The 72,089-nt window shown below is 35.8% G+C and overlaps 1 protein-coding gene across 2 annotated transcripts; it reads left to right on the plus strand.

Annotated features, from left to right (window-relative positions):
* The first annotated feature begins 8,332 nt into the window (after positions 1-8,332).
* Positions 8,333-59,429, plus strand: LOC131038935 (F-box protein SKIP8). Of its 2 annotated transcripts, XM_057971545.2 has the most exons (4): positions 8,333-8,852; positions 58,188-58,384; positions 58,581-58,644; positions 59,049-59,429. In XM_057971545.2, the coding sequence occupies exons 1-4, from the start codon at positions 8,487-8,489 to the stop codon at positions 59,130-59,132; spliced, it is 711 nt and encodes a 236-aa protein (XP_057827528.2). In that variant the 5' UTR covers positions 8,333-8,486; the 3' UTR covers positions 59,133-59,429. The 2 variants fall into 2 exon arrangements, with proteins under 2 accessions (XP_057827528.2, XP_057827527.1); XM_057971544.2 differs by having other exon boundaries at positions 8,336-8,852; positions 58,581-59,429.
* The last annotated feature ends 12,660 nt before the right edge of the window (positions 59,430-72,089 follow it).

Here is a 72,089-nt window from a genome sequence, read left to right on the forward strand (position 1 = left end):
AATTCCCTTAAAAGTGTAGGACTTACTTGTAAAGCTTGATCTTGTCATTTTACCCATCTGGCATCCTTAGCACATAGCATTCTTAGGTTTTTCCAAACTCGGTAGACCTCTTACTCGGTGCTTCTTGCTTATCTTGATCAGACTATCAAAATTTACATGACAAAACCTTTTATGCCATAACCAGGTATCATCTATCTTTGCATACAGACACTTGTTCCAAGTTGAGTCAAGGTGAAATGTGTTACCTTTTGTTTGTGTCCCAGTAGCAGCTAACTTTTCATGCTTGTCATGAACTTTGACAATTCCTTTATGAAATTCTATTCGGTAACCTATATTGTTTAGCTGTGCTACACTCAACAAATTGTATTTCAAACCTTCAACCCAATAAACATCATTGCATCTTGCATTATCAAGAAGTGTTATAGATCCTTTACCTTTTACCAGACATGGTGCATCATTACCAAATCTTACATAGCCTCCATCATAATCTTCTAATGTAACAAATTTGTGTTTATCACCTGTCATGTGATGTGAGCATCCACTATCTATGATCCAAGAATCATTAGTATTTATGTGAGATATTAGGGCTTTTTCTTCATACCTTTCTTCATCTGATCCATCTTTGATAGCCACATAAACTACTTCCTTTGTATCAGTTTCATCTGATTTATCATCATTGGATTCCTCATCAGCTATTAGACATGACTTTCTATCTCTTCTTCTGAAGTCTTAGTGTCCTCTGTAATGATTATCTTTCTGTCTGTCATCTCGGTAATCTCTCTTTTCAGTAGAATCTTTGTCAGGACAGTTAGAAGGCATATGTCCTATCTTATCACAATTGAAACATTTCAAAGGTAGTTTTCCTTTATACTTACCTCTGCCTCTCAGTAACCTTCTAGCTAATAGTGCTTCAAACTCTTCTTGTTTTCTGATTTCCTCATACAGTTTGTGTACTTCTTCCATGTTCTTGCAAAATCTTTCACTTGCTCCATTGTGATCCCCTTTAGTGTACTTACTCATTCTATCATTGTAATCATCAGATTCACCGATATGAAAAGAACTAAATGCAGACTCAACTTTATTTACCGATGACCCACTGTTATCAAAATTACTTAACTCAAATGCATGTAGCTTACCAATAGTAGCATCTAAAGAAACTGGCATACTGGGTACAAACCTAAATTCATTGATTGCAAAGACTTGGATTGCATAAGCTAGTAGAAGGGTTCTTAACAACTTACTTGTTATATCCTTTTCTTCAATAGTTCCACCTGCTCCTTTGATTTGATTGACAATCTCCTTTAGTCTTGTACTATACTAGGTTATGTTATCACCTTCATTCATCCTCATAGATTCAAGTTGTCCTCTTAGACTATCCACTTTTGCTCTTTGAAAATGTTCATCTCCACCATACACAGATATGAGCTTGTCCCACATTGCCTTTGCATAATTGCAGCCTTCTAGATCATTAAACTCTGAGTCGGCCAATGCAGATGTTATTTCAATCATTGCTTGAATATGTTCTTGCTTTGCCTTTATATCTTCCATTGTCAATGAATAGGTGCTTAGTGTAATGAAATCATTCTCCAGATAATATACAACATATTCTCCAACTCCTGATAGATGCGGCTTCATTCTTTTCTGTCATGTAGAGAAACTTGACTTGTTCAGCTTCGGTGCATCTCTCTTATACATCTTTGGATCTTTGCCTCAAGTACCTTTAAACTTTTCTTCCGGAGTCCAGAGACTCTAATACCAATTGATAGTTCTGATACTTAATGTTAAGTACAGATGCCAAGCTAATAAGATGAGAGGGGGGGGTGAATCATACAAACTTAATCTTCCATAAAAACAACAGATTCAACCTCAGTAACATATACTTCAGCAATATAACCAAAACTGCTAAACATACAAACTCATAAGCATATAAACATCATAACACTCATAACACCAGATTTAATGTGGAAACCCAAATAGGGAAAAACCACAGTGGGATCTCGGACCCACTGAGAAATATACTCTTCTAGAGTATGCTCGGTTAAAAGCAAATCTTGTTAAAGATTACAAACACATTGCTAGATGTGACCCGGTTAAGGGATTTCCCTCGGATCTGTTAGGATCTTCACCTTGTTAGAAGTGACCTTGTTAAAGGATTTCAAACACTCAATCAGAATGTCACCTTGCTAGAGGGTTTTACAAATAAGACTGTTAAGTCCACTTGGTTAAGAGATTTTCTGTCACTTTACAAAATAACAGTAATAAAAATCTATCTGCAAATTCACATCTAAAAATGCTAAAATAGATTTTTATTTGCTTAATACAATCTAGACATAGAACTAGTCTTGTCCATCTACTGGGCTCTATACTCCGTTATTCAAACAAGTCTTCAAACTTCTGTGCTCAGTAATCACTATGTAGCATCCCTGTGCATACACTTGCCCGCATACATTGTTTATCAACAGTTCCTTATTTATAAACAATTTGCCAACCACTTAATCTCCTTGATCACATATCCCATGATCAATCATAGCCATCAGATCTTTAAACTTGACCAGGTTCAATGTATCCTTCGATCTGAAAACATTTTACCCCACCTTGGAACCTGTGCTAGGGTATTGAGGTTCAATCTGAGCTGTAGATCTTCCTGTCGATTTTCCTTTGCCATAGATTCTTTAACAAACTTCATGCACGACATACCAATCATTTAATCATAACCAGCTCATCAGCTCCCTTCATTAAACAATGCTTTTATTCATTCAATGCATTATGTTATTACTCGGTTGCAACTCGGTAAATACTGAACTTCACTCGGTAGACATACCGCCTTCATTAACCGATAGCGATAACCTTACCGACTAGGTTCTTTGCTCAGTAACATAGTATAGTATTAACCTTACAATCAATAACATATGTAGGATATCAAAACAATCTAAACATCATGATCTCATCATTGTCCAACTCGGTAATAGTTGCCCATTTGAATAACTTATTCCTCCCCTTATTCATCACATTCTTTCTGTGTCTTTTACCGACATCTTTATACTCACCAATTCATACTTCTCAAGATATGGCAACATCATACTGAATTAGAAAATCAATTTCTTGACATCAATGACAAAATAATAATATTAAGACAGTAAACATCCTTAATCAGTTATATCCATAACAACCTTCACAATATCCTTATTGAAATGCCAACAATCTCCCTTGTCTGTTATAATGCCAACACTATTGTGTCATAATAGGTCCTATTATGACATAATACGACCTATTAAGTCATAATGGGTCCTATTATGTCATAAGACCCCTCAAAAGGACCTAGTATGATATTATACCTCTTAATAGGAATTGTTATGACTTAAGACCCCTTAGTATAATAGGTCTTATAATGTTAAAAGACCCCTTAAGAGGACATGTCATATCATAATAGTTCCTATTATGTCGTAATACCCCTTAAGAGGACCAATTATGACTTTATACCCCTTAGTAGGATTTGTTAAGGGGTATTATGTCATAACATGACCTATTGTGACATGATAGGACCTATAATGTCATAATACGACGCATTATGTCATAATAGGTCTCGTTGTGACATAATAGGTCCTTTTGTATCATAATACCCCTTAAGAGGACCTATTATGACATTATACCTCTTACTAGGACCTATTATGACACGAGACCCCTCAGTAGGACCTATTATGACATTATAGGATCGATTATCATATAATAAGACCTATTATGTCATATAGGTCCTGTAATGTCATAAGACTCCTTAAGAGAACCTGTCATGTCATAATTGGTTCTATTATGTTATAAGACCCCTTAAGAAGACCTATTGTAACATTATGCCCCTTAGTAGGACTTGTTAAAGGGTATTATGTCATAAAAGGATCAATTATGACATAATAGGATCTATGATGATGTAATAGGTCCTATTATGTCATCGTAGGTCCTATTATGACATCGTAGGTCATATTATGTCATAGAACCCCTTAAGAGGACCTATTATGACTTTATACCCCTTATTAGGACATGTTAAGGGGTATTATGTCATAATAGGACCTATTGCGACATAATAGGACCTATAATGTCATAATACGATCTATTATGTCATAATAGGTCCCATTGTGACATAATAGGTCCTATTATGACATAATACGATTTATTATGTCATAATACGACCTATTATGTCATAAGATCCTTTAAGAGGACCTATTATGACATAAGACCCCTTAGTAGGACCTATTATGACATATGTAGAGAAAAATAAGTTGGTTGGAAGTGAGAGATGGTATGTTTAGAGAGATTTGAGGGGTGTCATATCATAACAAGACCTATTGTGACATAATAGGACCTATAATGTCATAATAGATCATATTATATCATAATAGGTTCTATTGTGACATAATAGGTCCTGTTATGTCATAATAGGTCCTATTGTGATATAATACGACCTATTATGTCATAATAGGTCCTATTATGTCATAATAGGTCCTATTATGTCATAATAGGTCCTATTATGTCATAATAGGTCCTATTATGTCATAAGACCCCTTAAGAGGACCTATTATGGCATTATACCTCTTACTAGGACCTATTATGACATAAGACCCCTTAGTAGGACCTATTGTGACATAATATGACCTATTATGTCATAATAAGTCCTATTATGTCATAAGACCCCTTAAGATGACCTATTATGACATTATACCTCTTATTAGGACTTATTATGACATAAGACGACCTTGGTAGGACCTATTATGACATAATAGGGTTGATTATCACATAATAGGTCCTATAATGTCATAAGACCCCTTAAGAGGACCTGTCATGTCATAATAGGTCCTATTATGTCATAAGACCCCTTAAGAGGACCTATTATGATATTATACCCCTTACCAGGACATGTTAAAGGGTATTATGTCATAATAGAACTAATAATGACATAATAGGATCTATGATGATGTAATAGGTCCTATTATGTCATCATAGGTCCTATTATGACATCATAGGTCCTATTATGTCATAAAACCCCTTAAGAGGACCTATTATGACTTTATACCCCTTACTAGGACTTGTTAAGGGGTATTATGTCATAATATGACCTGTTGTGACATAAGATGACCTGTAATGTCATAATATGACCTGTTATGTCCTAATAAGTCCCATTGTGACATAATAGGTCCTATTATGACATAATACGACCTATTATGACATAAGACCCCTTAAGAGGACCTATTATGACATATGTGGAGAAAGATAAGTTAGTTGAGAGAGAGAGAGATGGTACTTTTAGAGAGAGTTAAGGGGTATTATGTCATAACAGGACCTATTGTGACATAATAGGACCTATAATGTCATAATTTGACCTTTAATGTCATAATACGACTTCTTATGTCATAATAGGTCACATTGTGACATAATAGGACCTATAATGTCATAATACGACCTATTATGTCATAATAGGTCACATTGTGACATAATAGGACCTATAATGTCATAATACGACCTATTATGTCATAATAGGTCACATTGTGACATAATAGGACCTATAATGTCATAATACGACCTATTATGTCATAATAGGTCACATTGTGACATAATAGGACCTATTGTGACATAATAGGTCCTATTGTGACATAATACGAACTATTATGTCATAATAGTGTCATGTTATGTCATAAGAACCCTTAAGAGGACCTATTATGACACAAAACCCCTTAGTAGGATCTATTATGACATAATAAGATCAATTATCACATAATAGGACCTATTATATTATAATAGGTCCTATAATTTCATAAGACCCCTTAAGAGGACCTATTATGATATTATACCCCTTAGTAGGACCTGTTAAAGGGTATTATGTCATAATAGGACTAATAATGACATAATAAGATCTATGATGATGTAATAGGTCCTATTATGTTATCATAGGTCCTATTATGACATCATAGGTCATATTATGTCACAAAACCCCTTAAGAAAACCTATTATGACTTTATACCCCTTACTAGGACTTGTTAAGGGGTATTATGTCATAATAGGATCTATTGTGACATAATAGGACCTATAATGTCATAATGCGATCTATTATGTCATAATAGTTCCCATTGTGACATAATAGGTCATATTATGACGTAATACGACCTATTATGACCTAATACGACCTATTATGTCATGAGACCCCTTAAGAGGACCTATCAAGACATTATATTGCTTTCTAGGACCTATTATGACATAAGATCCCTTAGTAGGACCTATTATGACATATGTAGAGAAAGATAACTTGGTTGGGAGAGAGAGATGGTACGTTAAGAGAGAGGCAGAGATGTATATATAGAGAAATATAGGTAGGTAGGGGGTAAGGGGAGGTGTATAGAGATAGCGAAGATAAAGAGTAAAAAGTTAAGGACGCGAGAGAGAGGTAGAGACATAGTTTTAGATTTTGGGAGAGAGGGCACAAAGTGAGATAGAAAGGAAAAAAAAGACAAAGAGAAATGCAACTTATATATAAATTTTATATTTCATGTATATATAGCTTGTATTTTTTATTAAAAAATAAAAATAAAAATAAAAAAAAAAAAAAAAAAAAAAAAAAAAAAAAAAAAAAAAAAGGAAACGGGATCCCGTTTTGTTTTTGAAACGGGATCCCGTTTCGTTTTTGAAATGGGATCTCGTTTCTTAGATTTAGGCTCGGGATCCCGTTTCAAAATTTGGCTCGGGATCCTGTTTCGTTTCTCATGCGCTCCATGAGATTTGCCATTTTTTTCTAAGTGTAAAACTTCCACACTAAGTGGACACAACTTTGTGCACTTACCCTGATATAGTTTCTGCCGTTTTCAAATCTGTGTGTTTGAATTTGGAAAGCGAATCTCTGTTGGGATTTATGTTTATGTGTAGAATTTGTCACCTTCTTGATTATCCATTTATCTGTATGAATGAATAAGTCTGTGAATGAATCTAATGAATAGAATCCACTGTTAGCTCTTTGCTTAAATATCCTGATCTCCCTTGTCCTTTGAGGCATGAGAGAGACTCGATCAGAGTCCATGATATTTTGATTTTATTAATAAGGGTAGTTCTGTGAAGTGGAATTGATTTGATTGTAAGTTTGTGGGCTTTGCATATGCAATATTTATCTTTGCAACATTCATATGGTGTTGACTAATGAATGTGAAATGCCTTTCTCGCTTTCTAGTTAAAAGTGAAGTTAATGTTATTTTATGATTAAAATAAAGATTCATTGAATATCATTCAGGAAGCTGCACTCTTATGCAGAGGGTAAACCAATAATCGGTTCACCCAACAGTTGGTTTCATTTGCCTTTCAAAAAGGGCATAGATGAGTCATTCACTGTAAAATTAAGAAAGGGTAAATCTGTTAACCAACAACTGTGGAATTGGACAACCAAGAAAATTCTTTTAGGTTTGTTGGTCACATCGTTTGTTCTCTATGGTTGTGAAGTTCGGGAAGGCAACATGTCAAACCGTGGATGGAGACAATCATAAAGAGTTCAAAAACACCTAATCACAAGCAATCTCAAAGTTAAAACATCAATGCCATATGAAATCCTTTTAGCAGAAGCAGGTACTTTTTTGTTGGAGGCATCAACACTAACTCGATTAATAAGTTATCTAAAGAAGGTTGAAAACACGAATAACCAACAACGACCCAAGATTGCGATGGAAGAGGGTCTTAATCATGAGAAGAAAACTTAGATGAAACAAAACAAAAAGTGGTTGAGCAAGTGGAACATCAAGCTACATGAATGTCATAATAACAACGAGGAAATAAAGAAGTTTGTCATAGAAAAGTTTCAAACTGCCATGTGGACTAAACGCGTTGGTCGTAAAAAGGCGTATTACATCATAGAGTTTAACCCAACTTGGGAACATGGAGAGAAAGAATATTTAGGGGTAGTTATTAAAGGGAAGACAAGGCTGTTAGTGGCACAATTGAGAATTGGTTCGCATCATCTTAGTTGTGAAACGAGTAGGTGGCAAAGGCCCAAAGAGGTATGGGAAGAGAGAACTTGCTTGTTCTGCAGGACGAGTGCTATAGAGACTGAATTACACTTTCTCATTGAGTGCATAACGTATGATGATATTTGTGCTCAATATGAGATCATCTTGAAAGCCGAAACACATGCATCGTTTATTTGACGAAGACAAGATCAATCAAACTACTAGCTTTCTAATCAAGACACATAACAAGTGATTTGACATGGAAAAAGATATGTTGAAGGTTTAGTCTTGTGATTTTATTGGTCCCATAGACTCATGAATGACATAAAATCATTAAGCCTATTGACAAATAAGAAAATAATAACGAATGGCACGATGAAGAAGAGAGACGATTTCCCTCCAATGGGAGAGGAGGGCGTTGTCGTTGCGTAATAGATTTGACTGTCCCCTTCAATTTGATTCACTACACAAAATGGGGAGCGTGAATTGAACTCCAGACCGGGAAAAGGCACACTCGCTATGGAAAACAGGCAATTCTGTAGTTGGTGGTCAGGGGTTCCAATCCAAGACAGCGAACAGAAAGCCACAGCTGCAGCAGCCCAGTGTTCTGCTGCTCCTTTCTGGAGCAAATTTTCATGCGGCATTTACTGCGCTGTCGCAATCGCCGCATTATGTTGCTTCTACACCCTTCGCTTGTACAAGAACAAAAAGAAGGTGCAGCGGAATCAGCCGGGAGCCTCGATGATGGAGCAGCTTGTACCTGAAATAACGACGCATGCTCTAAGTTATTTGGATTACCAAAGCTTGTGCCGTCTCTCCATGACAAACTCTTCCATGCGCAGGGCGGCCAATGATGACAATGCCTGGAGAGCCCTGTATCACCAGGTGTTTTCTCTGTACTTTCTGATACGTTTTTTTTTAAATAATAACTTAATGATTTTATCTATTTATAGAAGTGATTGTGATTTTCGTTTCTAGCATTAAATTATCGGCTGTTATGCGTAATTTACATGAGCATTTTTTTCAATCTCTTACTTCTTATTTAGGGTTTAGCGAATTTTTCCATGTGTATCCGCTCTATATTGTCATATCTTGTCTCTTAATTAGGGTCTAATGTCGTCTCTATTCGAATTTATTCTCTTTAAGCAATGACACGCGCTATGTTTTTGAGTGATTGTTCACAATGTATTATGGCGAGAGAAACTTGCTGTATAAACTGGGTAGTTTGTGCAAATGTAAATTTCAAATTTGGCCAATATTACAAGGTTTATGCGATTTGATCTTTGTGTCTTTCAAGCTTTGAATTATATTTTGCAGTCAGCACTTGTCTACAGTTACCAGGAGATGGGGACAGGTGCAAGTATGCCATTTTTCAAATATGTCATGCTAGAAAACTTCAGCTGAAGTCTCCTGATATCCAGAGATGTCCTAATATGTGTTTCGGAGAGTTGGACATGTTTGTGATACGGGAGATGAATACCAGGGTTCAGAGTACTAGTCTATGGTTGACAATGTTCTTGTCTGTTTGTTTAATACTTTTATCCACAGTTAACTCTATTTCTCATTTCTCCCTCTAAGTTAGGGGTTATTGAATTCATCTTAGCTTCATAATTATTATTATTTTTTAAATTTATCGTAACATGTGTGATACTAATGTTTGTATTGGGGTATTCTCCCAGAGCTCCTGCTACCAAAATGTCTTCTTCTTTTTATGATTGCCATATCTATTACCAACGAGAGCATCAAAAAATATTGTCTGGTTACATATTTAGCGACCAAGCTGGTCACTTAAATTCAGCCCATACCAGTATATCATCAAGAAGCACAAAATTACAACATAGCAACAAAATATAAACATAAATAGCAGTGTCACAATAGCATAGTATGAACATGAGGATTAGTATCAATTTAATATATAACTGAAGACATTACAGTAGCATATTAAGTCGCATATCAAAGCCAAAATTGAAGATTCATCAACATTTCCAGATCTGATTGTTTCAGTCTTCATCATTTCCTGTCTGCTGCTCATCTTTGTTTCTACCTTCTTGGTCATCAGCATCCTCTTCATTTACCTTTGCTTTACCCTTTCCTTTGTCCACCACCTCTGTTTTTGTCCTGCTGATCTGGAAGGAATCAAATGCCCGCCTGAGTGGGGGAGAGATTCTCTCCCAGCTGGAGGTCTCATAATTCTGATGGGTGATTTTAAGGTCTCTAACAGTTTCATCTCTCATCTTTTCATATTGATGCAGCCTGCAGTATTTGTTTTGAAAGTCTATATACTCCTCCTGGAACTTTTTGTCAATCTTCCTTAGATCTCGTGGCCAAAAATCAGCATCTTGTATATCCTCTTTATATATTGGGGTACCTCCTTCAAACACCTTCATAAATCTTTCAGCTGGTAACTTTAGTGTGAATGTAACCTGTTCAACAATCATAAACACAGTGTGTCTAAAGCTAGACTCAGTAAGAATCCTCTCCTTCCCTTGGTACACATGCTCATTCCTTCTCTTCCTTAGCAGGCAAAGGATATTAGTAGATAACACAATCCAAAATAAATTAGAATTCTTACTCAGACCCGGAACAAAATCCAAAGGAACCTCTGACCAACAAGACACATTCATAATATCCTAATCCCTAATATTACCCATAAACAGAGACCTGACACTTTTAGCATACTGACATTGGAAGAAAATGTGAATGCAGCTTTCTATATTACCACAGAAAAGACATTGGACAAGAGTAGGGCTAAAAACTAATTTTTGGATAAGAAGTTGCCATTTAAAGCAATTCTTCTTAGGTTCAAGAATATTAGACTAGCATGTTTCAATCGATTTCTTCCACATTTTATTGTTCAGATTTATGCTCCATTTCCTATTGTGATGCTCAATAATGCTTTGTGTCTGAGTGAGGATCTTATACAGACCCCTAGCCTTGATGGCGAGAAGAGGGATCCCATCAGCCCATCTTATTCTTGGAATGAGATCATCTTCTTTAAGTTCTTTAATGGGTTGTTTAAGAGGAGTAAGGGCCTTAACCATAGTAGAATATGTTCTCTTATTGCTGTCCGATAGTCTAAATTCTGTCTGTATCTGATCCCAGTATCTGATCCCAGCCCTTAAGCTAGTTATTGCTTGTAATGTCCCCACTTTGAAATAGAATTTTCAATTTAATAATAAATAATAATAATAAAATTAAAATTCACAAGAATAAAAAAATAAAAAAAAACTAAAAATATAAAAGAATATAATTAAATATAATTAAAATTTAATTAAGTTAATGAATGGTCAAAAGACATGGAATGAAAAGTTGCGACTCCCTCAAACATGAGATATAAAGGGAGAAGATTACCTCATTAGAGAGGGGAGAATGGTGGAATAAAAAGTGCAGATCGGATTTAATAAGAAGTGCAGATCTGATTGTGAAAGGTTCTGTCCCTTTCAAAGAGCAAAAATAATGAAGAGTTGCACGCTTTCAAAGGGTGCTAATGGTGAAAGGGTGTGTCTCTTGCCAAAGGGCATACATGATGAAGAGGTGTGACCCCTCCCTCACATTGAGACATATAAAGGAAAGGAATTGAAAGCCTCTTGTGGACATCACCATCAATCAGATCAGATCAGAACTGTTGCTAAGTTACAGGCAGTAACATCCTTGTTCTTGGTGTCATACTTAAAGAAAGAAAACAGAAGAAGAATATAGAACACAGGCCAGACTTATATCACATCAGACTCGACATCTCTCTGCTGTTGTCCTAATGATATTCGTATGGTAATCAGTAAATTCTGTAACTGATAAGGAATGGTAATAACCTGAAATATTAGCAATTAACTGAGTAATGATATAGTATGTGATAATAATTGAATATTGACAAATAAACTGGATGCTGGCAAACTAACTGGTAAATAATCAGAATATTAAGACATAACATGATTTTATTTATAAACAACCTGAACAACTATAGTAATTCATGAGAGGTAGGGGAACTGTTACAAGACACCCTACATGATCATAATAAGTAGGGGAACCATTACTTAAGACACCCCGTGATCATAATGAATAGGGGAACCGTTACTTAAGACACCCTACGTGATCATAATGAATAGGGGAACTGTTACATAAGACACCCTATATGATCATAATAGGGGAACTGTTACGTAAGACACCCTATATGAACATAATGAGTAGGGAAACTGTTACATAAGACACCCTAAGTGATCATAATGAATAGGGGAACTGTTATATAAGACACCCTATATGATCACAATAAATAGGGGAACTGTTGTATAAGACACCCTATATGATCATGCTTGAATAGTTAATCAAGACACCCTATCAACCCTGCATAATAGTACACGGTGATGAAGTTGTCTTAATCATAGGATTATGTCGTATTCCTGATTCTGTTACATGCATCTCTTTCTGCTTTACTCAGCCATTTCTATACATAGTCGTTTATATGGTTACTTCTTAATGTAATTTGCAGTATCTTTCTGACCTTGTTTTTGCAGATTGAATTCAGCAGAGGCTAAGGTACTTTCCTAAACCCTTATCCTAAGATTTGAAAACAGAAATTAAAGTATTTTAACCCACTTTATAAATAGGGGACAGTACATTGCTAAACAAGTTTCCAATATTAGTTAATCTTGCTAGGTTCCATTTCCTAGCTAAACAACCTTGCAAGAGAGCAAGTCTTTTACCTTTATGATAAATGTTCCACCAAATGGATCTGTATCCAAAGACTTCATCTTCTTCATAATTGATGGCTTTAGCATGTTTAATGTACCTCTTACATGTTCCATATGTAATGTCCCCTTCTATAAAATGCCCTAGTTTTCCTAGATTCCAATTCCCAGCCTATAAGAGAGGGTTAGAGGGAAGTACCTTTATCTCCTTGAAGGGGGAAAACCTGCAAACGAGTTAGGAAATAATCCGCAAATTATATTATATAAGTGAAAGATAATTACAACATCTAACTACTATGATAAAGTAAGGAATGACTGATTATGGTGCATAAAGTAAAGAATGATTAATTATGATGAAACATAAAGCAATTAATTACAAACAACTGTATATGTAGTGATATAGATCATAACTACTAATGAACCCCAATCATAGCAAGCTAGGATGGGTAACTTGATAGGGTGTCCTTACAACCGTTCCTCCTCAATCAAGCCATAGATAGATAACTTGATAGGGTGTCTTTTCAACCGTTCCCTCTCAATCAAGCCACGGATAGGTAACTTGATAGGGTGTCTTTTCAACTGTTCCCTCTCAATCAAGCCACGGATAGGTAACTTGATAGGGTGTCCTTACAACTGTTCCTCCTTAATCAAGCCATAGATAGATAACTTGATAGGGTGTCTTTACAATCGTTCCCCCTCAATCAAGCCACGGATAGGTAACTTGATAGGGTGTCTTTACAACCGTTCCCCCTCAATCAAGCTACCTTCTCCCTCTCATATGATTCCATCCATCACCATGGTAGAGAGGATAAGGATTTACCCCAATAGGGTGCCCTAAGTCTAACCCTCCTAAGCCCAAAGGCAGAGCACCTTCGCCCCCATTTGGCCTCATGTGGACCCTGCCATACATATGAGGTGGCGTGCTTAGGGGTGACCCCAAGACTGTTCCCCCTATTGATAACCTCCTCACCTTCCATTATGGCTGAGAAGCATTCAGATTATAAGTAGATATACACAAGTCTCAGTTAACTACAGAATATCCATAATCAGATCTATATGTATAAACAATAATATCAGCAACATATAACTTGTCATGAATATGCAGAAGCATGTTCAGAACATGTATAAACAATATTAACAGCAGCATATAACTTATCATAAATATGCAGAAGTAGATGTATAGTGACATTATGCTATACTGAATAATTGTAAGCAATAGTATATTAATCTGAAGACTGCAGATATAAACATTATTACTATGTATGTAGATCATACCACCAAACAGAATATATAATTGCACAACTAGGTGTCAATATCGCTGTTGTTATCCAGTCTATCCTCCGATGGTTGAATAATTGATGAATAATTAATTGATTGAATGAATTCCTTTGATTGTATGATTTGAGGAATTGGTGAGTGATAATGTAATGAAGGCTGGTTTGATATATTGGTGAATGATGATTGTATGTATGTTGATTGATTGTTGCTTGATTTGAATGATGATTGATAAGCGATCATTGAATAATTGCAATGATCTCTTTTATACTTCATTGGTAAAAGGGTCACCACCTTTCATAAGACTTGGATCACCATCCTTCATTAGAATTGGGTCACCACCCTTCATTGCTACCTTTTAAAATTATATATTCTTTCCCAGTTGTTCTCTCTTCCTCCCCTCCTCAAATGAGACCTTCTTCTCTTTATATCTTCCATTGTGAGGAAGAAGTCACGCCCCTTCAACATGCCTGCCCTTCGAAATAGTCACAACCTTTCATAATCACCACCTTTTGTAATAGTCACAACCTTTCACAATCACCACCCTTCGTAATAGTCTCAACCTTTCACAATCATCACCCTTTAAAAGAGTCACAACCTTTCATAATTTCTGCCCTCCTTTGGAAGAGTCACAATCTTATTTACTTCCAATTCCTTCCTTCTTCCATTGACTCTTCCTTGATTCACATGCTTCTTTCTTTCTTTTCTCCTCCCTGTCCCCTCTCAAATGAGGTTCTCTTCTTCCTTTTATATCTCATGTTTGAGGGAGTCACAACGTTTCATTTTATGCCTTTTGACCATCCATTAACTTAGTTAATTTTTAATTATATTTAATTTAATATTTTAATATAAATGTTATTTTTATTCTTCTGTATTTTAATTTTATTATTATTATTATATATCATCAAATCCTATTTCAAAGTGGGGACATTACACATATACTGCGAAACACATTGGATCCTGCTGGGCACTTAGATTACTGAACAAGATGTCATGCATATGTAATCCTTTCCATTTTCTTGCACCTTTGAGACTAGCATCGTGAATGTTCCTCCTAAGTAGGATTTTCCAAGGCTCCTTACCCTCGAGAGACTTAATGATCCACTTAGCTGCCAAAGTCACTCCCTGTCTTCTAAGATCCTTCAATCTTAATCCTCCTAACTCCTTACATGCACAACACCACTCCCAACACACAACATGCCTCTTTTGCTTCCCTCTACCATCCGACCACAAGAAGTGCCTAATAACTTTGTAAATTTGGTTTACTAGGCTGAGGCATAATATATTGAGTATGATGATAAGATCTTCTGGCATACCTGAAGTCTACCTGCTTACGATACATAGTTCCTATTCCAATTATTCAATTTCCTCTCTATTTTAGAATACATCCAATCCCACATTCTTGGCAATGAGGGAGACACCGAGAATGAATTTCCCAGGTATTTAACAATCTTCGGGCCCACCCCATTGCCATCCAAAAGAACTTATCCAATGTGGTTTCTCATCAGTCCACCCAAGGAGGATAGATTTGGTTTGAGAGACTTTAGAACCAGATGCATTGCTAAATAGTTCAAGTCTATTTACGATATTTCCTAATTGTCTTTATTAAGCACATGGAACAATGTAGTGTCATCTGCAAACTGTATGTTGAGAAGAGAAGAAGAATTAGGTAATCTGATGCCTTGTACCTCATTGCCAACTAACTCAGATCTGTAAACATAATATAAACCTTTAGAGGCAATCACAAAAAGAGCAGGAGCCAGTGGACGATCTTGTCTAATGGACTTGTGTAGTTGAAATGTCTTGGAAAGCTCTCCATTAATGTCAATCTATGCATTAGCATCTTTAAATGGTACTTGAACCATTTTACAATAAGCATTTGGAAAGCCCATGGTCCCCTTGCTAGTTGTAATGAAAGACCACTCAACCCTATCATAAGCTTTTTCAAAATCTAGGAGCAGCATGCCCACTTTCCACCCACTCCTCTTAGCCTAGTCCAAACTTTCTTAGCTAGTAAGTAAATTCTCAAGGATATATCTTCTTTTGATGAACCCTGTCTGAGTTTGATTTATAATCTCTGGCAAGATGTCAGTGATTCTTCCAGCAAGTACCTTTGCAAGAATTTTTTATGACATATTAAGTAATGTTATATGCCCCAGTTCTTGATACTGCTTCTATCCCCGACCTTAGGTAGCATCTTAATAATGCCTCTGTTAATCTCCTCTCCTCGAGATCCAACCTTAATGGCTTCTTGGTACACCTCAAAGAGGTCATCTACCATCCAATCAATATTGGCTTTATAAAACTCTACTGGCAGTCCATCAGCACCTGGGGATTTGCCATTATGAAATGAGAGAACAGTCTTGTGTATTTCATCTTTAGATATCATTTTGCCTAACTCCTTAGCCATTGCTTGGTTGATCTTATTTGGGACAATTTTCCTAAACACCTCTTGAGCTTGTTTGCATTTACTATCCGTATCTTCAGCTGTGAATAAATTTTTGTAGAAATTCAGAAATACTTCCTTAATTTCTGCATTGCTGAAACACCATTTATCCTCTTCTTGGATCGGTCTAATGGCCTCTATACTCTGCTTCTCTTTGAGAGTATTAAAGAAATATCTTGTCCCTCTATCTCCTTTTCTCATCCAGTTCATCCTTGCTCTAACTCTAACCCCTTGGGCCCTAATACTTTGAAATTGCCTAAGATGTGCTGAACCACTTTGATCTGATTATTAAGATTAATGTTCCCAAGTCCATCTTGAATGCTTTTTACCACTACAATTAGTTCTTGTTGTAACTTAAGCTCTCTCCTCCTCTTCTCCGTGGCTTCTCTTTTCCCATTCATTGCTTTTGTGACACATCTTAGTGTGTGTACCCCATCAATGTTTTGTTTGAACAAACCCCCTTTAGTGATTTCTCTATTACGATTGCTCTTACTAAACATGACAATGGTTTTAATGGGATGGTGGTTTGAGAGTGCCCTAGGTTCCACCTGCACGTTGTTGTTATCTTCCCTACTATCAAAGCAAAAGCTGTCTCTCTGACCATAGAACTTGTTTAATCTGCAATACACTCTCCTCCCATCACCTTGGTTGTTATACCATGTATACCAAATCCCTTTGCTCTCCTTCCTTTTCCCTTCCAGTGTATCAAAGAGTTTGAGCATCTTCTTCATCCTCATTCAAAAAAAATCTTCATAAGCTTTCCATCCCCACAGATTGCCACCCTTTTTATCCTCCCTTCTTTTTGTCACGTTGAAGTCCCCTCCTATCACCCAAGGTATCTATTGGGGTGTTTTTTATGCACGCGCAACTCAAAATGAAATATCCAGAGATATCCTATTCTCTCTTGATCAAAATCTTCTATGTGCTAAACAGATGGACTATGTGATCACAAAGATGACTCCAAGGTTCCAAATTCATGCGGATAGTTTCAGTTGGTTCGTTGTGATATGTTGGTAATTTCAAGGGGGACTTACACAATTGTTCGAGGAGTGTATCAATCAAAGGATTCTGTTGATTGCCAACACTTGTAACTTTATCTTTTTTTTGAAATAATTTTGCAATAAGTTCTGTCAATCCTACTTCTACTAAGACTTGGAAAACCAAAGGGCAAAAGGGAGGGTTTGAAAAGATAATTCTAACCCTAAGCTAATCCTATGAACTTTGGAGACAAAAATTGCTAAAGTGGAATTCAAAACCAATTCTTGTTTCGCCAAATTCAACAACTACACAAGAATGGTGCTATCTTCTAAGGAATTCAAAAGATTTTCATATCATTGATATTCACCAACATTTTGAACAATGAATATAGCAATTGAAGTTAAGTTTTCATTTATTGGCTCATGCTAACTTTGCACAATAATTGAAAATCATTCAATTATCATAAGTATGAACACATCCATTCCACTTTAAGCAATTCTTTCAAATCTTCCATTCAATCTATCAACTTGAAAATGAAATCTATTCTATTGAGAGCCAAGAAACCATGCTAACTTGCAAAAGTAGACAAAATTCACCAACAATTGAACGATGAATAATGTCTTAGCACTTAAGAAGTATCACTACAACAATTTCTCATAAATCTCTCCCTTTACAAATGAGAGGAGGAAGGTTTATATAGACACCCCATTACAAAGCAATGACCAGATTGATCCAAGATTAATGGCCTAGATTGATCCAAGATCAACAACCAAGTAAAAAACATTAAAGCCCTAATTAGGGTTTGTTACGATAGTCATCCAAAACGGACCAATGAGAAATAAACAACTATTAAATCCAGCTTTCTTCTAGAAGTGTGTATCCCCTATCCTTTTCTTTGTCAGCAAATTCAATGAACCTAGTCGCTATGGGGTCGACTTGTCAATCTTGTATTCCAACTGGTCCATCTCATCTTGACATGTGGCAAAAGTGGCTATCCAATCAATTTCTAGTTTTCAAAAACTATCCTCAATGGACAGGGATGAGGATGCCTTGCCAAAGTGTTGCTTTTGGGTTGGATTTGTGGAAGTGAAGAAGTTGCCTTGAACTTTGGCCTTCATGTTCTCTACATCCAAGTCCCTGCCTCAAACTACTTGAATTGTTTCTTCTTTTCTTCCCTTTCCTTGATGTCCTGGACCTCCTGTTTAGGAGCGATGTCCTCTTTGCTTTGTCAAATTTTGGAACGACCACTTGTATTGAATGAGATCTTGTGCCATCTTTATGAGTTAAGGAATATTTCCTTGCCATCTTCTTTTCTTGAAGTCTTCGAGGTCCACATGGCCAAGGGTGGTATCCCCAACCTTCTTCCATTCCATCATGATCTTGGACTCCAGCTTTGGTCCCTTTCATTCTTAAAGTCCTTCCTTGAGTTAATATCTACCACATGAAAATCTTGAAAATTTTTTGAGTTAAAAAAAACAATAAGGTAGCCTAGAGTGCAAAGTTTGAAGAAATTTTCAAAGTTTAATTCTTAGTTTTAGTAAAATTTTGGAAATTGAAGCATTTGCCCCAAAAAAGCATAAAAGCAAGATGCCTTGAAGCAAAAGTTGTCTTGCAAGTCCGGAATAAATTCCTTAAGGAATCACTCCAACTTTGACCTTAAGCGTGGAAATTGGTTTTCAAATTCTCTTGGAAGATGTCTTGGAAATTTGCAATTCTGAACTTTTCAACACCTAACCAAATTTTCATCTTGATTTCAAACTTTTTCTGCTTTATTACTCAACACTAAGCCAAACTTTTCAAATTCTTCCTCTTTCAAGACTTAGGCAAACTTTATCCTGGTTTTCCACATTCTATACTTAGGCAAATTTCTGAATTTTTCTATCGACACTTAGCCATAATTTTGAGTTTTTCTTTCAAGGTCCAGTTTTTCTCACCTGTCTTTTCCTTGTGCGGACTTCATGTCTTGCTAAGGAAATTTTCACCAAGGGGGGCGGACTTTGCATGAGCACAAGGAATTTTCTCTATCCTTGGGTGGACTTGATGTGAGGTCAAGGAATTTTGATCATGTTGGAGTGGACTTCATCATTGACAAGGAATTTTCTTACCTTCTCCTAGGTGGACTTCATGCTGGTTCAGGAATTTTGTGCCTTGGGAGGGCAGACTTTCCTCTTGATTGGAATCTTTTTTTATTATGCTGCTACACTTAGCCAAATTTCTTACTTTCTCCTTGGGCAGACTTGGTGTGTGGATAGGGAAAATCCTAATTGGAAGAGGCGGACTTGGTCATGATACAAGGAACTTCTTCCAAGTTGCTAAGGTGGACTTGCTAGTGGGTTGGGAATTTTGCCACAAGACATGGGCGGACTTCATGATGAAAAAGGATTATGCACACCTACTTAGGTGAACTTGGTCATGAGATAAGGAATTTTCATGTTTTGCCTAGAGCGGACTTCACTTGGCTAAGAATTCTTCCATGATCCCAAGGCGGACTTGGATGTGTCTTGAGGAATTCCTTCCAAGCATGGGCGAACTTCATGAACTCAAAGAATTTCTTCCTCTCCACGCCATGTGATCAAGAAATTTTACCCTAGGGAGGGCAGACTTCCTCATGAGACAGGAAAATCTTCCATGGATAGGCAATCTTCATGATTTGGATAAAAAATTCCTTGTTGCAAGTTCCAAACTTAGTCAATTTTTCAGTGATCTTCAATTAGCTTTTGGAAATTATCCTTTGGATTCGAAAGTTATTCATACTTGGTTTGTTTTGGATAAATTCTCCTGTCTTGACACCTCTCTTGACCCAATGACCACTTGCGATCCTAGAAAAAGAAAAAAACAACTTTCTATTTTTAGAAAAAATGCAGATCGAAAAAGTAGGTTCTCAGATTGGCCCCAAAATGCCAAACACAAAACTTTTTAAATTTAGAAAAAACCAAAAAAGCAAAATTTCCTAAAAATAGGAAGTTGTCAGAATTGGCCTCGGGTTATCGTGATTCTACTGCTTAGACCTGTCTAAGCACATCTGTAGCATCAGAACACTCTTTTGACCACTCTTTCTCCTTATTGATTTGATGACTCCTCTAAATTTTGAAAATCTTGTCTCATTTGCGAAGGTGAGAGACCAGAGACAAAACCAAAGACCCCAAAACACTACCCTTAAAGCAAAAACAAGGGGGGCCCCATTTGCAATGGGGCGATGTGTGAAAACGTCACACAATAGTATCTTAGATAGGTTTCAACCATCCACCTCCACAAGGCAACTCTATCATTATGGCCATTTGGAGCATATATAGAGCATATATCAAGCTTAAAGCTACCTTAGCAACTTCGACCCATAGACATTTGTTACACAGAGAAAACCATGTTTTATAATGCATTTGGCCCAAACTTGGCTTGCTATGATAGCTATTTCCCCTCTACCTTTCTCATGAGTAGTGTGATAGAACATAGCCTCTTTCCATATGAATCTCAAGTTGTTGATTAGTTGAAACCCTACAACTTTCACTTCTTGGAGAAGAAGAAAGTCCATTTGTTTATTTTGATTACAAAGAGATTTGACTACATATTTTCTGTCAAGGGACTAGAAGCCCCTAATGTCCCATTTAATACATCTAATCATGGTTGACAGTTTGTTGTGGGGTCCTCTCTATTACTCATACAGATTATTGAAACATTCTGGAAGGTCCTGTCCTTTCCCTTTCTTTGCTTCTCTAACTGGACTATTAGTTCTGCTTACAACTTTCCTTTTTCTCCTTACCTTACCAGAGATACTTCTTCTTCCTTTCCCCACTTCACCCTTGTCGAGAAATATGGTGAGTGGGTTGGGACATTCTAAATCTATCATCATATCTTTCTCCTATCATCTGTTAATCCATCTTTAGTCTCCGAAGGATATGCAGACTCTGTTATATCGGAGGGCATGGAATTGACATCGGTAGGTTCATTGTTATTAATGACCAGATCAGAGGACTTCACTCCTTCATTTAGGGTTGAGTTCCCTTGGGGCTCTTTCCGAGGATTCACATTATTGATTACTTCATTCACATCTTGCAACTTGTTAGCCTTCTCTACTTTTGGCCTAAGTGCTATCACAGTATTTGAAAAGTATGGGAAAGATTCTTTAATTCTCTTTCTAAGGATTCGCATTATTGATTACTTCGTTCACATCTTGCAACTTGTTAGCTGTTAGTCCTCCCTACTTTCATTAAAATTTCAATTCGAAGGTCACCCTTTGATGTTTATTTTCCCTTTGGGTCATGTTTTTCTTCCCTTTGAACCCGAGTCGTTGAACCTTTCCTTAGTTCAAAGTTCAAGTTCAAAGTTCAAGTTCAAAGCGCACTTTAAAGATGGTTGTCTTCGCAACTTTGTTTTATGGTAAAGGCGAGCGCTTTGTTGAAATTTGTATTGAACTTGAACCTTTGAACCTTTTCGGTTCAAGGTTCAAGGTTCAAGGTTCAAAGTTGATCATGCGTCGGTTATGTCTTTACTCGTTCATTGTCCTTTGTTTTGCCGTGGAGATTGTTTTTTGTTCTTTTCTATGTTATTTCTCAATGTTGAACTTGAACCTTTGAACCTTTCGGTTCTTGGTTCAAGGTTCAAAGTTCGAAATTCATAGTCCGAGGCTTCAGTTAGAAATGGTGTGTGCAACATGGAGGGAAAGTGGTAGCGGGAAAGGAGAATATTCCGAGAAGTTCGAAATGTTAGTTTCTAATTATGGCAAGCAATCATGGTAATTTGTGTGTTATGTGATGGAATGACCCGAAATTAAATGCATGTCGGTTATACATCAAATCAGGTGTCAACTCACACGAGCTTACTTAATTAGTACAGCTAGCTAGGATTTGAGTTTGATTTTGTCCATTTTTGTTGCAAAAGCTAGCAATCTTTCTAGTACCTTCTCAGTAGCCGTGAAAGCAAGGAAAGTCGGAGGTATTGTATCTGCATTTAGAAGGTTTCCGAGAATTTGCTGTCGAGATCAGGTTAGTTTCAATTGTTCCTTCTTCTGCTGTATTTACTTGTTCTGGAAGCTAGTTGTTGTTTGTTCCCTTTGCTGTGTAGAAGAATTCATTTCATTCCTGAAATTATTTGATAAATATGAGAGGGGCCATCTTGAGGCCAACTCTGCCGAAATTGGGGTGCACTTCTTGCTTAGTTAGCTCGCTTCCAGAGATGGGTGACACTTAATTAGCACAAGCATACCTCTCTGATTTTCTTGAGAGAGTTAAGAACCCAACCCAAAAATCTATGATGGAGAAAATTGTAAGGAGTGGTTTGGTTGAGGCTGCTGCATTTCCCGTCGCTGCACCATGCTCGGAGCTAGTTTTAGAATGTATGAACCGATATGATGCAAAACACAGGTGTATTAGGGACATCAATGGTGAGGTGTTGTTGAAGATAGACAGGGAAACAATAATGGCAGCTATGGGCATTCCTCATAAGGAGCCGTATGAAGATTGGACCATTGGCACTTCATACTCCTTTTCTGAGAAGAAGAGCACTTACAGAAGTGTAATTGCTAGGAACTAGTTATTGAAAATTCAAAAGGGAGGTTCTAGATTACCAAGGCCACTCACCAGAGAGCACTTCATAACAGAGGTACGGGATATTGTTGTTCTGTTGAATAGATTGAAAGGAAATGCCCATGCCTTTTATTGGGAAGACTGGATGTATTTCTACATCCAAGTCATGTTGAATGGAAGTGCCTACCTGGATTGGGGACAAGTTGTTGCAGAGAGATTGCATAAGAGTTTAAACAAATTTGCGGGAATGGGTGGTTTCTATATGTCTTCATACCTATTTTACATGCTTGCTTGCACCCGAGATTGGAATGGCTTGCACCATGAACCCTGGATTGATGGAATAAGGGTATATGAATACTATCCTCACCTGTAGGAGCAGAGATATGCATAAAACTTCATGGGATGGAATGACATTTTTGTAGGAAGATTAGTTCATGAGCTACAGGGTAATACAAACAGGAGATTGTCGACAGAAGCAATGGAATTTATTGGTATTTATGGTAGTTTCTTTATCTAGTTTGCTCAGTTCACATATATTAGAGTTGGCGGCTTTCAGGGTGAACCTTTCAGGTTACCCAGGTATGCTTTGGATAGTTATATTTTAATTGAAGTCAGTCGACAGCTAGCTTATATTGATAAAAGAAGTGGAGGAAAGTCTGGGGCTGTCTTTCTAGTAGAGTTGGGATACTATAGCTGTAGATCAGTTTCAGATGCCTTGAACCTTGAACTTGAATTCAAGAAGTTCAATTTGTTGTTGTATGTTGCTAGACATAAATTTGACAGCTGAAGGTTTGCTATAGAGAACTTAAATGTTGATGATGGTTTTTGTCATGAACCTCAGCTAGAAGATTACTGGGAGAACTATGGTGATGAATTTGAAGTCAAAAGAAGATTGTGGTCAAGGTTCATGGTTCAACAAATTGTGACAATGGGTTTGTCCATGAATGTCTTTGATGTGCAAGAAGACGAAGGCGAGGAAGTTGTTGATCCTGAGTTCAACGAGAGGATACAGGGGCAGCCTATTCCAGAGGTTGATTGGGATAGGAAAGGGGATGACAACATTCAGGCTAGAACCTTCAATGTGATCAGACAGACAGAAAGATGGCTGAAAGATCGCCGTTTCGGACAACAACCCATATTTGCACCTAAGAGTAGAAAAGTTGGTCGAACTTGTGCCACTTCTTAAGCATCTCTTTCTCCTTCTGACATTGCTATTGATATTGTAGGTAATGAGAAACAGAGGACGGTGAAAACCAAAATTGCAAATTTAGGAGAATCTTCTCTAGGCTCCGTTCCTGCTCGTGTCACCAGATCTTGTAGTAAGAAAAGCAGTCAGAAACTCCTTACAAGTTCACTTGTAGTAGATTTGGATTCTGAAGAAGAAACTCAAGGAGCAATGGATGCTCAAATGCAGGACAAGCTCATTACAGGTACTGCTGATAAAGGAAAAGAAATCCAAGAACCTGAGGATTCTATGAATACCATGGCTGTTGTCACTACTAATCAGCAATCACCACCACCCAGGGAAGCATCTACTGTTCCCAAATGGTTAAGTGCTTCGCTTACTAAGAAAAGGAATGTAATTCCCATCTCAATCCCAATAGAGGACATGGTCAATAAATGTCTGGAAAGAACATCAAAGTCCAAGAGACTTAAGACTGAAGTGATGATTGATGTGGATGACCAAACAGGACATTGGATTGCAGAGGTGGCCAGACCCCCAACAGACAAAGATGCACAGAATATGACTGAGAAGGACTTCGTCATTGAAAAGATTGACTTAGGGGTGACCTCTCAAGCTGCGGATGCTAAGCATTTGGAGATCTCCACTAAAAGAACTCTCACAAGAACTTGGAAAGATGAAAAGGATAAAAATGAAATGAAGCAGATCATAATGCAAATGGCCCAATACATCAATGCTATATAGGATCCTAATCCTCAACCGCTTTCTCAAGTTCTTTTATGGTTTGATCCAAGATCCCCAATGAACCAGAGACTACTTGATCAGGTTCAAAGAAGCCGAATGGTTGCAGATGTCTTCAATGAATGGCTGGAATCAATCACCCAGCAAGGAACTAGCTACATTTCCGATCTGCTCAAGGTGTTTGAAAATGCAGAGTCTGTAGGTAAGGAGTTGGAAACAAAAATAGTTGCTTGGGAAAAAGAGAAAAGCAAGTGGGTGGCTATATTGAAGCAAATGAGGGATACACAAAGGTATGGGGTAATGAATTTCCTAGCAGAAAAGCCGGTTCATGGTCTTGATGACAATGTACTTTTCGTATGCAAAGAGAATATTGAGTGGAGAAATTCAATTATTGAACAAGGACATGATGAATCCATTAAGCTTTTAAAAGAGTTAAAAGAACTAACTAATACTATGCAGAAAGACATGAAATGCATAGATCTTCAACTCCTAAAAGAAGATAAGCAGACGCTTGAGGACTCATCTGATATGATTCAAGCTTTCAAAGATCGAGTGCAACAAATCCAAGAAGCAAAGTCCTTGACAATAGAGGATTTCTCAAAAATTGCAAGAATTGAATCCATGTTAGTGGTTTGCTTCGATCACCTTGAGACGCATAAGGGTAAGGTTGTGCAAGTGAGCAAAAAGAAGTGTGGAAGCAGCGAATTCTACATATCAGTCTTCCACATTATCAGCTTATTCTCAACTTCTCCTCAGCTCACTTGGAATAGCGAAATATTCGAAGCACCCCTTCGTCGCATGACAAACGGGTGGTGGCCACGTCATATGCAGGAGCTTGATTGCATCACTGTTGCTCGCGGCTTATGCCGCTTTTCTTGTTTAGTTGTTGTTTTTTCAGTTTCTTTTTTAAGATAGACTTCTTTAACTCTCGTGAAGAGTTAATCTTTTTACTCTGGTTCAAATGTAACAAACTATCATAAGCTTGGTGGCTATATATACTTGATTAAAAGACTTGTTAAAGGTCCGAGAATTTTTGGGTTAAGATAGAACAGAAAGCTTCATCTTCTTTTTAGCAATATTACGTACTCTGAAAAAGAAAGGCAATTTTGTCTGTGAATAAAGTTGCAACATTTTCCGTTTTATAAATCTGTGTGTTTATGAATTTTAATGTGAATCTCTGTGAGGATTTGATTCAATTGCGGAATTTGCTGTCTATCTAATGCAGTGTATATGAATGTGTGAAAGGAAATCTTTTGAAATTGTCTATCTTGCTGATTAGAAGAATGAAAGTCTGTGAGCTTTAAGAAGAAATCTGTACTTTAAAATATTGCAGTGTTCATTTTGTGTTGACATATGAATGCTTAAATGCCTTTAATACTTTCTGGTAAAAGTGTGCATGAGAATTGTCATAATTTAAGCTGATTGAAAATCATTCTTGGGGAGCTGTACCCGTATACAGAGGTTAACTGTTTAAGCAGTTATCCAACTGTTGGTGTGTTTTTGTCTTTTGTTATGGGCATGCAGAAGTCAAAGAATTGGAATGTGTAAAAGGCAAATCTATTAACCAACATTAGCCTTCTCTACTTTTGCCCTAAGTGCTATCACATCATCATCCAGTGTGTTCACAGTATTTGAAAAGTATGGGAAAGATTCTTTGATTCTCTGTCTAGCCTTATACAGTTTCTTTAATTCTTCCAAAACAAGCTCTTGGGCATTTTTATTATAAGGCAAGTCAGTCTTATCTTTCTGATTGAAGCTATCGTTGTTGATAGGGTTTTTGCCAGACTTCATTTCATTATTCATCCTTTCTTCCATGTGTTCCTTTTTGCCCTCATTTCCATCTGAGGGTGCTCTCATGGGAATCATCTGCTCTTCTGCAATCTTGTTGGGAGAGCCAACATTCTTATTAGAACTTTCCCTAAAATGGGTTTCACATGGGGCTTGTTCATGAGAAACACTCTCAGGTGGAAACCGGGCATCCATTTTATTAAATGCAGCATTAGGATTATTAGAATTATTGTTTTTCTATTATTAGGGATCTTAGGGCATTCTCTTTTATGGTGATCATCCGACTTGCATAGAAAGGAAGAGTTGAGGCCTCCTAGAGTCTCAATCTCACATCTGTGGGTTTGTTCATCTAGAGGAAATTCCAAATTCTCATGTATTTGAACACACTAAATTAAAGAGATATAAATTGGCATCAAGGTGTGGAAGTGTTGACATAGTTTCTTCCACCTGCAATGTTTTCCTGATGGGTTTAAGCAATTGGGGAAGAAATTTCCACATTATTTGAGGAGCACTTTTCACATTAATCCATTTGGGGGTAGAAAAGAAAAGAATTTTGTTCTGAGATACATTTGGAGACCACACAATAGCTGTAAATAGTGATTTACCCACGTTCCAATACTTCTCTAAGATTCTTTTGAAATATCCTTTTCACTGGTTTTAAGAAACTTATTGCTCTATGTAAATATTTTACTTAGATGTTTGGACTCACAGCAATGATAATTTGATTTGTGTCATTAAAAAGAAAAAACAAACCAGGAAATACAAATGGAGATACAATTCGATGGCAATGGACCTTATTGAAATTGGGAAGACAAGTTCCACTTCAGTACTTGCAGATGATTACATCAAGATTTCAAATATCAATCACTAACCTGATTGCCGAAAAGGAAGTTTTTTTCAATTATTTGCAGTTCTGAATTTATTATCTTTGGCATCCAAATCCTTCATATGTTGCGATTTTCAGTAAGAATAATATCTCTGTGATTCCTCCCTGGAAGATTGAATTCTGAAGACGGCGTGTAATTCTGAAACCTCTTAAGTTTGCTGTTTCCCAACGTAGGATTGAATACTGGACCCAATACTTGCTGTAGCTGCTCCTATGCTGCTCGACTGAATGAAAATGCATGTGATTGGCCTGGGTTTGCATCGAAGCCTGCACCTTTCAAGGGTTTTGTCCTGAAAAGCATTTTGCGATTCTTGCAGAGAAGACTCAAAATAAAGATTGTTTTGATAGAATGCCTCCAAACCATTTTCATCGACTTCTTATAGAGCCTCCAAAAAGCTGCACTTTTCTCCATAGGCTTGACTTAGGCATTAAATGCTATTATTTGCCTCAAAATGTTTTAATTGAGCCCCGAGGGAAATTCGCCTAGCAGTAGTAATGTTGTAACTTAAAGTGGCCCACTTTATGAACTTAAGTGAACAATTAAATTCATCTCAGCAACTATAGCTTTTTGACCATTTATTCAAATATCTCCATGTCCCCTTTATTATTAAATGCCTTAGCCTATGAGGGACGAATTAAAGAATAGGCTAGCATTTTATTTATTTACTAATTCATGGCCTAGGCTTGAGGGGACATTACATCTTTCCTGTGTTTTATGATTCCTAAGAGAAGTAACAAATAAGCTCTTTCGAATCATTCTGCAAAATGCCATATAGATCCCTAATTTTTTCCCCCATACTGTATTGAGCTAGTTATTAATTTTTTTTTTGGCTGGGAGGGTGTTATTGTCCAAGCAAGTAAAAAAAAATGGCTACATTTTAAAGCCTATTCTCTTCTTTTTTAATTGATTCCTCATTTCCTTGTTAGGGTTTGCTCTCAACACCATGGGCAAGAGAGGATTCTTACCTCCTTTTGCCTGGACGTCGTCAGTTCTTCCTTGGGTCCTTGCACCATCTGCTTCATGGTCCCCTGCACTGTCTCCTCAGACTCCCACAAGGAACTCTGCATCTTCTGGTATCTCCTCTATTTCCTTTGCTTGAAGGGCTTCTTTAAATGTTTTTTTTTTGGCACTTATTCATTACTTTTATTTCCTGCATCATTATTGCTCTTGTCCCCCTTCCCACCAACTAGGGTTTGGTTGTCCATATGATCACATAGATGAGCAGAGCATTTGTGCGAGGTTTCAATCACTTACCAGGGAGTACCCCCCACACGCATACAATTCAAAAAAACCAGACAAAATAAGGACATAAAACCATCAAGAGGCACTAAACTGACGGCAAGAAAGAGAACGAGAATGAGCACATATACTGAGGAAGGTAGATTAGTACAAGGAGAGGCCACCTTTGCAAGCCACAAGGGCATGGGCGACCTTCAAGTTGCAGCGCTCTATTCAAAAACTCCGCTCCTAAACCCCTTCAAATATCAAATAAGTATTTTTTAAAATGTCTTCTTTGCTCACTCCATTTTAAACAAATTTCCAAATTTATTTTCTTTCTTTTGGAACAGATTCTAATTTTTCTTTTGTCACCAAATTGCTGTCCAATTTTAAATTTTTTAAAAACAAAATTTCCTCTTAATTAATGTATCCTTCACATTGTTTCTTTTGCTGAAGTACATTTATGAGGTTGATGGATGAAGCATTGAAGAAATTTTAGGTAAGTTTGTGATTGTATACTTGGATGATATTCTGATTTTTAGACCATGAGAGAACATCTAGGGCATATTAGGTTAGATTATAGAGATTAATAGAGGAGAAGTTGCGGATCGCTTTGAAGAAATGTAGTTTCATGGAGAAGTTAGTATACTTGGCATATGTGATTTCAGTTGAGGGATTGAAGATGGATTTAGAGAAAGCAAGAGCAATTTGTGAGTGGCTGACACAACAAATGCTGAAAGATCTTTTCATGTTTTGTCAAGATTCTGTAGAAAGTTCTTTAGAAATTTGAATATCATTTGTGCGTTGCTAAGACAATGAGGGGAGATAGAAAGGAATTCAAGTGGACATCAAGAGCAGATAAAAGTTTTGATTTGCTAAAGAAGAAGGTGATAGAACAGCTAGTGCTACCTTTACCAGATTTCAGCTAGATGTTCCAAGTTGACCATGATGCAAGTGGGAATGCAATTGGAGGTATATTGAGCCAAGAAGGAAGACTAGTAGTGTATTGTCATTAAAAGTTGAATAATGCAAGGAGAAGATATTTAGTGTATGACCATGAATTTTATGCCGTAAGTCAAATATTGAAGAAATGGGGACATGACTTGTTGCCAAAGGAGTTTGTGTTGTACATCTTGATCATTAGACAACGCATTACTTGAATAGTCATGTAAAGTTGAACTAGAGACACATGGGATGGGTTGAGTTCATGCAAATTTATACTTTTGTGTTGACGCATAGGAGTGGAAATCAAACAAGGTTGCTGACTCGTTGAGTAGGAGACATTTGTTGATAGAAATGAGAGTGCACACAGCTGGATTTGAAGAGCTAAAGCACTTGTATGAAGCTGATATTGATTTTACAAAGGCATGGAAAGCATGTAAGGATGATAAGCATGGTTAGAAGTGGTGAAATTACTTGATCAAAAATGATATACTGTTTAAGGGACATCAATGTTGCATACAAAGGAGCTCAATGAGAGAAAATATGATTAAAGAAAAGCACAACAATGGTTTAGTAGGGCACTTTTGGAGTACATAAGGCAGCTGCATTGATGTCTGAGAATTGTTTTAGCCATAAATGTACAAGTTTATTAGGAAATTTGTTGAAAGTTGCAATAGTTGTCAAATTGCAAAGGGAAGTCATCAAAATGTTGGTTTTTATGAACCTTTGTCAATATGGAGAGACCTTGGGAAGAAATAAGTATGGATTTTGTATTAGGATTGCCAAGAATATAGAGAGGGTATGATTCAATATTTGTAGTTGTGGATAGGCTCTCTAAGAGGACACATTTCATTCCATGTAATAAGAAGTAAGAACAATGTTGTGATACATATAATCAACTTATTTTCTAAGGAAGTTATGAAGTAGAATGGTTTGCTGAAGAATATAGTTTTAGATAGAGATAAAATTTGTTTGATACTTTTGGAAGACATTGTGGAGAAGATGGAGACAATCTAAAATTTAGTTTAGCATATTGCCTATAGATTGATGGACAAACAACAATTGTAAATAGGAGCTTAGGTAACTTGTTAATGTCTAGCAGTAGAATAAAACAAGAAATTGGGTTATGAGGCTACCATGGGTTGAATTTGAAAGATCCTTGCCAATTCTCTACTGAATTTTTTCTGAGTTTGGTTGCTGCTGATTGAAGTTTAGAATAGTTTCTGTGGGTTTATGCTTATGTTTTGATGTCAATGCTTGCTTTGAGTTTAATTGTGACAGAATTACCAGGGAAATAACACTTTGAACCACAAAATGAAGGAATATAATTGACTGATAAAAAAATCAGAGTTCTGATTTTTAATGAACAGAAATGTAAATACTTCCAGAATTCTGAGTTCTAATAATTCAGGACAAGAAGTAGCATACCAGGAGTCCAATGCCCTTCTTAGAGAACATTTTATTGACGAATTGAAGAATGAAACAATCCAAGGGCTTCCAGCTGCTGCAAATGGGCCCAAATGGTTTTATTTGTCACTAGGAAAATTACCAAAAACAAATATTTGAATTCCACTAATTTCCACGCCTATCTCCCAGGAGGAATTATTCAATGTACTGATCAGAATAATAACTGGAGGTGTATTTTATTCCTGTAACCACTAAAAATTACTGAATTGCTGATGTGCTATGCTGAACATGAGAAATTCAAGAGATTCAAACCCTCTAATGGCTGAATCGATGGTATTTAGCATTCTGGAAGGTCACCAAATAGTATGGCTGCCATTGGAAATGAAATTTCTGCCTTCTAAGTCTGAAACCCTCTCTAATCTGCATAAAAATTCCCTGTAATGCTGCAATAAATCTGAAATGAGGCCCAATTAGAAATTCTGGGTGAATTGCAACATCCAGTGAATTGGGGTATCGTCCAATTTCACCCTCTCTTCAAAGAGTTTTCGGTCCTTGAAGTTGCAAACCTGCTGAATTGAGTTGCAGAGCTCAAATTCCAAAAGTTGATTGTAAAAATGATTTCCTTGATGCCAAAATGAATCTCCTCAACTCACTTTATTACCTCCCTAACACTAATCGAAATTTTTAGGGTTCTTATTTGATTTAAATAAAATTAATTAAATATAATACTTCTTGCCCAATTGCCTAACTTGAGGGTCCTTTTATTCATTGACTCGGTCCCACTTTTTAAAACACTTAACACCTAGGGAAATGTACCACAGGGCCTTTTTAATAAATATAATTCAACCTTGCACTTTTTCTTATAAAGTCACTTTAATTAATTTTTGTCCTTTTTTAGAAAAAGTGACTTTATATTGTAATAACATTATCATCAAATAATAACACTTCCTAGCGCCAAATGCCAAGTATAGATCCCCATGTGCCCCCACTGTCATCTCCTATTCACTGAATTCACCTGTGGAGATGGCTAACAGGGGAATCTCCAAACTTGAGAGATCTACTAGGGGAGTGGGGACATTACAGAATTTGTTTACCATAATTTGGTAAATTGGAATATAAGGATAACACCATTTGAGATTGCATATGCTAGTAATCTAAGAAAGTGTTTGAATTAAGAGACATCGGTAAGGAAGAGAAGTGCAAAAATAATTTTGTTAAAGGAATTGCATGTAGAAGTAAGGAGTCAATTGGATAAGATGAGCGGTGGATATAAGGAAAAGTTTTATGAGAAAAGGAGACACAAGGAGTTTTCTGTTTTAGATGAAATGATGATATATCTTAGAAAGGAAAGATTTGCAATTGGGACTTACAATAAGTGAAGATGGAAATTTTTTGGCCTTTGTAGAATTGCCATGAGATTTAGTTGAGGAATACATATGAAGATGAGTTATTGGAAGGATTGGGCATATATTTAGTATTCATTGTTTTAGACCTATATCACCATCAAGGAGAGTTAGAGGATGATGATGTGACAGTACCAAGGCAAAGTCAAATGTCAACAACAACAAAAGGAGATAGAGGAAATTTTGAATATTAGGGTTGGAAGAAGTACTAGGAATAGGCAATATGAGGAGTATTTGGTGAAGTGGAAAGGTAGGTTAGAAGAAGATTCAAGTTAGATTTCTAAGGCCGAGGAAGATCATTTGAGTTGCCCTCTAGCCATTGAAAAATGAGGGGCTCACTTTTCAAACAACGTCGGACTTCTAATGCAGAGGCATCGTAGGGTGTAAGAGCAATCTTGCATCAACCAAAACTAGTTACGAGTCATCAATTAGTCACTACATTTCTCTATAGTTGTATATCTCAACTTGCACTTTGGAATATATGTTCAACCATGATCCTTTAGTGTCATATTAACATCTTAGAAGATTCTAATAACCACAAAAGCCTAAACTTTATTGGGCTTGGTAGTTGATACTTAGCCACACTATTCAAGGGTTGTTGAAACCTTTTGAAGTTTATGGCAACTAACCAGGACATTTAACCTATTTCTCCATGGTCCTGTAGGCTAACATGGACATTTAAGGGATCTTGAGGATATTTGACCTAGATAGTTTCAGTTGCAGGTGATTCTAAGGTGTTTTGGTGTGTTTTTGGGATACTTACTATTTATAGTAAGTTTGTTGGGTTAGGTTTGGATCGACAAGGAACTCAAGAATAATATCCCGTTGATGATAGTGTTGATTTTGATTGGAGATTTTAATAATCGTTTGCAATTATTAATTTATTTAACAATAAAGTTAAGTTATAAAGTTAAATTAAATATTTAACTTCATTAATGTGGGAACTTAAGTAAAGGGAAAATCTTTTTAAAAATTAAAAGTTCCCTTTAACTAAAACTACTTGGAGACTTGAATATTAAAAAGAAAAGTGTATCTATTTATCCCACATTGCCTGGAAAAGTGTGTGAGCTCTCCCAAGACAGTTATAAAAGACTCAGAGTTCATTTTCATGATGCTTGGGTTTACTATTTTTTTCTCTTGGAGAATTTGGGAGCTTCATGCTTTCGGTTTTTTGCCCTAGGATAGAAACCCTTGGGTTTTGTTGGATTGGACGAAAATCTAGTTCATCATTAGAGTGGATTCATTTCAGAATTCACCATTGCTTGTAATTGTTCATTCAATAGAAGTTTGGCCGGGGATTCAATTGGTGCTTGCATTCAGGTAACAAACATTCTTCAAAGGATCATATTTCTGGTTTGATAGTTAGATATTCATAGCAGATTTGGGAGTAGTTGTATGAAGGAACTTAAAGATACACTTGCTGTCATAGTCATTCCCAGCCGTCTAGCTCTTGCTGGCCCAAACACATAAGATTGAAGCTTAATATTATTCCTTAACTGATGGCCATGTATGGACGCTGCTGTTCACTATAGAGACTTGCAGATTGAAGGAGATTTGAAGGTTCGAATTCATACTTACAGCTCAAACATTGTGGGGACGTTGAGAGTCTGCATTTTAAGTGTTGCCACGCATTGCTAAGTTATTCATTGTTGGGTCTTGTTGTGACCTGTTTCACACATCGCCCCATTGCAAATGGGGACCCCCTGTTTTTTGCTTTTTAGGGTTTTGCTTTGGCGTTGCAATTGCTAATCACTAATCTTTTTGCAAATGAGGAGTTAGAGTTTTGAAGTCATCCTGAGCCTAATAGAGAGATCATGTCAGAATCATGTTTGAATCTTGTCAAAGTGCTTAGAACATCTGAAGGACGAGGATTGCAATTGCTTTGAGTCATTTTTGACAACTTCCTATTTTTAGGAATTTTTGTTTTTTTGCTTTTTTCTAAAAATAGAAAGTTTTGTTTTTGACACTTTGGGCACATTTCGGGAAGCAGCTTTTTTGGCTTGCTTTTTGCTTTTTTCTACTTTTTTTGAAAGTAGAACCTCAACCTGGGTTTTGTTCCTCATGTCATTTGATCACTGCCCATGTTGTCGGATTCGAGAAATTTTGCCTCTAAGTACAAAAGGTAGGGTTATCTTTTTTTCTGCTTTTTTTTTGAGATTAGGGTTTTGATCCTCAGGTCATATCATTACTGCCTATGTTGTCAAAATTGAAAAATTTGGTCTCTAAGGGTAAAAAGCAAGATGGAAACCCTAATTAGGGTTTTGTTCCAGAAGATCAGCCATATGATCAATGCCCATGTCCTTAGATTTGAAAAATTATGTCTTTTAAGCTAAGTCACCAGGTTCGAATTCGAATTCGAAGTTCGACAGCTTTGAAATTCGAATGAAGTTCGATGCGGAAAAAATTCGAAATGTATAAAATTCGAATTAAATTCGCCATATGTAATTTTAAATTTTTTTTTTAATAAATATATGTAATATATCTATAAATTTGCGTAAATAGTTTAACATTGATAAATAGATTTGAAATCATTACAAAAAGATGACACATTTATAAAATATAAACCGTAGGAAACATATGCTTTCACTATCGCAAAGATGTTCTTTTGTCAAAAAGGTACAATAACAGTCAAAAACTTTAGAACTTTAAAATAACTCTAAGTCATCAAGAGCACTTGGCTGGGATGCCAAATCATCATCATCTGTATCACTACTCAGTTCATCATCTGCAAAGTCAGGCTCATCTGCATCTGGCATTGCCATGCCTTCAAGAGTTTGTTGTAAAGAAGTGTTCTTTGCTGATTTGTTCATCAGCAATTTCAAATTGCTGCGAACATAGACAAGATCTCCCAACTTTCCAGTCAGCAATTTGTTCCTCTTTTTGGAATGGATGTGGTCAAAGCAACTCCAGTTCCTCTCACAAGCTGATGAACTTGTTCCCTGACTCAAAATTCGAATAGCAAACTCTTGCAGTTCAGGAGCTGATGATCCATAAGCGATCCACCATCTATATCCAGACATACGTGGCGAGTCATATTTGGCTTCTGCCCCTCCAAACATCCCTTCTCCTCTCTTGTATTGCCAACTTTGATCTTTGATTAGTGCTGCAATTTCTGGATTTGGTACATACCTGCTAATGGCTTGGTAAAGCCCTGCCATGATTTCATTATCACCCCTTCTATCAATAGAAAACAACTTAGGCTCCAAAAAGCAAGCTGCTGCATGTAAAGGTGTGTGCATCATTTTCCATCTGCAATCAACTGTCTCCCATATCTGCATATATTCTGCTTCTTCATTGTTTAGTGCTTTTTGAATAGATTCCTTACACCGGTCCATGCTTTCATAAAGCATGCCAAGGCAAGGAGTGTCACCATCAACCATACAAAGCACGTCAACAATTGGTTCACATACAAGCAAGACTTTTGCTGCACTTTCCCAGAAATTGCTGTTTAGGATGATTTGCTCTATGTTCTTCCCCTTGGGGCCTTTAGAAAGCACTGAACTTTCCCACTGATTGGAACATATAACAGACCTCAAAGCTGCTTTTTCTTCAACCACTCTTTTCAAAGTGATATAATATGAAGCAAATCTTGTTTCACAAGGCCTCAACAATTCCTTTGATGCATGCTGCCTATAAATACTCAATGTGAGACGATGATTCCGTATGAAATTTGCAATTGCTCTCCCTCTATGAATAGCTTCATTTATCCATGGGAATTTAGCCAAGTCATGAAGCAACAAATCGAGACAATGCGCTGCACATGGGCTCCAATATATCTGTGGGTACTTCTCTACAATCAGCCTCCCAGCTCCCACACAATTTGCTGCACTATCAGTTACCACTTGAACCACATTTTCCATCCCTACTTCAAGAATGGCTTCCTCTAATATTTGAAAAATATACTCTGAAGTTTTTTTGTGGTTCATGGTGTCAATGACTTTCAAAAACACAACACCTTCAGGACAAGACACCAAAATATTAATCAATGGCCTTTGACACATATCTGACCATCCATCACTCAATATAGTGCAACCTGTTTCCTTCCAAGTGGCTTTGACATCAGCTAATTTTTCAGTCACTCTATCTTTTGACCTCTGCAAAAGAGTTGTCCTGATAGCCTCTGAACCTGGGGGTGTGTACCCTTTGCCAAACTCTGCAATTTTCTGAACTGCATTGCGGAAATGAGGATTTCTCGCAACATTGAATGGAATAGCACTTGTGTAAAACAAATCAGCAACTGCATCATCCACCTGTTGTTTCTCTACTGGTTTCCAAAAGTTGTTCAGTGTTCCACTCTGTTTTGGTACACTCGCCGCTTCGGATTGCACAGAAGAGGAAGACATGGCAGATGTGAATCTAGATATATCTCCTTCAATTCTCTGTTTCTTTTGTGCCTTCTTCATTTTGCCTACCGTTGAAGCAGCCAACTCTTTCTCTAGAATAGCTTTAAGTTCTGGAGTCGCACCTGTGCATGCTTGAACACCTCCACCTGGACCCCCTATATTAGCAAGGAAGTGGTCCCTAAGCCTTGTTAAAGTTCCAATGATATTTGCCTGACATATGTTACATTTGATGTGAGTTCCATTTCGGGTCACATGCTTCCATGCCTCAGAAGTTGATTTGGGAGGAGCCATTAAATGAAAATCTGCATGTTTGGAAAGAAAAATTAAAAAACACACTATTTTTATTTCAACCTTTTAAAAATATATAATATTAAACAATATAATAAAAAACCATTAATATAAAATTATAAATTATATAATAATAATATTAAACAATATTATAAATTTATAAACATAAAAAAAATTGACACCATATTAATATCATATAAAAAAATGAAGCAGAGATATATAATAATAATATCATATTAATATCATATTGACACCATATTAAACAATATTATAAACATAAAAAAAATTGACACCATATTAATATTAATTATTAAACATAAAAAATATTAAACCTAAAAAAAATTAATAAAATATAAAAATATATAATATTATATTATAAAATATAAATATAAATCATAAAATATATAATATTATATAATATTACATTTTTAAACATTAACAATTTAACATTATAAACAAAAAAAAAAAAAAAAAAATTAAAAAAAATACCTGTGCAGGTCGCGGACGTGTCGAGGCTAGCCGGTGGCGTCACGGAGTGCAGGTGGCATCGCGGGCTGGTGGCGTCGCGGGGTGGTGGTGACGCGGACTGCAGGTGGCGTCGCAGACTGGAGGCGACGCGAGCTGGTGGCGTCGGCACTGGTGGTGGTGTCGCCCACTGGTGGCGGCCGAGCAGAGTGGGCGCCGTTAGCTATCGCGTGGCGGTCGGGCAGAGCGGGCGCTGTTAGCAACTCGCGTGGGTGTGGTTGCAACTTCTGTGGCCGCCTTTTTATAAAATCCGCCAAAAAACCCTAAAACGCAAACCCAAAAAAATAAAAAAACACTTTAACAAACCCTAAAACTTTTTCCGAATTTAATCGAATTTAATCGATTTTTTTAATGGTTTTTCAAGTTCGCCGAATTTCGAACTTCAAGGTTCAAATTCGGTCGAACCTGGTGACATAGCTTTTAAGTGTAAAAAGCAAGGTAAAACTTCAATTAGGGTTTTTGTTCTAGATAAAACTTGACATGAACATGGCTGATCAAGTATAAAGTCAAGCATGGAGATGGTACATAGCTGTCCAAGTAGAAATTCGCTCATGATAAGGGAAGAAGGTTTGATCAGTTTGGAATCATGTCTAGGCCTAAGCACATTCAAGAATGGCACATAGACTTCCAAGTTTGCCAAGGTCAAGAAGGATGGCAAAGGCAGAATGAAATGGAAGCATGTCCAAGACACATCAAGGTCCGCCTTGTCTAAGATGGGTAAGACTCTTCAAAGTTTGCCTTGGCATGGAGTCTTCCAATTTGGCATGACAAAGAGAAGATGAATTCCTTCCAAGCATACATGTCCAAGCTTCTTCCAAGTCTGCCTCATTCACAAGTGAAGTTGTCCGACACATGCTAAACTCCTACCTTCAGTCAACTAACTCATGGCAATGGTAAATCAAACTTCGACTGGAGGTTAAGACAAAGTTGAAGGGAGGAAATAAATCTAAGGCAAGGAATGATCAAAGTCTGCCTAGACACAAAGAAAACTTGGCAAGCACATGTACTCCTACCATTAGTCAACTAACTCATGGCAAGAGTTAGTCAAACTCCTACTCAAGGTTAAGCTACCAAGTTGAAAGGAGAGAAATAAAACTAAGGCATGGAAAGTAAAGAAGGAGCAAAGCCAAATTTCAAAATTGGCAAGTCAACAGTTGCCTAGCATATGTCAAGGTTGGCAAAGCCTTTGTCAAGTCTGCCTAGAAGAAGACACGACACAAGGAAGATGAAGTCCGCCCTTGGATTGTCCAAGAAGGTTCAAACTCCGCCCTATGGAAGATGTCCCGACTTCATCGAAGTCCGCCCTCTTTGGCAGTAGAAGGTGAACCCCGCCCAAGAAATAGAATGTCACAAGACCTTCAAAGTCTGCCCTTGGTTAATGCACTCCTAACTTCGCCCAAGCTTGGAAAAGCACATTAAAGTTGGAATAAAACTCATGAAGTCTGCCCTCTTGGAGAAAGACAAGAAACAAAATAAAGCATGGCACGTAGTCTTCCAAGTCCGCCTAAGGAAGAGCAAGGCAAAAGTTGGAAAGAGATTGTCCAAGTCCGCCAAAAGGAAGATGGCACAAGGGGAGCCAAGTCTGCCTTGGCTTGTAAACTATGAAGTCCGCCATGGTTGCAAAAGAAAAGCAAAAGCAAGGAATAAAACAAAGTTGGCAAAGAAAGCATGTCCAAGAAGATGTAAACCCCGCCTTGTCTAAACATCATCCAAGTCCGCCCTAGCTTGAAGGTGTGAAATGGCAAGAAGAAGCTCAAGTCCGCTAGCCCAAGGAAAGATGAAAGTTAACATGGCCAAGAAGACATGAAGTCCGCCTAAACCAAGAAGCAAGATGGAAAAGACTAAGCCAAGTCCGCCAGGGAACACATGGAGGAGATGTCCACACTTGAGTGAAGTACAACTTAGGCAAGTTGAAGTTGGCAAAACATTGGCCAAGTCTGACTTGGCATAAAGGACTCCAAATCCGCCATGAAGACAAGGTTGAAAGAGAAAAGCAAAGGGCTTAGACATGTTAAGAAGAAAATAAAATTTTAAAACACAAGTTGATTGGGCATAAATGGAATATGTGAAGATGCCTAAGCAAGACATAAAAATTTGCCAATGGCTCAGGGATAAGACATGAAGACAATCGACTTGCCATGCTGAAGAGAGAAAATGGCTAAAGGGAAAAACAAATTTGACAAAGTAGCACATGAAATCAAGGGTCTTACAAACGAACGGGTTGGAAAAGAAAAGTTTGACACATGAAAAATGGCTGTATGGAATTTTCCACAACCAAAAGAATCAAATTTTGACTAAATGTTGGAGAAGAAATAGGAAGAAAGAAGAAGAAAAAAGAGGAGAAGTAAGGAGAAGATGAATAAAATCCTTGTCCAAAGGCGGAGTTTGTTCTACTCAGCACAAGCTAGATCCAGAATTGAAGGCAAATCCACAAGCAAAGTGTGTTCGGGCATAGAAATGGTAAAAAAAAAATCCTGGCTAGGTGTTGGAGGATGCACATGAAGGTGTCACAAACTAAAATTGACTAGCCAAAATTTGGCTAAGGGAAATACTTCACAGAAAAAGTTCTAGCTTCCTCCATTGTGGCGAAGGCACAAGGGAATTCTTCTCCAAAATTCAAGACAATTGAAAGAGCTTCCAAAAATCAAGAAAGAAAAGTCTCCAGACTTGGCATAAATTCCAGATTTCTTGAAGGATATGATCTCTTGAAGAGTCAAAGACAAGCTCCCAATCAAGATCGGATAGTGGCAAGAAGACTATTCCAAGCAAATTTCCATACTTAGGGCAATTTTTCAGCACAATTGGAGAATTCAAGAAGGACATTCAACAATCAAGATCAACACGTCCAGGTTCAATGAACCTGACTTATCCAGAAGCTTCTAGAAGGCACACTTCACAATGTAACAACCTTCTATTTTATTATTGGTTTATATTTAGCAAGAAGGACAAGTGTCCTCTAATGTAATTTTCTCATTGGTCGAGAGGTAGTTAGTTGTAGTAAACCCTAATTAGGGTTTTATTTTGTAATATTGACTGTTGATTTGAAATCAATCTTGGCCATTGAATTGTAATTGGGGAGCCTATAAATTGAGCTCACCCCCTCATTTGTAAATCATGGGAGCATGTTGCAAAACATGTTGAGATAAGTAATTGTTGCTTACAGCTGCCAAAGTAATAAGTAATTCATTGTTTGAATTGATGGTGATTACCTCTCTTATTTTGGAGTTGGCATGGTTCTTATCTCTCATCATAGTTTAGATTTTATTTCATGTATGTTAGAAGAATGCAAGATTTGATAAGTATTGATTTATGGTGAATTTCCGCTCATACTTTTGATGAACAGATGGTTTTTGTTCATTGTGTAAATCTAGTTTGAGCTTATTTTGTGGAGGATTTAACTTCTACTTTGAGTAATATTGTTCAACTGTTGGTATTATTCATAAGTATGAAAATCATAAAGCACATCCCTTGAAGATCGCACTCCCTTTGTGTAGTTGTCCTAAGCGCGGCGAAGCAAAGTGTTGTTACTGAAGTCACCTAGTCAATACCGTTTCTTGAATTCTTAGGAATAGATCAGAATTTCTAAACCCTTATCTCCTTTCCAGTTTTCTTGAAATCCATGATCCAAAACTCAAATGATAATCTCCATTGTGAATTGAACAAGCCAAGCATAAGTCCCCCTTGTATTTCAGCATACATAACCAAGGAAGCTATCCAACGTAAAGCTGCCCGTTCGCACATGTGGTCTTTCTCGCAACCTTGGCACACGTAGTGATTTTGTTCAAGAGAGGGTACAGTATCCTTGGATATTTTATTCTAATGTTCGGTAAATGATAAAACACATACCAACAGTTCTGTATTACTAGAGACTTATAAGCTGTCGTCTTAGCATGTTTAGACTTTACAGGGCTGAGTAATACTTATTCAGATGGCAACAAGGGGGTGCATCTGCTGTTTGAAGAGATTTTGGCCTCATTTTCCATAGACAGACCTGTACATGGTGAGAATATTGATTGAAGCTGAATAGATTATTCATGGACATCGCCTGGTGAGCTTATAGCTTGCATGGGTATGCAATCTTTTTATTAAAGAAGTTGTAATGTTATGTTCACAAGTCAATATAACACTGAATGGTGTTTCAGATTTTTGGGTTTCATTCCTGAACATAGTTTGGTGTTACATTTATATATTTGGACTTACTTATTGCTGAAGTTTATTAGAAATCTTAGTCATATAATCTCTTGCATTATTATTGAAAATGCAAGCAAAAAAATTGTGGATATCGGGACTGCCCATTACAGTGGTATCAGAGCCATTAACTCCTGGAAAACTCAGAAAGCAGTCCTAAGAAGAATACATGCCAAGTGTTTGGCAAAATGTCAAACCACACAAACTGAAAAAATAAGTGCAGAAAGGACGGGTTCTGACAGTGGTTTATGCCCTCTTTGCTATGACAGTCTAGGAGGAGTTTGTGTAATTAACTGTAGCATGTGCCCATGCATTGGTGTGATGCCCATGCAACACAGCCATAGCCAACATGATCTTGGGTATAAACCATATCGCATTTGGATGCACACTGCATGCAAATCCTATGCCCATAGCCCACCAAACCATATTCTTCCTTAAGTGATCTCCATGCCATTTCCAAAATTATTAGATAGTTTGTATAATATTTTAGAGGTTATTTTCCAAACTATCATACCTTTCACATCACAATTATTATTTAATTAATTCTTTTGTCGTGTTGTCTTTTGGGATTCATTATTCTTTGTTTTTCATTTGATAATCATTGATTTTCAAATCCTTTTCCAAAAGGTAATTAAACATTTTCCTTTGACCCTTCTTTTAACTTTAATGGTCATTTAAATTTGAAATTTATTCACTTGGGGAAAAAGTCCCATAACAGTTCAAAGGCACATGTTTACATTTTTCTTATGGCATAACAAGATAACCTAAAAATTTTCTTATTATGGTCTGTAGGCTCAGAAGTCATGTCAGTATTGCATGGTACTAAACTCTTTAATTAAAGTTTAAATTATTCAAGGTTTTTTTTAAAGTGAATGCGATAGTTGTCTTTTATGTCTACATCATATTTAATGAGAATTTGATCTATTTGATTTTGGCCTCTAAATTAGGGTTTATCAGTATGTGTCACTTTTTTTATTGCTAAAAATAAAAGAAATGATATACTGTCTGGAAGAGACTACTATTTGATTTTGGCATCGTAATCAGGATATACCAGTAGCTTTCACTTTTTTATTGCTAAAAATGAAAGAAATGATATACCATGTCTGGAAGAGATTGAATGTTACTCCGGAGTTGAGATTTTTAAACTTGTATAGGAACCAAATTCTTGCCTGTCTTTGTGGTATTTTCAATCAGCACTTACCTTAATTTTCATTTTGTCCTTCCCTTTTTTGTTTGGTTAATATCCTCCCATGCAATCTCCTTTGGCTTAGATGCCATGACTGAGAAATTCCTCTTTCATTAAATTCACCCAAGAATCACACTTGACCTTGTCCATTGGGGCACATCACATGTAGAATTGGATGTGACAATGTCAACATTTATCATTTGTACATTTTATGCATGCAACTCACTTTGGGATTGGGTCTATATTATGCAAACTCCTACAATTTACTACTTGAGCTTATTCCATTTGAATCAATTTGTTTCTCTCAATTTATAGCAGTACTTACTTAAATTACTTCACAGTTTATATAAGTTATATAGGAATTCATGGAAATTGTGGTCTTGGGATCTGTTCTAGGATCTGCGACCAATTATGTGTTTATCTACATGCTTCTAATCAGAGTTCACTCAGATTTTAATTTTTGTTCATAATAAAGGTTTACCCTTTCTTTCTAAAAATATAACTTATACCTTTGGTTTTTCTATTATGACCTGTAAGCTCTCAATTCAGATTGGAATTTATCATTGTATCACACTGAATTTTTCAAGTAATTGTGATTTTGTCTCCGTCTTCATATTCTCATTGTCTAGCTATAATGTTCATAAGCATTTACTTATTTTTTCCTTTTTCCCCCCACTTAGTTGGAACTTGGGGTTTAAAGGTTTTTCTCTGCAATTAATTTTTGCTTAAATTGACTGATGTGTTATATTTGGAAGATATTACATGGTGTTGTTAAATTCATGGTTTGAAATTTCAACCATTTTCTGCCATCTAATTCTCGTCTGTGAATAGGCATTTGTTTTTGTCTTTTTTGCTCGCTAAAAGTAAAAATGATTTACACTAAGTTTGGTTGATACTACATAGCATTACAGCGTTCAGGGTTCAAATATTGTGTGACATCAAATTCTTTACTGTTCCATCTTAGTTCATTTTTTTACATTTCCTTCTTAAATAGGGTCTAGCTGCACAGTCTGGAATTATTTTCTTTAAATAGGCTGATATATATATTTGGAAGATATTATTTAGTATTATTGGTTTAGAGGTTCAAATCTTGTCTGCTACCAAACTATTGTCTGTCCACACTGTTCCATGGGGATGTAAAAAATGGGAGGATTTTCATTGCAAATGCAGCACATTGTATACGTTTTATAAATTTTCAGCTGCCTTTAGTTTGTTTAAGTTATTAAACATGTTTTATTAGCCTTTGCCATGCCTTTCCCCTGCCATTCCCTATTTCTGTGAAAGTTATTGCCATCCTCAAAGTCAAAAAAACACTGGTCCACACACTGTTTTCATAATTATTTATTCTATTTGTTGCTTTTTATTTTCTCTTAGATATGTCTCTGAGCTATTCAACTTGTTTTATTAGCCTTTCCCATGCCTTTCCACCACCATCCCCAATTTATGTGAAAGTTATCGCCATCCTGAAAGTCAGAGAAACACTGGTCCATACACTGTTTTCATTATTAATTACTCTATTTGTTGTTTTTTATTTTCTCTTATGTACGGTTCAGAGCTATTTGGGCTTTTTTTCTTAGAAACAAAAAATGTATTGCATTTGGTTTATTACATAGCATTGTGAGTCTCAGGGTTCAAACTTTGATCTGCAACCAAATCCCCCTCTCAACAAGGATTTAGCATTATCTGTTTAAATCACTTCACAATTCATAATTTTTTTTTGAAAAGATCATAGTAATTTTGTAAAAGTATATTCTCCTTAAGTCCTGCCAATCAAATCTTGTCTTTCTATACACATTTTTTCTATATACATTCAAATTTTCATTTTCCTTCTTAATGAGTATCGAGAGGTCTCCGATTATGTTTTTGTCAAGGCATAAGTTCTTTTCTGACAGCTTTTTATTTATGGCTTTTAGGTTCACAATTCTGACTAGGATTTGTGGTAGTTTCTCTATTTTCTTTTTCTTCCTTAATTGGGCTTTAACACCCTCTGTTTAAGATTTTATTATAGGAAAACCTTTATCCAAGATATTATTTTATCAAATTTCATGTTAATTACTATTTTTCTTTATTGTTAATTCATTGTAGTTTTTGTCTTGATTTACTTTCTTTGGATTCTGCCTCCAAATTTTCATCTGTGTTTTTTTCACTATTATTCACTCTTTTAGTTTCATCTGTTAAGGATTTTTTTTTTCAAAACATAATTAAAACAAATGACATGTTAAATTTTGTTGATTTTACATAGCATTATAAGATTCAGGGTTCGAATCTTTTTTCTGCCACAAAATTATTGTTAGGATACACACTATTCTCATCATCATTTGCTATACTTTTCCATATTTGTCCTCTTATTGAGAGTCTAATTGAATAAGTTTGTGATTATTTCTTTTAGATAAAAATTGATGCATTAAAATAATAAAATACATAGCAGCAAAGTTAGGGTTTAAATTTTTTTCTGTCAAGATATTCTCATCTGGATATAGGCCTTTTTTGTTAGCCTTTTCTCTATTTTTTTCATTTTTCCCTTCTTCATTACAGTTTAGCAGTATAGGCCATTTTTGCTAGTCTTTTCTCTATTTTTCAGTGTTCCACGGGCATTGGGGACTGGGGGATGGGAGGACGTGTTTCCTGGACGGGGGGACCAAGGGCCTAAGTTTGGGGACGGCGGGGGGACGGCGGCGGGGGGGTGGCGGGGTGGTGGTGCTGATATGGTTATACATATACATATAGTACTTGAAAAACTAGTTTTGAAAAGATGTATGACAATATTACAGTGTAAGAATTATATTTCAAATGAGACTATAGGAAATTTGAAATACAAAATCTAAATACCAAGATTTCTAAGTTGTGTTGTTATATGGAGCCTAATCAGACTCGGAGGTTAGATTTTCCCTACTTCTATCGGCGCGGTTTCCCCCTATATTTTTCAACAGGGGTTTGGGGGCAGCGCCCCCAAGTTGGGGTCAAGGGGCATCGCCCCTTGCGCGTTCCCACGTCCAATTAGAGTTACCCCTTAACCCTCAAAAAACTTAAAAAGTCACTTTTTTTTAAAATTTTAATATTAAATATTGCATATACGTGGGGGCGACAGGAGACGTCTGGGCGTCTCCCCGTCCTTGGAGAGACGTCTGCACGTCTCTCGAAGGACGGGGAGACGAGACGCCCAAACGTCTCCCAAGGAGACGTGGAGGCGTCTCCATGTCTCTTTGGGAGACGCCCAAACGTCTCCCAAGGAGACGTCTCCACGTCTCCCCGTCTCCCTGGGAGACGCGGGGACGTCTCCGCGTCCTGGCGGCTCTTGGGTGGCGGTGGCGGGACGGCGGGGGACGTCGCGTCCCTATCCCCCCGTCCCCGAGACGTTTTTGACGGGGGGACGCGCCCAAAAAGGGGGGGGACGCATCCCCGTGGAACATTGCTATTTTTTTCATTTTTCCCTTCTTCATTACGGTTTAGCAGTATAGGCCATTTTTGTTAGTCTTTTGTCTATATTTTTTTCATTTTTCCCTTCTTCATTATGGTTGAGCAGCATCTTTTAACATTACATTTTATTATTTTAATGGGCTAAAAAGCAAGATTGGTGTTCAAGGTTCTGACCTTTAAAATCAATACAAAAAATTACAGGTTAGATGTATCGACTTTTTATTAGAGCAAATTAGGATCTTGTCAACTCTAGCTGGTTTTGGGGATTGTTTTAATGTTTAATCTTATGTTCAAATAGAATTGGTGTATCCAAGATTTGAATGCTGTTACTGTTTTTTCCTTTGAAAAAGAGGGGTCAAAATTTATTAATCAACAAAGATCAGTACAAAGCAGCAAGAGCTGGCAAACTCAGCAACAGGCCAAACAACAAAAAGAAAACAACCAACTAATCAGGACTCTCTAAAAACCCCCAAATAATCTCTCATGTTCTCCATAACAAGCTCTTCTAGAACCTGACATCCCACATCTGGTCAGAGGCCCATTTTGCCAAACAATCTGCTACCTTGTTCCAATCCCAAGGGATGTGGCAGAGGTTAATAGAATCCAAAGATTTACAAAGTCTTGCAATCTGATTGACAACCAAGGCCAATTACCAGTTCACTCTTTCACCCACCGCTTATTCAGCATATCAATCACTATCTGTGAATCAGATTCACACATGATCTTCATCCAAGGGCACAACTTTTCTCCAAAGTATAAAGGATAGCAAGAGCTTCCATAAAGTTGTTAGTATGTTGACCTCTATACAAAGAAAAGAAGTGAACAACCCCCAAATTATCTTTATCAACTCCACCAATCCCAGCATACCCAGGATTACCTCTGGAAGAACCATCAATTGTCTTTAGCACATCATGTGGCAGGGGCGATCAACAGCCATCTTGACAGATCTTGCTCTTGCCCTGTTGACCCACCCTGGAAGAGGGGGTCCTTGTACCTCATCCCACCAAACCCAACCTCTAAATTACAATCAAATCACTTGCATCCATGTGGGTAGACAAATCACATTTTGTAGATGAGGTTTCCTACATAACACCAATAATTTGCATCCATAATTGATGACTTAGCATTTTCTTGTCCTAGAAAATCCTTTTGTTCCTTTCAAACAAGATTTGCCTAGAATAAAAGAAGGGCCTATGCTCTAGCAATGTGCAGAAAGGAGTCCTAGCTGGGGAATTTCCCCAAAGACCCCATAACTCTACCAAGGAGGAAGCATGAAAGCAAGTCTTATTCCAAACCCCCACCAGCAATGCCAAATTTCCCTAGAGAAAGGGTGCAAGAAGAAAATATGCGAAGAGCATTCCTCACTATTATTGCATTGAACGCACATAGGACCTTGAAATCCTATCTTTCTCAAATTATCCCAGGTGAGACACCTATTTTGAGCAACTAGACACATGAAGAAGTTGCATTTGGGCCAAGAAAACTTGCTCCACACTTGTTTCCACAAAGGAACTTCAGTTTCCATGTGAATCTGTTGATCCAACTTTTGATATCTTGAAGCAATAGGAAATTTTCCTTTTGAATTGGAGCCTTAAGCAAGAAAATCTCTCCCCTCCAAGGAGTTACAAGCTTCACCTGCCAAAATCTTTCCAAGCCCTTGATGATCCTCCTTAGAGCCTCCTAGAGGCCACTCGTAAGCTTTACATGACCTAGACTTTGAGAAGTTTTGTAATCTTCCACCCTACTCCAACTTGCCTCAAGAAAATTGTTCCACAAAGGCTGTAGATGTGGAAACATTGATATGATAGGAGGGATCCCATTGTAGGAGTCACAGCCGAATAAAGCCTTTGAGCCTCTATTGCAAATCCAAAATAGACCTTGCTTGATTAGTTTAGTGCCTCTTTTAAGCATGCTCCAAATCGTAGAGCCTTTGCCCTCAAGGCTACAATGAGGAACATCTTTACTCTCCACTCCACTCGAATACTTCGATGTAAGGATCCTAGCCCAATCCTAGTCCTAATGACAACATCATCTCCAATAGAGTTTAGCTAGTCTACAAACAAATTCCCACTTTCTTCGAAAGCAAGTTATTGGCCCATAAGAATTGACTGAAGAGAGCATCAAACTCATGAGTGAAACTAGGAGTAGCTTGCACAAAACACCTATATAACGAGAGAGCCCGAATCACTGACTTTATAAGAGTAACCCTCCCAGCAGTAGAAAGCCACTTGCAAGTCCAATGAGTAACTTTCCTTCAGAACTTATCTAAAATATCCTGCCAAAACTTGCTAGGCAAAGAGTTTATAGCAATGGGAACACTAAGATGCACAAAAGGAAGAGCACCAATTTGGAATCTAAGAATCCAAGCAATCTTGGTCTATATAAGCTTAGGAGTATTAAAGAAGAAAAGGGAGGGCTTGTCCTCATTAATCCTTTTCCTAGAGGACGTCATGTAAATATCCAACGACCTTTTGAGATTGATTGCCTCGTTAACTCTTGCTAATCCCATTAAAGTGACATTGTCCACAAACTGTGAATGAGAGTAGGGAGGCACTCTTTCACCCCAATTCTAGCCTTGAATCAACCCTTGCCTCACATAAGACTTTATAAATCTCCCCAAACCTTCAGCGATCAAAATAAATAAGTAGGCTGAAAGAGGATCCCCTTGGCGAAGACCTCGAGAAGCTCCAAAGAGCTTAGAGAGCTCACTATTAATTAAAACCAAGAAAGAGGAGGAAGTGACACAACTGGTGACCCTTTTGATCCACTCGTTGCCGAACCCAAAAGCTTCCAAAACCTTATGCAAAAAGGTCTAATTGACATGGTCATAAGCTTTGGCCATGTCAAGTTTAAGAAACATAGCCTTCTCTCTGGAGGTTGCCTCTGTTGCAACCACAACCCCATCCAAAATATGTCTACTACCAACAAAACCCCTTGCTCCTTTGAAATTAAAGAGCTAAGCCACAACTTAAGTCTCTTTGCAATCAACTTAGTAATAATTTTGTAGATCACATTTCATAGGGCTATAGGTCTAATTAGGTCCAATCAATTAGCTCCTTCTCTTTTTGGAATAAGAGCAAGGAACGTAGTATTCATTGCTTAAGTTTGGGGACAACGGTTGTGGGGGAGAGGGTGGTCGTGCTGATATGGTTATACATATGCTTATAGTACTTGAAAAACTAGTTGTGAAAAGATGTATAACAATATAAGAATTACATTTCAAATGAAACTATAGAAAATTAGTGAAATACTAAAATATTAAATCTAAATACGAAGATTTCTTGAATGCTAATTGCTAAATAAATTTTGACAGATGAAATTGCCAAATTGGAGATTGCTATTATATCGAAAATATGAATATCTGATATGAGATATCACAAAGTCTATAAAGATGATTACATGCTACATCATTACAAGCAAATAGCAATAGCATTACAAAAGACAAAATGCCAAAACTCAAAATGTAGTGAAGGGAGGCCTCTAATCATCAACAAGTGCAAATTTCTCATCACTGGAATTGCTGGACTCCCCACGGTCAATATCCCGAAAGCTCACACCAACCAGCCCTGCATCTAAAGTGGTAGGATCATCCTCATCAATCTGTGATGGCTCCTCTAGCTTTACATCCCATCGTGCCGTTGGACTGTCTTTGTACACAAGTGTCTTGCGGTCCACGAGACGCAAAGCACCATGTACAACCACAAGCTTCTCTACTCTCTTAGAGGTAAGTCTGTTCCTTTTAAGAGAGTGGATGAAGCTATATGTAGACCAGTTCCTCTTAGCAGTTGAAGAATTGGAAACTTGGGATAGCATACAAATAGCTAGAGTGGTGGTCAAAGATTTTGGGCCATGACAATTCCACCACAAAAGTGGGTCCTCCTGTGCCATAGTTTTTATATCCATCTTTGCCGCATCTGAATAGCCTCTAAGAGTGGCAAATCTTCCCCACTCAATGCGAATTATACCAGCATCTCTAGAATCATACATCTTCTCTATGCACCTAAAGAACCCCACCTTCACCTCATCATCCTGAATCGACGTCACTCTACTCGGTCTAGCCTTGTACCACTTAGGGTTCAAGGCATAGACATCCATATGCAAAGGAGTGTTTAGCTTGTCCCATCTGCGCTAAATGATTAGGCGGATGTGCTCATTGTAGAATGGTAGAGTGGGGTCCTTCAATCGCACAACAACCATCATCTAGTCAAGCATAGAGTTGATGCACTCATACACCTCTCCAAGGTTAGGTGCATCCCCATCCCCATATTTGATGACCTGGAATACTAGAGCAATGATGGAGACAATGTATTTCACATCAGTTCAAAACACATCACTCTTCATTGTCTCCTTCACCTTTCTCCTTTGTTTTGTCTTGGCCTCAACCCACTTATTCCACTCTGTAGTCATAACCATGAGTTGCAATGCCTTTTGCAACTCAATCATTCTCTCCAAGAGAATGGAATAGGATGCATATCTGGTCTCAACTGATTTCAAGAACTCCTGCGCGAAGGCCCTGAAGAGTGCATGTGAAGTGTGGTGGTTGCAGATAAACATCTGCACATCTCTCGTATCGCTGACCACTCCTCTAATCCAGTCAATCTTCCCCATGTCCTTGAGTGCATTGTTCATGGCATGTAAACAACATGGGGTCTACACACATGGGCTGCATCTGTCACTACTTGGACCACATTTTGTGGCCCAACCTCCTCAATAGCCTCCTTGAGGACCTGAAACTGAAAATCAGCATCTTTGCAATGCCCTGTACAATCAACTGCTCTAAGGAAGTATGGGCCCTCTGCGCATGTGACCATGATATTGATGAGTGGACGATGGCTAATGTCTATCCACCCATCCATAACTATGCTGCACCCATATGCCACCCCACATGCTTTCATCTTTTCCATCAAAATATTGATCTTGGAATAGCTCTTATCCAAGATCGAGGTCCTCAATTTCATCTCACCTGGTGGCACATATGATGGTCCTCCCTTCGCCACCATAGGCATCATCTTCCTATAATAAGGAGACCGTGCAACATGAAATGGGATGCCATCTATTTCATCCTTCAGCTGCACATTAAACAAATCAGCTATGGGGTTACTCAACATCTTGTGTTTCTTTGTCCCCTTAGCTTCTCATGATTGGGGCATGGCACTAGAAGTGGAAGTGAGTGAAGGTCTAGACATCATTCCTCTCGTTTGCGATGTATGGGAAGAAGCATGTTGCACTTGCTGGCCCTGTTGAAGGCCTGCCCTAGAAGACAAAGTAGTAGGGACTGAGACTTCTCTATCATCTGGAATATCCCAAAGCTTGTTTATCTCAATTCTGTACTCTATGTTTTTAGGTTCTGCCAAAAATTTACAATGGTCCACACCTTTTCCTTTCCAAAAAAGGAAGTGTGCATTCACTCTAGTGATGCTACCAGACCATCCAACCCCACAAATATTGCTTTGCCACTTCCTTGTTCCCCCACTTGTATGTGATGTGCCTTATACTCTTGAAGCAAACTGTCTTAGAGGAGATTTAGGATCATAAGCACCCCTAGCATACTGTGCCAACAACTTTGAAGGGCAACTTGTACTAGTTGGTGCACTTGCCATGGAACTAGATTGCGCTTTAGGATCAACCCCATGGTCACCCCCCTCATCCTTAGGTTCAAATTTTGAATCATTTTCACTATGAGAATGTATTTCCATCTCATCCTCACTCATGTCATGGGAGCTCATTGTGATAGTGACATTGCATTTCACAAAATAAAAATAAAAATAAATTCAGCATAGTTTAACAATTTGAAATTTCAAGTTTGAAAACAAAATTTACAATTTATAATTTTATATTATTTAAAATAAAAATTTGATGTTGAATCTTGAGTCATTTTGCCCTCAAGATTCAAAATCAAATCTGATTTTGAGATGAATAAAAAAAAAAAAGTTTAAACAAACAAAGAATTGAAAATCAGAAAATAAAACAAACAAAAGACAAGAAAAAGTTGAAACCCTACCTTGTGCTTGAAAAATCTCTCCAAAATGTTGTAGTATCCTCTTCCTCTTGTCACACTTGCACTCACTCTTTTCACTCCTTTAATCAGACTTCTCCAAGTTTTTCCTCCTCTTCAGCTTGCTGAAAAAAAAATCAGACTTAGAAAATGTGAGTGAAATCACCAAATGTGGTGGTTTTGTGTTGTTTTGGGGGAAGGGGTGAGGCCCACGTCAAATTAGGCTTACCCCCCAACCCCCAAAAATAACTTTTTTTTTTTTAAATTAAAAAAATTTGTGCCTTTTTACAGTTGGGTGTCTCTCCGTCCCTCGAGAAATGCCTAGGCATCTCCCCAAGGAGACTTGGAGACGTCTCCCAAGGAGATTTGGAGACGTCTCAGCGTTTCCTTGGAGATGTTTCTCCGTCTCCGGCGGAGCACTAGTGGTGGTGGCGGGACGGCGGGAGACGCCACGTCCTTGTTTCCCTGTCCCAGAAACGTCCTCGTCTCGGAAACGCGGGTCAAAAGGGGGGGAAACGCGTTCCCGTGGAACACTGCAAAGTTCTAATTATTATGGAATAACCTTGTGGAACCATGTTTTAATCTTAGGGAAAATAATCCTTTTCAGAAATTGGAAATGAGACATGTAGGATGAAAGATTCATTATATGATCTTAAAGTTCGGAGCATATAAAAATAGAAATTTCATTTTTAATATTAGTGGGCATATGAGAGATGAAATTTATCAATCAATGTAGAAATCTGGAAGGGTAATTGACATGCAAAGTAATCGTACAAACATGTAAGCTGTATTACGTAATTAACTATACATTGTGCTTCATGGTGAAAAGTTTGACAAATTGTATGTTATAAGTTGAATGCTATTAATCGTTTTAGCAGGTTACCATAAGCCCTAATTATTTGTGGGAAATAACTCTCTTTGGGACTAATAATGTTGCTGTATAGGTTTTTAAACTGGATAGGGTTCTACTGTGCGATTGGAATATTCTAATTCCGTCTCACTCACTGAGTAGAGATATGGGTTGTGCAGTTTGATATTTGATAGCTAAATTAATCAGTGTCACCATTTAAATTCTCTGCCTTGTTTTCCTCGAATGTGTAACTACCATTTTCCTTGTATAAATTTTAGTTTTAGTTTTTTGTTTGCTTGCAATGTGCTTATCTATGATTATATATCACAGTGATATTAGAGACTATCAAGACTTACTTTTGTAATAAAATTAGTTTATTATTTTTAGATTATTTATCATACATTGTTTTTAACTTCAGTGTTCGTCGATGTAATAAATGAATGAATCTAGTAGAATATTTTTTTGTATTCTATTTCATTTTATAACATGGTATTTAGAGAAGGTCAAATCAAAAGGTTTGCAAACTGAAAAAGTGCGGGTTTATTCTTTCCTGAAAATTGCCACTTTTGGAGGAGGTTGCAAGAGCAGGTTTATGTTGTGACATTTGTGTGTTTTTTTAAAACCGAAAAATACGTGTTTTATAAATCTATTTTTAAAGGAAATCGCATGGGTTTTCTTTTCTTTTGAAAATTGTAGCTCAAAATACTGGTAATTGCAGTGTTTTTTGAAAATTGTGCCAAGATTCTTCAGAAAATTGCAGTTTTTTTATTTTTTAAAAGTGGGTACATTTCTTATCAATCGCCTAGTCTAGAAAAATCTCAACAGATTTTTGAGGATTCTCGATGTGCAGGCAGAAGTAAAAGGATGTGCCAATTTCTTATTTTCTACAGTGGTGACTAGGGTTTCTAAATAAATGCGATGGGTTCTTCTTTGAGCCATTTTTAAGTGTGGCTAGGGCAAATCATGAATAGAATTCAAACCAGCGACCAGGGTTTGATTGGCAGAACACATTGCTAGGGTTTTTTCATCCACGGCAGCTAAAATTTATGGAAGGTATTAGGGTTTGAAAATTTCCAGTTTCATTATTTGGGCCATAGTAGCATAAATCGTTTGGGGAAAAAATCGGCAAACCAAAAGTAAAAGATTTTTGGAAAAAATCGGGGAAAAATGGGGAAAAATTCTGATTTAAAAAAAACATAAAAAATTATAGAAAAAGAGCCAAAAACTTAAAAAAAAACTAAAACTTTAAGGGCATTTCCATAGCATAGAGATATAAATAGCAAATAAAATAGAGTTTAACCCATGAATTGTAGAAAATGATTTTTTGTTGTTTATATTCATATTGCTCATTACATAGGCAAATATTCAGTTAACTTTTTAAGAGGGCAGTTACCAAATACACCAAATAGTTGTCTAAGTCTTAGATCAAATATTAGCTAAGTCTATGAAGTAACCGAGATCAAAAGTTAACAGGCAAATAGTGAAAGTGGAAGTCATTTTGACTCAGGTGAAAATAAATAGATTTTTTATAGGTCCTATGGAATTTCTTACAGCTATTGTGTTTATAAATGTGTAACATATACTTTTATTTATTTATATGCTCTACATTTTTAATATGAAATATTCAAATAACAAATAAAATTTCCCTGTTTCAGCACATGTAGTTTCAACTGTCTAAGATTTGTTTTGCATCATCATTTTGGATCACACTCCATGATCCATCATCAGGATAATAGAGAGCTAGAGGAGAAGAATGTGATCTTGATGATGGATTATGAAGTGTGGCCCAAAATGTTGATACAAAATAAATCTTACTAAGTTGAATCTAGAAACTACATGCGCCAATTATTATGGACTGTGGAAATTTAATGTATTTATTTTCCCTATTTTTACAAGTAGCACATTGCATTTTAGTTCCTGAGTTTGTCTTGTCTTAAACCCAAGTAATTGAATTCCCTATATACTTTTACAAGGCCATGTCAATCCTACGTAAATGGAATTGTAGAATGATGTTAAGCACACTTCTTGATTCAGTATTAATTTGATCTGATTAATTGTTATTGTTTTTATTGATTACATTTGTTTGGGATTGTTGTAGTTCTTTTTCCTTCCCCATAATTACTTCTTCTAGAAGGTCCAAATTTTAGCTCACAAAAGACTTTTCTATATGGTTACAAGGATGTGTCTTAACCATAGTTAGACTACTCACAGAGTTTAAAAAAACTCGCGAGTATTTTTCTTTGCCAAGTTTTTACGACTTTAACTCGCCAGAAAAACTCGTTGAGTTTTTGGCAAAAACTCGGTGAGTTAGTGAAAAAAACTCACCCGCCAGTGAATGAAGGCAAAAACAGAAAAAATGAGTTTCATTTCATCATTTTCTGTCTTGTATTTTGGTGAGAAGGGGAAAAACACACTCCCAAACACTTGCAAACTGATTTCCATCGATTTTTTTTCAAGTCAATCTCATTCTCTTCATCAAAATATATAGATGAAATATCACATTTAAGTATAAGTCACATTTTCTTATACTTTAAGTTATATTTCATGTATATATTGGCAGGATGTTTGAGAGTGGTTTTAGATCTCTTGGAGTTATAATGCAAATTCTAGGTTTTAGAAGATCCTCTAAATTTTTCAGACTTAGTCAAATTTCAGTAATCAATATGCTCCTATCAGCATAAGTCAAATTTCAGTAATCAGTATGCTCCTATTAGCATTTTCTCGCTCTCTTTATCTCACTCACTTTATCCGACCCGATTTTTAGACCTATTTATCTCCCTATCACTCTTCCTCTACCCCTCTCTCTACCACTCTCCATCTCATTCTCTCCTCTCTCCCCCTCTCTTTCTCACCCGCAGACCCTTGTGAGGGGTGCTACCCTCAACCTAATTTTATTTTGCAGATCCTTGGTGGCAAAGTTGGGGTGGAAATACCCAAAATCTCAAAAAATTTGCCCTCAGAATCGTTTGTCAGCCTTGTAGTTCTTCTAGTTGTGAGCACAATTGGAGCTTGTTTGAGACCATCCACACAAAGAAGAGGAGCAAGTTAGCTCAAAAACGCCTCAATGACCTTGTCTTTGTGCAATATAATCTTTGGTTGCACATAAGGAAGGTAGAGGAAGCACCAATTGGTCCAATTGATTTGGATGATATAGATCCTTATAGTGACTGGACATTGCAGGAGCAACCTCCATTGTTTACAGAGGATGACATCAATAATTTGGAGAGGCAAGCTACGAAGGAGGAGGGAGGTGGATTTGGTTTCACACTGGATGACATTGAGGAGGATGAGGAGTCATTTCTAGTGCTAGGTGCAACTAGAGGCAGAGCTACCTCCAAGATGGAGGACAAGCCACAACTTGAGCTAGTCATATCGAGCGAGGAGGCACAATCATGCCCACAACAGACTTCTAGGACTAGACCCTCTAGTTCTACCTCTCCCCTAGTTTTTACTAGAGTTGGGAAGAGGAAGATGTAATTGTATATATTTATTTACTTTTAGTTCTACAGAAACTATTTACTATTTTGTTTCCAGCCGTCAACATTCTTCATGAGGATGCGATTTTGCACCCACTTTGCGTTTAAATATATCTAGACTCGGCTTGTTTCTTTTGTGTTCTCATTTCTTTACTCATGGGATGCAACTTCTCATTGAATTTTGCAAAAAAATGCATTTCTAATTAAATTTAAGCAATTTTTTAAGTTCCCGAGTTTTTCCTGAGTTTTTTTTCGGGCCTTGGTGAGTTTTTGGTTTTGGCGTGTAGTTCAACTATGGTCTTAACCATCACTTGTACATATTCCACACTCCCTATTCCCAAGTTCCATTTTGATTTTAATTTTCTGCACACTTTGACTTCTTAGGTTATGCTAGAAGTGTGTATGGAACATTGATTCAAATATCTCAATTACTTGGTGCTATATTACAAATTTCTGGATAATGAAGACTAGTATAGATATCTTAAATACATCTGATCAAAAAACCATTGAGAGATATCAGTTTGGAGCTATTTATTTATTGGTGACATGGGATTATTAGCTTGGCCAAGACCAGGTGAGGCCACAATTGGGGGACCTCATCCCTAGTATGAACGCACAACAGTCCAAACCCGTGAGCACAACAGTCTAGCAAGGGCACAAAGTCCGTTAGCACACCAGCCCAACGAGGAAATGGAGCACAGGCATCAATGCCAGCTAAGTCACTTGGCATGAATGTCAGCAACATCAACGGTGAGGGTCAAACTTGCGAGCATGTTGGATTAGTGAAGGCACAGGCCTGCGATCACAATGGCCTAGTGGGGGTTTGAACCTTGGTAGCCACAACAACACCACCACCATCACACTATGGGATGAACTACTTTAGAGTTGTTTTATTTTACTTTATATTTATTTTATTTACTACATTGACATATAAATTTCAATTTTTACTCGAGAATTATTTTATTTTATTATATCTTTACTTTTTATTTTATTTGAAGAGCTATTTTTTTTTTGTATGTAAAGTTTAATTTTACTTTTTAAAATGTCAGCCTTCATTATTTTGGCAATTCTTTTGTTTTTCTTACTTTGAAAAGTGTATTAAATATTATTTACTTATATGTAACTTTTTGAAAGTTTAATTTATAGGTTTATTTTAATTTTTTTAAATTAAATATATGTTGGCTGTATATTGGTTTTGTGTAAATGGTCATGACATGACACTTTGTGCCTTGCAAGCCACTGTAAAATGCTTCTCAGTGTAATAAAGGGGTGTAGCTCCTAAAATTGTGGCATAAAGTTGCGAACCGTGATAAAATGAACAAAAATACCTTGAATTCAGGTTCCGTTGGAAGTTTGGATGCATCACATGGATGAATAGCTTTTGTTTTAAAAATAATCACTTGGATGATGATTGAACAAAATGACATGTTATTTGTGGCTACACAATGACATATATTTGAAATTTAAGTATTTTCTTGTGCAGGACTTCACAACAGAGCAGGATGATGTTTTCCCACCCAATGGGTGGAAATCATACTACGCAGCGACAAAAGCAGTTACAGCTGTGAATACAGACTACTACAGAATACTGAGAGAAAAAAATAGAGTGCACATGAGGCACCTTTGGCGAAGAGCGGATTATGTAAAGTGTATTCATCCAGGCGGTCCACTTTTAACTGGGTAAGAGTTTTGGCATTTGTCTTCTTCATCCTTCAGTGATAAGCATCATGATTCATAACTAATATCGATTCTCCCTTGCAAGTTGAATATCTTCCATTTCTGAGTAAATAAGAATATCATCATTTTTTATCGAGTTATCTAGAAATTTTTTACATATAGACTTTGATACATTTATGAAAACTTTTTAGTTTTACAGGTACGAGGCTGTGATGGAGAGCTGGGAACAAGTTTTGAACTCGGATCAACAATATGATTGTCAGGTACGTGTCGTACGGATGAGAGTCGATCGCGGCATAGCATGGGTAACATTGATGGAGTACGTAAATGCTGTAGTGGAACCATTTCTAGTAACAAATGTATATGAATTTCATGATGAAAAATGGTTTATGGTTCATCATCACAGTTCACTATTAACCATAGCTGGTGCAGTTGATCCTGGGATATTTGGAGGTTAACTATATGGCATGGGTAGATTGAGTATTACTGTAGATCGTTAAAAGTTAATATTTTCCAACTGATAAATCCTTTTTCTTCCTACTTTCCAGTAGGTCTCATTCTTTGGGTTTGACCTCACTTTTCGCTATAAGTCTTCTAAAAATGAATTTGTTTTTTTTTTGTTAACATTTGGGAGGTTTTGTTTGGGCATCTAAATGCTTATATGTAGGTCAATGTAAGTCCAGTTGCCCTTCTGGAACAAGTATATGAAAGGCGGCTATCTTCTGTAAGTTCTACCAAGTTTATGAAGTGATGTGTAGAGATTCTGTAAAATAAGTTTGCAGCTCCAAATATTTTTGCTAGTAAAGGTCTCAAGGTCAAATAAATGGCCTAGTTTTGTCATGGTTTGTTTCCAACTCTCTACATTTTTTCATACAAAACCTATCTGGTTACTTTATTGCTGGCGTGATGCAGTCAATCATGTTAAACAGTTACGTGGCAGCAAAGTCAAGGAAATTGATGTTCTGCTGAAGTGATCTGAACAGTCTGTTTCAGAAAAGTATAATTTTTGATTGAAATATGATGATAAGTCTCTCTTCTGATCTCTCAATTGTTTGGATTGTTGTTCTCATTACAGGAGCTTTGACTTATTTTTTAAGTTAGATACCCTGGAATGAATGCTATTATATCGTTTTTATATTTATTGCATGAAATGTTCTTAATGTCGATAATCTAATTTTCATGGAAAGCAGAATGAACATTTTATTGTATCTACAGTTGCTGAAGTACTATCTCATAAATTCGGTACAGTGAAACTTCATTCTCGTGACTCCAGGTTAGTTTAGGGATAGTAATCTCTAAGAGTATATGCTCTCGCAAAAAATGTAATCCATGGAAATTCCAGGCATGTTGAACTCTAAGAGTTTTATCACAGATGTTTTTGGTAACAGCCATTTATGCTTTCTAATCTAAGAGATGTCAAGTTCATATGCTGGTAATAGACTCTTTATTTTGTAAACCTTTAAAGTTCCATCCTTACCTTCGTGTCAAAATAAATTTATAGCCCTAATAGAGTATCTAGAAATCTGTGTTGGTATATATATATTGATGAAATTTCCGCTGCCTCTTCACCATAGATTGACTTCAAACTTTCATATAAATAAAATTAACAGCACAATTTTTATATTGAAATCTTGATTAGATTGCATCGAAAATGCCTGAGCAGCTTTTTGAGAAGCAAGACACCAATTTTTTAATTAATAAAAGAGATCTAGGTGGGTGACCCTTATAAAAGAAAAAGAAAATTTTTAACGTCCACAAGACTAAAAATAGCCTATGTGACAGACTGTTTGGTCTGATCATAAGTTCTTTTGCAGTTCCATCCTTTTCCTCTACAAGGTGATGATGAGTGCCTCAACTAATATAAAAAGGAAATAGTATATCACACAAATGATACCTACCTAATTAAACATGTGAAATGGGAAAAGATAGATAAAATAACTTACACAAAATGAAATTGAAGTATGAAAATTCCAAAAAACAGAGTGTAATCATTATTTGTGATCTAACTTAGGGAAAGGAAAGATCAGTTATACTACAGATGCTATGCTTAAAGCTTTTCATGCAAAATTGGGGTCTCGGGGAAAGCTTTAGAACTACTACCTTTCCAAGAGACTAAATCAATGAGAAACTAAAGGCGGTCCATCACAAGATAAAACAATACTCGATTCTCAATCATGCTTAAACTAATAATTACAAACTATTAGTTTACAAGGCTTTAATAATTTAACAATCTATGTTAAAATGGATGATTCTTTTAATCGTTTATTTACATTAATGCAGGTTACTTAAATCGGTATCATGTGCAACATAAAATCAATAATTTATTAATTTGTAAATGTATTACAATGTTAGCTGATAAGATAAGCATTTAGTAATTTAGCAAGCTGAATTAATAGAAGAGCTGCTTTCTTGATTTTTTTTAAAGGGTAAATGTTTTTGATTGGAGCTATGAATTGGCGAGGTCACAAATAAGAGACCTCATTTGTGATATAAAACATTCAACGATAAGGATAAATGTTTTTGCTCAGAATTATGAACCTTGATGGCAAGAACAACACCACCACAACTTTATCATCTCACTGCCAATATTGACAGGAGGAACCACCTTTTAATCATACATTCTTAACTTATTTCTACACAATGGATGCTTTGAATCAGCATCATGCATTCAAGTGCATGGTTTGTAAATTTTATGAGAATGATTATAAGTATGCGATAACAAAACAAACATCGTTCAAGATCAAGAAGACCTATATGGCCTCCAAGCTTATATATCATGGAAATTATATATTTGAAAGGTAGTCCTTATAAGATATAGCATCACTTTGTATAAAATGACAAATTATAGGATGCCATACATGAACATAACCATTTCATGGTAGTAATTGAAAATTATTATTATTTTTATTTGACTTTAATATCATTCATTTATGAACTTGTTTTTATCATTTAAATGATAATGATTATATTAATTTTGTGTATATATGGGCCAGCACCCTCTATATTGATATCAGAAACTTCATTATATCAGTATTACATTACCCACAACATTTTGCCAGCCCCTTCAACTATCAAACATCTGAAGCAACCCTAATATAGGAGCACAAACCCTTGAAATGGTGCTTGAACTGTATCAAAAGCTAACAACCTGACGTTACACTATGGTTTTTATATTTATTTACGGCTTATTATTTAAAAAAATAAAAATAATAAAAATTGAGGATTACAAGTTCTTATGGAGTACTTTTGTCCTGTAACACCGAATCATATGTCAAATTTGATGCAAGGCGTTTAATACTAAGATGACTGTAAATAATTTGACATTCAATATATGACTTAATTTTTGCCAAAACTACTTAGGGTTAAAGGAGAGCTTGTCTTGAGAAAAACAATCCGTTGACATGTAAACTCCTAATTATGATTGATAACAAAATTTGGAAGTCAAAAAATTCCAATTATGACACGGTTATCTTTCTACTCATTTTGACTTAAAAAGAAAAGGGCAAAACTAAGTACACAAAATGCATTTGTTCAATATATAGAATACTTATTCTAGTTTTAAGATTCTTCTTTTAACAAAGAGCAATTTCTTTCGGATGGATCTAGTTAAAGGGAGAAGGACGAGTCCAAAAGACCTCATATCTCATACAATATTTTCACTTTCAAGTTGACCATTTGATTCATAATAGTTGCATTGCCCCTTTTATTTTTTGTTTAATAGCATATAATTCTATTTTCCATGGCATTTTGTCTTTCATTTTCTTTATCCAATCCTATTTCTTTTGACTTTATATATATATTTTAAAAAACTCTTTTTTAGGTTGAATAAAATTTTATAGAATTTAAATATGGACATATTGATTATGTGTTAGCCATTGAAATTCAAAATATTTCTATTTTAGTTCTAATTGATAATTCATCTAGGAAGTCGTATTCATCTATAAAACTAGTATTTGAAGTTCTAATTTTATTTTTTATATTTATTATTGGCTTATAGATGTTTTTTAACAATATGATTTAATTAGCCAACAATTATTGTAGTGGAGTTATAACTAACAAGTAACATGGTTCTCGTGTTCGCTTCGTCTGCTATAGGAAACCTAGATATTGTTTCAAAAAAGTTCTCTTGCAATCTTTGTCTTTATTGTTGGTTTACGTGGGTGTTGCGTTGGTGTCATCCATGCCTAGGATTTCATGTTATGATTTTGCCTCTACTACTTGGTTTGTTGGCTCTTTAGTTGCATGTCTTAATCTACACATGACATATGCTAATTTGTGATAACCTTGCATTGTTAGTTCTCTCATGTTGTTGCCTAACCTTCCTCCTTAGGTCGTTGTTGGCCCTAGTGTTTACTCTACAAAATGTGATAATGGTGCTTTTCTTGGTGTTTCACTAGGTGTTGTCTTATTGCACCCAGGTAACCCCTTCTCATGTTTGTGGTGATGGTGTTTTTGTGGCTCATGAAAATGCCATGAATTTGCAAGTCCCTATTTGGGGATTCTTCTAGTAACCATGCTACTAAAATTGTGAACAAGTTTTGGTCATTATCTTTAAATATTCGATAAGAAGTTTTGATAGATGCGAGAAGAGCACTCTCTCTTGGTTAAGAACTGGTCTACCTCCTTCAAACAATTCTTTAAATCTCTCAATGTTAGACCTCTGTGAGTTTGGCTTTTGAATCCTTCTCTCTAGTTTTGGGAAGATTCTTACTATGTGGTTATTAACAATATTATTGGTCCTTACTTCAAGGTTGACTCTTATTGTTCACATGGGCATTCTACATTTGTTTGTATTTTCGTGGATCTTGATATCTTCAAGCCTCTTAGAGGCATGCTGTTTTGATGGTGGGGGATAGAGTTTGGATTCAATTGCTTGACTATGAGGGTCTCCCCTTTAGATGTAGATGTTGCTATGCCATCAAATACTTAGATTTTAATTGTCCACTCTCTTGGAATAAGTGCATGACAACATGGTGGAGGAATGCTTATGAAGATCACTTCACTATTCACTTTTTTGAGTCTCTAGTTGATGGTTCCTCTTAGGAAGACAAGTCTTCTAAGGGTGATAGATCTTCTATTTCTGTTCCCCTCTTTGGTTTTTAAGGGTTTTTTTTATGCAATTGGTGCGACTTTGATGAGTCCTACTCCACCAACGCCTATTAGTGAGTTTGGCCCACTTTTTGTTTAAGTTGCTTGGCTTGCTATTTATTTTGGCTTTAGCTTACCTTCAATTTGCTTTAGAGGTGGTTGCTCAATGTTTGTATTCTTTAGCTTTACTTTCCTTTATCATTGTTGCACCCATGGATTGGCCTTTTGTGGGGGAATCCCCCCGATGCCCCTAAAGCTAAGGACTTGGAAGATTATATTTCTTGGACAATTATGCAAAGGTGGAAGAAAGGTCTTTCCATATCTATCTTGTAATCTCATATTAGAGTAAAGGGTGTAATAGTGAATAGGGTTCTCCTTTCAAGTTCTTTTTTTTTTGTCTTCGTTCTCACACTTGCTTTATTTTTTCCCATTTTATCTATTAAATTATCAATACTATTTATAAGTATATGTTTAGAGACATGCTCTTAAAAATGTCCAATAACATGATGGTTTACAAGTTACACAATCTCGTACCAATTGGTTGTAAGATGATTTCAAGGTACTTAATGTTAATATGGTTTATATAAATGTTTTTGACATTTAAGAGTCTCAATATTCACCTTTGTAATTTTGCTAAAGATACCCATGGCTAATGAGAGCCTAGGCTTGGGAAAGAAATGTCTGGGACATGAATTCCCATTTGTGACTAACTAATTAAATTAGGAAATTAAAATGAAATGAATTTTAAAAGTTAGAATTTGGTATTTGCTTTTTTACTTATACAAAACTTCCCTTCATCTCGAAGCACAATTATATTAGGATAAAGTCAACATAAATAAAAGGCAACATCTTTCACCTTTTATGCACCACTCTTTCTTCATTTGTTATTTTGTTTTAATTGGTTCAAAAATAAAAAGGGTGATACCAAAAGTGCATAAGGAAATGTTTTAATCTATCGAGGTCTTCCCTTGTTTTGTTCTTGAGATGCTCTTTTTAATAAAGACCATGCTCTCTTAGTATGGACCAATTTTATGATTAAACACCATGGGGAATAAATAAATAGTGCGAATCATCTCAATCAAATTTTCACTCTCTAATTGGTCACTTGATTTGCCTTAATATTTTCCATCTTAATATGTTGATATGAGATCTCAAGATTCTCAATTTGCACCTAATTATTTGAATCATGTTAATTGCTTCAATAAATATCTTTTAATTTCCTTACGATATTTTTCCTCTCCATTTTCCTTCTCCAATCCTTTTCTTCTTAAGAAAGTCATTATTTCTACCTTTATATTTGACCGAAATGGATTAAAAACATTACAAAGGTTTTGCACATTATCTTATAAAGATTACCCCCTTCTTCCCTTTGCTTTAGATAATCCTAGATTTCCTCATGCATCCACATATAAAAAGAGTGTCACTAAACCAATAGGAGGTTATTTCCATACATATTTAGACACTTTTTACCACATTTCTATTAAACATATTAGGTAATACATAATGAATTACAAAGACTACACAAAGATTTATATCCAAATCTTTTGAGCCAATATTCTCAATGATACTTCCAATGAATACACTTCACAAATTAATTATTGTCCATATTATCTCTAATTCAATTAAAAAGGCAGCAAGCATTTGTATAATAACAATGACACATACAACTTAAAAAAACTTATTTTTATGACAACTTTTAAAGTTGCTCTCTTGAGCTTGTCATACATTGTTTTGTCAAATGTTAATCACATGGATTGCTACAAATTTCATTGCTCAAAGCTAATTTATTTTGGACTTGTTTATCTTCATTCATTCTAAGAAGTTGAAACCCCAACCACATGACAAATCTTACATTTTGTAATCCACAAAACCACAATGCCAAAAGAATAGATTGATACAATGGGATGCATCTAACCAAGGAATTCTATTTTATTCTCAAATTTTGCGACATCAACCAATAGAATTCATAACCTCTTCAAGTCATTCCAACTCCATCCATGCACCTAGTAGAGCTTAGTTGTCAAATAGATGAACTACTAATTATCTTGACACCCAAATTACTACAAATTGAGCCCCACAACAAATCTTTGTCTTTGCAACTTAAACCTTGAATTAGAAGTACATAGGATCGAATCAATGTATTCACACATAAAATTGACACACCCGAGAGTTCTACATAGTAATCACATAAATTTACAATTAGAAAAAAAAGCAGAAAAACAAAAACAAAAACAAAAGTGAGATGCCTAATGAAAAGATAACATTTTTTTGTTAAAATGTGGTCAAGAGATGATAAGACAATTCAAACTGTATTTTTTTAATTTTTAAAAAATATATTTTTTTGTGATTGATAATCTTTGCATTTTTGAACCATCATAAAAAAATGTTTCTTCGTGATATCTTAGATGAAGAAGAAAGTTATAACAATGACAACTTATAATAGAAAATACTCTAAAAAAAAAAGAAATTATTATATTATGATCATGTCTATGCTAAGAAAATATGATCATAACTACTCACAACGCAAACACCTCATTGTAAAACAAAATACGTTTAAAGTGAAAAAACATATATAAAAAATGCTACAAAAGCACATGTGATATAAGACATTCAATACCTCCACTTGGAAACATTCAATTTAAATTTCATTAAGAAAGTTTAATACTTATTTATATCTACACATATAATTAAGATCAATTATAACTATGAAAATTAATTACATTGTGTCCAATAAATATGCCATTAAATCTTAGCGAGAGAATAAAGTACACTAATATAACTATAAACATGTATCTCAAAACATAACTCTTTTCCTTAATACATCATTTCTAGACATTTATAAAACTTATTTGGAAAATTTATTTTTAATTTAGGCTTATTATTATCAATTCTCATTTAGTTTCAAATGGTAAATATAGGTTGCATTCTAATGGCTATTGTATAGCTTAATGCAAAATATGGAAGTTTGGGCTAATTTATGGAAATATATGGGTGAATCATGTAGCTACCAAAGCCACTCAAAAGAAGTCACGAGGTTATGCGCCTACTAAAAACGAGATTTGTAATTTCAAACTAGTCAACAATGGTTTTATTACAACACTAGCATTTTTGTCCCTTCCCTAATTAATTATAATTTTTCTTGTTCCTTTTTATTGTCATTTATTTTGCTCAATATTTATTATTTTGCATAATTTGAGAATGATTTTCCTTTAGGTTTCTTAATAACGAATATTATATTTATTAGAGGGAAAATGTATTAACAAGGCACTTAGTTATATGAACACCAATTGAAAAACTCATAGAAATTTAATGCTAATCATAGTTGATTCATATCTTAAGAAGTCTTACAACTTACGACGTTCACATTCTCTAAAAATAATATCATAGATACGTGTTTCATAGTTCTATACTCTACAAAATTTGTGCCCTCTATGAATGATACTATGGGTTTTCATCTCTTAGACAAGTAGCCTCACTATTTGCACCTCTCAAGCACCTTCAAATAAAGTTTGCACCTAGCCCAAGAATGTTCAAAGCTCTCAAGTGCCTTTTGGACATGCTCACATCTTTCCAAGGCATTTTCCACTTTTTAAGAACTTTTTGATCATGTTGACACATGTCTAAGGCACATGTGTATCTTAAACATTCAGTTGTTGTGTATTGTTCAACAATATTGCATGAACACTCCAAACTTCATAACTTGTGATTACCCTTAGCTAAATATTTGTAAAATACTTAGATCTAGAATACCATAACAAATATTCATATGAAGAGGATTACATCAAAACCATCGAATTAGATAAAATAATTTTCACAAATAAAAATGGGATGTCATCAATATATTTTTGCAGATTTGCATCAATTACATGTGCAACAAGATGTTGAAATAGAATAATATATACTCAATCTAAATTCCAAATGTAATATTTGAATGAAATCATCTCAAAATATCAAAGGGGTTTTATCTTTTGATCTTTAAATCCAAGAGTGTTTTCCTTAGATCCAACAGGTTAACATAAGCGCTCAACTTTACAGGTTAGTGTTTGTTGATATGATGACAAAAAAAAATCAAATTGATGAAGCTACCTACCTTATATAGAGGTTGAAGGCCTAGTGAGGGCCCACACATGTTGAGAAATATTTAAATTTTTTATCGTATTTTATATTCAAATTTGAGGCTATTAATGACATTCCAAGTCATCCATGGTGATTGCTGAAATCCTTTGTCTTGATAACAAGGATCTAGGAAGAGACATGCCTAAAGGTGGTGAGCTATATAGCAAAAGATGCAATCGTAAAAGGTATCAGTGAATCAAGATTCAAGAAGCCACTCTAAAATGTTTGTATTTGGTGTCATTGTTGTGTTCTTTGAATGTTGTAAGTCAGGGGTGCAAGGATGCTACATAACTTATGTGATACTACAAAGCATTATATAACGCATGCTGATGGATTAGGATCCTCATGTCACATGAATAGGTTATTGTAACCAAATGTAACATATTTGATTTCTTCTTATAAACTCAATATATCATATCTTTGGGCTTCTTATCTTATTATTATTATAATTCTCTATAAATCATCCTACAAAAAAATAGAAAAAGTATTGTCTATTAAGTTCCCAATTGAACGAGTAATAGTAAATTTGCCTCATTCTTGCATTTGCATCCTAATTGATAGATTAATTAAGTAGGAATATCTCTCAATTAGTTTGTGGATTATGCTTTATGCAAATTTCTAGGCTCACCACAAATAATTAGTGTGAAAACAAATATTCAACATCATTATGTTAGTTAATTAGCATAATTATTTAAATAATTGCAATCATATTGGATCCTTTTTTGGATCAATGCTCATTATTGAATTCTAACAAATAAGTGCATCCATTTTACTTAAGGAGATTCATCATCTTTAAAGTCACAACTAACAATTACAACATGTAATCCATGTTTTTGATTAAGTAAAATCAAGTTTTAAAGGGGGTTTTTATTTCCTAGTTGGTTACTTATTTTCCTTCTCCTAGATTTTTCTTACACTTATGATTAAGTTTGCTTAGGATTAATAATGTAAATATTAGTGTGAGTAGATGCAAATGTCAACATCTTAGTTGTGTCACATTTTAGGCCTACTTATCAACACAATTGAATTTAAGTATTTATAACTAGAAATGAATTTTAGTTAACCATATGGTCTATTTGGATTCATTATAGCTAAGTTAGATATGAGCCACAAATTTTCCAATCGGAAGTGTCAAATAAATGCATATTTTATACCACTTTGGGTTCAATTACCCAAAAAAAAAAATTATTTCAAAAGCTTTCAACAACTACTACACTTATAAATGCTATTTAAAAACTAAAAATAAAAATACCCTTTGTAGATCTATGAGTGAACTTTTTTAAAATATATATCTTTTAATATTTGTAATTAGTTTTTTATATTTTTTTGATTGAAAGTAGGTCATCAACACTAAAATATAAGGTTGATTATCTTGTCAAGGAAAAGTACTATTTTTATTTATTTATTTTTTTAATAAAATATGATGTAGTAGAGAAAAGAATCTATGTCAATATGACATAATTCTTTTCTATTCTGGATAAATAATTATGACAAAATTTGATGTCAAATGAAAAGAGTTATATTTCAGTGCACAATTTTTAAAATTTATTTAAAAATATATATTTATAAATATAGGGAAAAAACATATCCATGCACTAAAGTTTCAAGTTATCGATACACACAAAAAAACTGAAAAACATGTCAATATGACATAATTCTTTTCTATTCTGGATAAATAATTATGACAAAATTTGATGTCAAATGAAAAGAGTTATATTTCAGTGCACAATTTTTAAAATTTATTTAAAAATATATATTTATAAATATAGGGAAAAAACATATCCATGCACTAAAGTTTCAAGTTATCGATACACACAAAAAAACTGAAAAACAAATGATAAAATTTACTATATAAAGAGTGACATTCCATCAAACCTCAATTTTAGCATTTTATCAACAACTAAATTGTAGTGTTTATTTTATAAAAAGGATCTCTTTTGTCTTCATTATTGTTACCTATAACTGGTTCAAGTGATTTATCACAAGCAAGAAACCGGTTCCCTCTTCCATCTTTTTCTTTAATCTTTTGCAAAGTTTGAAGAAAGGATGAATCTTATCTAGAACAAGTTGTAAGCCACCGTAGAAACTCTTCAAACATTGAAGTTATTTAGGATAATCGAGAACCTGGTTCTGTTGAGCAAGAAACATAAGAGAACGATCATTTTCCTTATCACCATTGTTACACATTTTTTATTCAGGTAAATGATACATCTCAGTAAAATATTCTTCATCTTTGCACGTGGGTTCTCTTTTTGATGAAGGTTCTTGATCACAAGCAAGAAAATCAATCTTCTTTACATCCTTTTTCATTAATCTTTTGTAAAGAAGGGTGTACTTTATTAGGAACTAGTTATATGCCACTATAGAAGTTCCTTAAGAATTCAACTTGCTTGGGATCATCAAGAATCTAATTGGTTTGAGAAGAGTAAATTCAAAAACATAAATCTTCATCATCACCGTCACTCTCTTCGATCCCTTTATACCAAACCATTATGTCATGTCCAATATTTCAGTCTTTCACATTGAGTCACCAACCTTCTTTCCAGGGAAGGTACCTTTAAATTTATGAGGAATGAAACACACTGATATTTCAAGTCCCGAGCAAAGTTGCCAAAAATATGTTGGTAAATAGATTTGTCACTGCAAATGCTTCATTAAAAATGACCATGTTTGCTCGAAGAGCAATGCCAATCGTTTTGATAGTTGGAGAGACTGCTAGGAAACTACAATCTTCATCTATGTTTGAGAGGGGTAGCTCCTTCGTATGATGGTGGTATTTATAGTTTTGTATGTACTTTCAACCTAAAATTACAAAAACGAGGAAGGAGAAAACTAAATAAATGTGAATAACAATACCCTTATTCGTAAACGTACAAATACCAAATAAGACTTCATGACTGATAACTATTGCAAAGGGGTTTTCATGATAAAGTGTTTTGATATGCAAATGATGATGAAAAAAGTCTGACGAATCTCAACATATGAAGAGATGGTCAACTCCAATACATTCAAACCAAGATACCAAAGCCTAATTGTACTTCACAACACCAATTGCATAGATTATAAACATTTCAATAGATGACAAATGATTTCCACAAAGTCAAAAGGTATCACTAATTTGACATATGAAAAATTAGTAACAATATCTCGAAGGTACATCTAGAACATACGAGCTAAATGAATTATTTATTATTTTCATGAAATTGTACAATCTCAAGAAACCTTTTGTACAAATCGTAAATATGAAAGTCATCAAAGTGTCTCTCTAAAAATTTCTCTAGATTTTACCCTCTATAAGAATTCCCCTTTACATTACAAATAGCCTTGTATTTATAGGTTTCTTTGAATAACTACCTCCTAACTATTCGATAACTACTTTCTAGCTACCTTCCTGAAATACAAAATAATGAACCTTATTTAATTATGTTTTACATCATTTTTTCAGAAATAAGATTTTTTTTTAAACTTTTACATATATTACGTGACGTAAGCCATTTTATAAAAAAAGATAATTTAATATTCAAAGGAAAACCGAAATATTGGTTTTTGCCAAGGTGAGCTCTATCTTCTTCAATCCATAATCACATGTTTGTTCGCAAACAAGCTAGCCTTTTAGGATATGTATTTTCTTTGAGCAATGAGGATGAAAATCTCTCGAGTATGTACCGAGCATGCGTTGTGAAAATGTGGCACAAGGTGCACTTTTTCCATTCTAATCATAATGCACAATTTCACTTTCAAATGATATGAATTATGTGTTTCCTAAGTCCAATGTTTGCATTAATATTTCTTCACATCAACAAACAAACAAATGTCTTCCATACATCTCAAAGATTGAAAGCTTTTGAGAACAGTACTACAGGTGCTATTCGTGATGAGTTGATCAGTGTATCGTGTCATGATTGGTACTAGATGTTTTAGCCAAATCTTTGACTTTGATCTTGTTTCTCCCATCTCACATTGAAATCTAAATGCACAAGAAAGAAACTGGCACATTATCTATAATAATTACATTCATCACCCATACATGAGATCAAAATGTATTCACCAATGTCTTTACTGTAGCTTAGTGTTTGATTCCTCTCTCATCAGATTGATGATCTATTCCATACTTTGATGAACATTTATTGTTACCTTCCGTTTACACATAATGATGCTGATAAATCTTGAAGTGTTTGATGTAATCTTCAAAACCTAGAGTGCTCATTACCCATGGTAGACCATCACTGATAATCTTCAAAACAACATTATTCATTATGATATTGTTATCAGTTATTCTCATGAAAGATGAGTTCTTGTGAATCATTACTCGTAAAATATGGATCAATGAGTTTGACTCAAAATCTACATAATTGAATCATGATAACAATATCGTAAACATAACTGCTAAATTTGTCCTTTTCATTTGTCGAAACGATTTCCCCAACATTGCATAGATGCTTACAAGAACCTAAAGTTGCAGCCTTCTTAAGGTTCAACTAAAAATAACTGCATTATTGGATTT

Source organism: Cryptomeria japonica, chromosome 3, assembly GCF_030272615.1.
Source record: "Cryptomeria japonica chromosome 3, Sugi_1.0, whole genome shotgun sequence".
NCBI lineage: Eukaryota > Viridiplantae > Streptophyta > Pinopsida > Cupressales > Cupressaceae > Cryptomeria > Cryptomeria japonica.

Bases quoted from the DNA above. Each gene is read 5' to 3' on its own strand.
- LOC131038935 (XM_057971544.2), top strand. From the start codon at position 8,487: ATGGAAAACAGGCAATTCTGTAGTTGGTGGTCAGGGGTTCCAATCCAA. The intron at 8,853-58,187 runs GTGTTTTCTCTG...TTTCTTGTGCAG, and splicing joins GGAGAGCCCTGTATCACCAG to GACTTCACAACAGAGCAGGA. The intron at 58,385-58,580 runs GTAAGAGTTTTG...TTAGTTTTACAG, and splicing joins GGCGGTCCACTTTTAACTGG to GTACGAGGCTGTGATGGAGA.